The sequence below is a fragment of the Myotis lucifugus genome, unplaced genomic scaffold (assembly GCF_000147115.1).
Source record: "Myotis lucifugus unplaced genomic scaffold, Myoluc2.0 scaffold_53, whole genome shotgun sequence".
In the NCBI taxonomy this organism is placed as follows: Eukaryota; Metazoa; Chordata; class Mammalia; order Chiroptera; family Vespertilionidae; genus Myotis; species Myotis lucifugus.
In genome coordinates, this window is record NW_005871101.1 from 5,584,914 (window position 1) to 5,657,002 (window position 72,089).

The 72,089-nt window shown below is 34.4% G+C and overlaps 1 protein-coding gene across 1 annotated transcript; it reads left to right on the plus strand.

Annotated features, from left to right (window-relative positions):
* Positions 1-6,208: 6,208 nt before the first annotated feature.
* Positions 6,209-53,881, plus strand: BCHE (butyrylcholinesterase). The gene is made up of 4 exons (XM_006088889.3): positions 6,209-6,351; positions 10,327-11,851; positions 46,745-46,911; positions 53,280-53,881. Exons 2-4 carry the CDS (start codon positions 10,335-10,337, stop codon positions 53,402-53,404), a joined length of 1,809 nt encoding a protein of 602 aa, XP_006088951.1. The 5' UTR covers positions 6,209-6,351; positions 10,327-10,334; the 3' UTR covers positions 53,405-53,881.
* Positions 53,882-72,089: the final 18,208 nt, after the last annotated feature.

The following is a 72,089-nucleotide window of genomic DNA, read 5'->3' on the forward strand; positions in this document are numbered from 1 at the left end:
TTTCTATAAGTTGAACATTATATCTAAATAAAAAGTTAACTTTGTGGAAACTAATAATAAACACATGAAAATATGATTGCTCACAGTAATAAGCAAATGAATTAAATGTAAAGTCATAGTTTACCAAATGAAACAAAAATGGGAAATATATAATAATCAATTGTATTTTTTATTTAATAGAATTTATATTTCAGAGAAGTTTTAGGTTCACAGCAAAACTGAGAGTAAAGTGCAGAAATTTCCTATATTTTTCCTGCACCCACACATGCACAGCATTCTCCGTTACCAACATTCCTCTACCACAGTGGTACACTTGTTACAATGGGTGAACCTATATTGACACATCATCACCCAAAATTCATAGTATACATTAGGGTTCACTATTGTTACTGTACATTCTCTGTGTTTGGACAATATATATAATAACTTGTATCCACCATTATAGTAGCATCAGAGTATGATCCTATATCCTAGTATTAGTGCCCTAAAAAAATTCTCTGCCCCACCTATGTATCCTTCCCTCCATTCAAAACCTGGCAACTACTGACATTTTTAATTATATCCTTAGTTTAACCTTTTCCAGAATATCATATAGTTGAAATCATTAGAGTCTGTAGCCTCTTGCACTTAGTGATATGCATTTCAGTTTCCTCCATGCCTTTTCATGGCTTGATAGCTCTTTTATTCCCCATTAAATTTATTGGGTAACATTGATTAATAAAATTATCTGTATATTTTAATATGTATTTATTGATTTTAGAGAAAAGAAGGGAGAGGGAAAGAGAGATGGAAACATCAATGATGAGAGAGAATCACTGATAGGCTGCCTCCTGCACATCTCTACTGGGATCAAACCTGTAATCCAGGCATGTGACCTAACCAGGACTCAAACTGTGACCTTGTGGCTCATGGGTCGATTCTGGGCTATCATCTTTATATTGCATTGTGTGCCCATCACAGAAAGTCAAGTCTTCTTCCTTCACCATATATTTGACACCCTTTACTAGCCTTCCTCTCCTTTCCCTCTGGTAACCATCATACTGTTGTCTGTCTTTTGAGTATGAAGGAAATGCACATTTTCTTAGACTGCTGGTGGGATTATAAATCGATAACCTATTGTGCTGGTAGTTAGTCTTATGTATCTTAGCCATAAAAGTGTACATACCTTTGGAAAAATTCTGATTTAAGTAATAATTTCATGAAACATAAGAACTATATTAATATATTTATAATTGTCATGTCTATTTTTTTTAATTAAATCCTCACCTGAGGCTATTTTCCATTGATTTTTAGAGAGAGTGGAATGGAGGGAGGGTGGAAGGGAAGGAAAGAGAGAGAGAGAGAGAGAGAGAGAGAGATGTGAGAGAGACACATTGATTAGTTGCCTCCTGCATACGTTCCAACTGGGGCCAGGATCAAACCTGCAACCCAGGTATGTGCCCTTGACCAGAATCGAACCCAAAACCCTTCAGTACACAGGCTGATGCTCTAACCACTGAGAAACAGGGGCCAGGGCTCTTACGTCCATTTTTATATTATTATTTCCATGACATATTTAAAACAATCTACCTTCACAACAAAAATGAGTTAGGTAAATTATAGAGCATCCATAAAACTGATTAATGTGCTGGCAATAAAATTAAAGAAAAATATTTGACAATGTCAATTATATGAAAGTAGACCACAAAATATTATATTTGACACATTTCCAAATTAGTTTAAAGTAAAAGCTGTAATTCAGAGTGATTAAGTAGGAGAACAAAAATAAACCTTATACACGATGGAATAACAGTTTCCTGAGGAGCCAGGCCCCAGGACTCTGCCTCTCAGACTGTAGTCTGACTCATCGCACGTAGGAGGCCAGTTTGAAAGCTCCCACATCCAGCTCTGTGAAAGCCCAAGCCCGAGGATGTGGGCCAAATCTGGATTTCTAAAGAGCGATTGGATTGATTCCGTGGCATGCTAACTTATAATTTTTTCTGAGGGGAGAACTCCAAGATTAATCAAGTGTTTGGCAAGAATAAATTTAAGCCAGTTCAATAAATTAGTTTACAAGCAAAGTGCTGCTTCTCTCTCTCTTTACTCGTGTTTTTAAAACTGTGTGTTTTTCTTTCTTTGCTCAATCCCTGCATACTTTAGTTTCAGAGTTTATTTCCGTACTTTGATTCTCCTGCCCTTGTAACTGTGATGGAAATCAGCTTTACCACGTTTCCTCAGAAGTTGTGACTTTATTTTTTATCATATTATGGTTAAGTTGTTGGTTTCTATAAACCTCATTCCAGAACTTCTTTAGATGATCTTCCTTTATCCCTGTCTAAATAGCATAAGGCTACTTCAGACTCCCCACCATTCACTCTCCTTTAACTCCAAATGATCTTTGTTTATCTCTTACTGATACCACTGACTGTAGGCACTTCCATAACAGCTACCACCATCCTACTAAACAATTGTATTGCCTGCAGAGCTGGGCTCACCTCTAAAAATCTGTCAAGAAATCGACCTTAAAACCTGCCACATCTAGGTGTGACTATCTGGTCTCTTGACTCCAGAGATTTATTCAGATTTACTCTGATTAAGAACATTGTCTCTTTTTGCAGGAACTGTTGAAAACCTATGATTATTTGACAGTTTTGAGAGGTCTTAAAAGACTGCAGAAACCCCCACACTATTTTGTACTAGACATACTGAGTTATTATGGAAAATCACATTAAGCAAATGAGAAAAAGTTGCACTTAAATATCCATATACAATAAGGCGAATTGTAATAGTGTTTCCATAAAATTATATTAGAAGATAGTTTTATTACCTGTGTGATTTTTCACAAGTTACTTAAACCCTTTGTGGCTAAATATCCACAACCATAAAATAGGAATCACAATAGCACTTACTTAAAAGGTAGTTTTGAGTTTTAAATAAGTTAATATATTAAAATATATTCAAAGAGTTTCACCTGGCTGGTGTTGCTTAGTGGTTGAACATTGTCCTATGCACCAAGAGGTCACTGGTGCGATTCCTGGTCAGGGCACATGCAGGAGGCAGTTGATCAATGTTTCTCTCTCATTGATGTTTCTATCTCTCCCTCCCTCTCCTTCCCCTTCTCTCTGCAAAATCAATGAAGACATTAATATGAATATATATTAATGAGTTTATATATGACATGAATATATATATAATATATATATATATCCAATATATATATATATTCTATATATATATATATATATATATATATATATATATTCAATGAGTTTAGAACAGCATGTTCACAAAGTAGTTAAAATTATGATTGTCATCCTATACGTAAAAAATGGTGCAAACTCACTGATAATATATCATTAAATCATTACAAGTTTTTGAATAAAATTAATATGAAATACACTGAAAACAGGAAACAAAATTATGATAACCTATTTGATTATTGCTACATATAGCTCTGTAACTATAACAATGTACATATATTTAAAAACTAGAATAAAATATATCATATGATCATTTTTATCTCTGTGACATGTAAAATGTAGGAACATACTTTTTGGTAATTTATTTTTTCTTTAAAGAAGGCATTGCTCTCTTGTAAAAGTCTACTAATAAAATATTAGGGCACTTTTGTGGCATCAGTGTGTCTAAGGAAGACTAATATATACTACAAATTATTATTTCCTACATCATCTCAAATTCCCTTGAATGCTACTATTGAGAAAACAACTAGTCCAGTGGTAATTAAGTTACACTAAACCTTAAATCAACAAGTCTCTGAAATAGGCTAACTGAAATTAATCATGGTCAAGACCATCATAGTTGTCTTGCCTAAACTTCAACATTTTTTGTTGCAAAATGTGGGCAGAGTTAAATCAGTGTTGAGCGGTGTGGTATTTCAGCAGTGTCACTCACAAGGCATACTCAACATCTAACAGCATGATCATCTAACCATCAGGCTGTCAGGTAACACTTGTCTGCTAACCCTGAAATGAGGCCCACAGACTGTGATCTACATCCTCCTGCTGGATATGAGTGCATAAATGATGACATCGGACAGAAGCAAACAGCAGATGTATGTTCAGCCACAAAAAAAGAAACCCTCAAATAAGACAAAGAAACAATGTACTGAAATAAAGCATCATAGAATATGGCACGGACAAAAAAATCATGGGAGAAAATGAACTAAAAGGACAGTAGCCAAGCAAAACCTGAGCAGAGGAAAAATTGTCAGGTGTTGTAACCAGTTGATGTTATCCAGTTGAAGTGTGTTAAAAATAAAAATCTGCTTATAACAGATTATTGTTTAGCTTCTAGTTTAAAATAATAAAATAAAATATGTGTATATATGTGATGTATTTTACACAGTAGTGAGTGGATATTAGGAATTAGGAGCAAAGCAAATGCTCTGTTGAATTCGCTAACATCTAAAACATCCCCTCAACAATTGCAGAATTTGAGACAAAGACCAATCACATGTTAACCCAAAAATCAGTGCAATGGAGCTGTGTTGGAGAGAGTAATTTTTACATTTGGATAAAAAATCACATATATTATATTAATGAATATTTTTTCATGTGGACCATAAGAATGACTGCATTTGCCAGTGTGGCTCAGTGGTTGAGCACAGACCTAAGGGTCAGGAGGTCACAGTTCTATTCTTGGTCAGGGCACATGCCTGGGTTGCAGGCTCAATACCCATTAGGGGGCATGCAGGAGGCAGCCGAGCAATGATTCTCTCTCATCATTGATGTTTCTATCTCTCTTCCTCTCTGAAATCAATAAAAACATATTTTTTTTTTAAAAAAGAACGACTACCTTTTAAACAAAAATGCCATCTCTTTACAAAACATTGCGTAATTGTCAATGTACTATTTAAATTCTTTTTTTCCTTCTTTGGACCATGTATTCTGCAACTTTTGTGTAACTAGGTTGTCATTTCATCAACTATATTCCAAATACATTACAAATTATTATGATTGTGAAGTGTGAAGTGTATTATCTAACAGATATCTCTTAAGAAACAATTTTCCCCAAATATATATCTTTGAGATTAAGATGGATGTTATCTTGGGAAAAGAGTTAAAGTGAAATAACATCAGACAAATCTAGGTTAACATTCTGATTCTAACAGCTTCTAGTGACAAGATATATAGCAAGTTTCTGATCTTTATAATTCTGAGCTTCATCAACTAATATTGTGGTTAATAATATTTAACACATATATTTGTTGGAGTAAAATATTTATGGAGACTGTCAATTACAATGACTGGCATAAGGTAGAATCAATAACATGACAGTTCTTATATTGCATGCTTGAAATCTTAAAAATATTAAAAAGCAAAAATGGGTTTACCTACAATTACTGCCTGCTGGTTACTCCATAGTGAGCCAAGAATGAGTGAGAAAATTAAAAGCTAAAGCATTTAGTATTTGCAAAATATAAAGAATGTAACTGCATTGAAAAGTCAGGCATTAAACCGTTAATTTGTTTTTCATTTTTCCAAAGTTCTAATTTGAGAAAAATAAGCCTGAAAGACATAAACACATTCTCAAGAACTTGCACCCTTTCAGGTGATAAGTGTGTCTTTTCCATAGAGTTTGGTACATTGTTTTTGGTATTTTTCTTGTTTTGACCAGAAAACCCTGGCTTCTCAATACATGTGACTGCTTGCAGGGCCCCTGAAAAGAAAATTACTGAGACTTAAATAAGTATTGAGGTGTGAGGGTTGAAAGGACATACATATAAGAGACATTCATTCAGTTAGTGTAGCTAATCTTTCTGTTTTCATATCTTTACCTGCCCAGTTATTGCTTCCTTATTTATCTTTTACATTCTTTTATGATTGGCACAGATTGAAGGTACAGAGATTTCAATAACAGCGTTTTTTAGAACAACATGTTCGTCTTTAAATCTTAAACTGAGCATAAGAAAAATATATAATCTATAAAAGAGGGAAACAAATCTTTAAAAGTTTGGGTAGTGTTAAAACACACACACACACACACACACACACACACGTTCATTTTCTGTTCAATTTCAGCTTCTTTTAAAGAAGCTTCTATTTCTTTATTTCTTCCGTCTTAGATGAGTGCCTGCAATCTTAAGCCATGATTCCGGTAATATTTTTGTAAATGGATCACGATTGCATTCATACCATTAGCCTCTGAACAGATGTCAGAAAGTAAAGATTGGCTGCTCCCAGAGCTAGTAGCTGCTGCCAAGTCTCGCGAGCTTTGTCAGTAGCAGTTGATTGTAATGTCAGTGCAGTCCAATTTACAGGCTGGAGCAGCAGCTGCATACTGCATTTCCCTGAAGTAACACATGATTTCCACGCCTTGCAAACTTTATCATCTTTTGTTGCAGTGAGTCGGGTAAGTTGCTCTGAATTTACATCTTTGTATAGAGATGCAAGTTTCTGTGAAACTCATTCTGTAGCAGGATCCTGATCCCTGCACGTGTTTACTGTGCCCCTTTGGTGCTCTGTGGGGGGACAGTCATTGCAAAAACACAGATGAGGCAAGTGAGCAGGCACCTGCATCACATCCTTATATTATTCAGGGAACATAGGCTGAGTCCATTTAACTGCTGAGGAAACAGTGAGTTTGTTTAACTTTGTATAAAGAACCGTAGCACTTGTGGAATCATTGTTGTGTAGGTTCTTAGTGCCCTCCCGGAGCAAAAATGGTTTACCCTGTTTAGTGAATTTCTCCTTAAAATAGTTTAAAAAGGTGGTCTTAGACTAGTTTTACTCTATTTTTGCTAAGTTTCATGAAAAGAATAGTTCTCTTATTGTCTGGCATGACAGGGTACTTTTCTTAATCAACACTTTACCATCTGAAACTTTAACAGTATCAGTTGGAAAGGAAAGGTCTAAGTTTCTTATATCTAAAAGGAAAATCTATTTCCCAATTTGATTTACAAAATGTGCCCCCTTTTTCTTGTTTGTCCTCTTTCAATATGTGTGTAAATTATGGCAAAATATTTTACATTTACTATGATTTTTATTATTATAGAGACTATAAGCAAATATAGACTTCTGCCCATATTCTAATCTTGTAAACTTACCTTGATTTTGATGATGTCAGTACTTGTTTCACCAGAAGATTAAGCATTAAGTATAAATTGTATGAATGATTAAAAGCAAACTAAATGTGAAAAAAAATTTATTGTTTATGAGTTCTATTTGTATTATTATTTTTCAGATTTTAGAGTATGCCTTTCAAATGCTTATGAATATAATGCATGACAATAAGCTCAATTTGGAGCTACTATTACTAGCCTGTGTAATGCCTCCTTCCATAATATAAACTGTAGTTCACCTGTATAAATAGTTACCTTTTTAAGGATGAACATGAACTTTTAGAGAGTGGCTTTATCCTTTAAATAAAAATATTTAGAATCTCTGTGAATTTGAAGTAACATGGCCTTTTGGATGCCAAATAAAATTTCGAATCAGATTTACAAAGTTCTGTTTCATTCTCCTAGATTTGTTGTTACTGTTTGTTTATAATGTCCTGCTTCTTTAATTGTAAGAGAATTATAATTGAATAGATGTCAACCTAAAAACAAGTTCACCTTTCAAAGAGACTCAAGATATCTCTCTAATATTAAACGTTCAAATTATTCACACAATGAAAAGTTTGTGAATGTTCTTTCCGACTGAGGATACAGATCTTATGTTGCTGACACCTAATAAAGATTCTTCTATCTGCATACATCCTTTTAGTACCTCATGTGTATCTGAAGAATCTCTGAAAGACAGTGGTATAGTCTATTTATAAATAGACTGCCTCAGTTCCCCACTTCACTTAGCCTGCAACAAAACAAGCTTTCTAGGTTTGGTATAAGGGCTTAGTTGTTTTAACTTGACCAAATTCATTTTAGCAGTGTATGTGCTAGATCACATTATCCAAGTAGCTGTTTTACCACTATTTTAAGAGCTATAATTTTTATAAAGAAATATATATTCTATTATAACTATTTAAAATACTGGAAAATTATACTCAGAAAAAACTATTACCAATATTTGCTTGACCATTCTTTAAGAAGTCCTTTGCTGGCCAATTATTTTGAAAATTTGGTTGATACTCAATTATGGAACATATGTGGGTATATATTGCTCTTTATAGCAATCATTTTCTAACACACATATCTTCTACTGTAACATTACAATTTTCTTTTGAAAATTGGTCAAGGAATTCTGATACTACTTTTAAAATTGAAATAAAAATGCAAAATGAAGGAAATTTCTTTTTACCTTTTTTATTTTGAAAGTTATATTTTTAAAAGTTTATAATGTTTTCTCAAAATTTCCAGTAGATTTTTATATCCTGGAGCATTTTATAACCTTTGAATACTATGGTATTTATCTTTCAGATTTCCTCCCTTCTCACTACCATCATTCATTTCCTTTTGTAGTTCCAAACATAATTCCTGCCTTTCTTTCAAATGTTATACATTATTACAATAAGTTAACTGATCTAAATTCAGATAATTCTTTGTACTTAGCATGAAAATTCACACCAGTTTTTATGATAAACATGTTAAGTATTTTTAATGTTCAAAGTGTTTATTTAATGTGATAGTAGTCAAATTGTACCAGAATTAATAAGAAAAGAACAATTGTGTCTTATTGAATATTTTAATTATTAATAAGGATTTAGAGATATAGACTAACATTTTCATAGCTACCTTCAATTATTTCTCTTTAGAATGTTTAATGATGTGATGGCATATATTAAAAATATAAACATCTCTTAATGGTAAAACTACAGAGCAACAAGTTAAGTTTGAGAATAACAGATTATGAAAAGGACAAAATAATGCTTATTTAAATAAATACTGCAGCTATATAACAAATATTTGCTTATACTAACAATGAGTATGTGGACAAATGCATATTTTAGTATTAAAATTTAGATTTAAGAATATTGTATGGAACACTCTCCAATAGGTAACATGAAGGTGAATTAGGCTTATATTGACCATGCTAACACATTTAACCTCACTAGTCGCACATACTTTAATAAATCAAATTAACAGTTATTGAATAATCCCTGAGTATAAAATTTTTTCTAAATCAGCATCTTCTCCCATGTGCTATATTATTAGCAACTGGTTCTCTCCATTGACATTATAATTCAGGTAGAGAAGACCTCCTGATTATTTAATATCAGAGAAATTAACTGGTATCCTATATAATAAAAGCCTAATATGCTAAGTGTCTGGTTGTCTGGTCATCTGTTCAACCAATCAAAGCATTTGTAATATGCTAATGATATGCTAAGGCCACTCAACCACTCGCTATGATGTGCACTGACCACCAGGGGGCAGATGCTCCAACTGGTAGGTTAGCTTGCTACTGGGGTTTGGCCGATTGGACTGATCAAGATGGGCCGGACATGCCCTGGAGACCTCCCACGGCCCCTCCCCAGCTGGCCAACCTCCAGTGTCCCTCCCCAACCCTGATCATGTGCTGGTGGGTCCCTCAGCCTGGCCTCTGCCCTCTCACAATCCAGGACCCCTCAGGGGTATTTCAGAGCCGGTTTCAGCCTGATCCCACAGGCCAGGCTGAGGGACCCTACTGGTGCATGAATTTGTGCACCAGGCTTCTAGTATATACACAGAACTCTACTTCCAATTTTTCTTGTATAGGTCTTATAATGATAACAGATTTGTTAGTTGTCATACTATATAGGATAAAAGGCAACTATTTTATGTTACTTAACAGGCAATGAATAGATTGTCCAAAATCTCTTCTGAGCATAGACTGAGATTGAATGGAGGAAGAACCCTCTAAGCAAAAAGAACCACAGAAGGGATCATGGAAACTGAAAAAGACAATAAAAGACTAAGGTTCCTTAAAGCTTCTTAACCTACTTCACATTTCTGTCAAGAACCAGCCAGCATGTACATATTTCAGAGAATACATGGGCTTGTATTTTCTCCTCTAACCAAAGTAGAAATTTTACCTGTAATAAATAGACTACCGCTAAATGCCACTTATGGTGGGGCTGTGTATGGTAAGAAGTATATATACATGTTTGAAATAAATATCCCCTATAAAATACTAAATCTTCCTTGTAAAAGTTTTATAATGATTTTTTTCAAAATGAAATAGTGTCTACTTTTCATTCCACTATTTGTTTTTGAAATTGAAAACTAAAATATTTCCAACTGTTTCCTATCTTTTTTTTTTACATAAACCTTTGTAGTGGTCCAAGATTTATTAGTTTTCATCATTTGTATAATTAATTAGAAGCACTACATTTTAGTTTGTTATTATCTATAAAACATAATGCCAGATGCATAAGGCTGTTAAAACTTCCTACTTACCTCTCTTTCAGAAACCAATATGCAGAGCAAGGGTACAATCGTATGCACCCAACTTCTTTTTATGTTTCTTCTGCTCTGGATGCTTATTGGGAAATCACACACTGAAGAAGACGTCATCATTACAACCAAGAATGGTAAAGTCAGAGGGATGAACTTGTCAGTTCTTGGGGGCACAGTAACAGCCTTTCTTGGAATTCCCTATGCACAGCCACCTCTTGGTAGACTTCGGTTCAAAAAGCCACAATCCTTGGCCAAGTGGTCCAATATTTGGAATGCCACAAAATATGCAAATTCTTGCTATCAGAACACAGATCAAAGTTTTCCAGGCTTCCTTGGATCCGAGATGTGGAATCCAAATACTGACCTCAGCGAAGACTGTTTATATCTGAATGTATGGATTCCAGTACCTAAACCAAAAAATGCTACTGTAATGGTATGGATTTACGGGGGTGGTTTTCAAACTGGAACATCATCGTTACCTGTTTATGATGGCAAGTTCCTGGCACGAGTTGAGAGAGTTATTGTAGTTTCAATGAACTATAGGGTGGGTGCCCTAGGATTTTTAGCTTTACCAGGAAATTCAGAGGCACCAGGGAACATGGGCTTGTTTGACCAACAGTTGGCACTTCAGTGGGTCCAAAAAAATATAGCAGCCTTTGGTGGAAATCCTAAAAGTGTAACTCTCTTCGGAGAAAGTGCAGGGGCAGCTTCAGTTAGCCTTCACCTACTTTCCCCTAGAAGCCACCCACTGTTTACCAGAGCGATTCTGCAAAGTGGGTCTGCTAATGCCCCTTGGGCAGTAACATCTCTTGATGAAGCTAAGAACAGAACATTGACCTTAGCTAAATTTATTGGTTGCTTTAGAGAAAATGAGACGGAGATCATCAAATGCCTTCGAAATAAAGACCCCCAGGAAATTCTTCTGAATGAAGTATTTGTTGTTCCCTATGATACTCTCTTGTCAGTAAGTTTTGGCCCCATTGTGGATGGTGATTTTCTCACTGACATGCCAGACACACTACTCCAACTTGGACAGTTCAAAAAAACCCAGATCTTGGTGGGTGTTAATAAAGATGAAGGGACAGCGTTTTTAGTATATGGTGCCCCTGGTTTCAGCAAAGATAACAACAGTATCATCACTAGAAAAGAATTTCAAGAAAGTTTAAAAATATTTTTTCGAGGAGTGAGTGAATTTGGAAGGGAATCCATCCTTTTCCATTACATGGACTGGTCAGATGATCAAAGAGCTGAAAAGTACCGTGAAGCCTTGGATGATGTTGTTGGGGATTACAATTTCATATGCCCTGCCTTGGAGTTCACCAAAAAGTTCTCAGATTTGGGAAATAATGCCTTTTTCTACTATTTTGAACACCGATCCTCCAAACTTCCTTGGCCTGAATGGATGGGAGTGATGCATGGTTACGAAATTGAATTTGTCTTTGGTTTACCTCTGGAAAGAAGAGTAAATTACACAAAATCTGAAGAAATTTTGAGTAGATCCATAATGAAACACTGGGCAAATTTTGCAAAATATGGGTAAGTGGCCATTGTTGTAATTGTTCTTATCTTGTTTTGTTTGTTTTGTTTTGCTGAGCTTTGCTTGGTGCTTGGTGTAGACTTCATTAAAAGCACAGGAACATTTTAAATATTTATTCTTTTTGTACTTTAGCTGATTTTGTGTTTTACTATGTAGTGAATTTCAATTCCTTGCATCAGCATGCCTGAAAGAGATCATCAAAGAACTTTTATGAAAAATATTTTCTGATAACGTTTCCAAAATACCACAGAGCACTTTAGCAATCTAAGACAGAGTTTGTATGGAAATAGATGTGTAGCTTGAGAAATAAAACTACTGTGAGCATGCCTTTTAACCTGAAAGTTCTTAATGTTCATTGGTTTAGAAAAGAGTAGAAATGTATCTTTTCACTCTCATAAGCATGGGAACAGTGGTACCTGATAACATAAAGAACCACACACCTGCTCAGGGAAACCAAAGGCAAGATGGTGGTGGGGTTGACCTTAGAGTACAGTTTTCCATTTTATGGAATTTTTTCCCCTAATAGGTTTGCTCAGAAATTTTAGGTGACATGTGCTGGACAGAAGCTACAAAGCTCCTTATGTTTATCTAAGCCGTTTTCCACTAGAGTAGTCGTATGGCTGATTAAAATCATCAGAAAACTTACCAAATAACACATTTTCCCTCATACATTACAAATAGTGTAATATGTCTGCAAGAGTCAGGAAAAAATAATCGGTTTGAATATATATTCTACTATATTTTCTAAATATAAAAAGTATATGTACAGAAAATAGGCTTTTTTCATAACTGTATTTGTAGGACAAAAATGAATTTTATACAGTGGAATACCTTATGTGAATTAGAATGAGAAAAAGTAGAAATTTGGAAATCTATTTTAAAAGCAGTGCTTATAGAAACTCACCAATTAATGGATGCATTGAGTCAATCTGTGATACTGTCTCGTATTAAAAGGAATGTTGATAGAAATATCATTCTGGTTTTCTTTTCCAATTCCCATTTGAAATTTATTTTACTCCATGTTGCAAAATACTTGTATGATGTAATTCTAAAAAAATGATACTAATCCACTGTGCATAAAGTTAAAATTCTTCCATCTGGCATTAGAGGCCTCTCTAATCTTGCTGCAAATCATTTTCCCCAACAACACCTGGCTGCTTGCTAGGACAGTTATCTCATGAATGCCAAAGATTTCAAGCTTAGCCTTGTTCTTGCTATGCGCCTTGTTTAGGACATCTACTCCTACCCTTTTAAATGATACAAGCCCTACTATATTTTTAAGGTCATCAGAAGCTACATGTTTCATTAAGCAGATCTTTAATTCCTAGAGTTGTAATTGCTTCAGACTACCTTTTCACTCTCATAGAAATTATTGACTGTGCCTTGTCCATTTACTAGCTTTCATTGTATCCTGAGCCTCCTAAACTAGACTAAACTAGCTTCGTGGGAGAAAAAAAAAATTGTGGTTATATTGGATACTCATTAAAGTACTGACTTGGGTATATATACTTAACTACTATGTAGTTAATGGTTGAATGAGAATCTCTAAAGGCTAGTATGAATAATAAATGTAAATTTTTATGAGGTACATGGGCTATTATACTATTTAAAGTTGTGCAATACCTGTTTTAAGTGTATTTTATTGATTTAAGAGAGAGTGTGAGAGAGAGATAGAAACATCAATGATGAGTGAGAATCATTGATGATTCGAAGAATCATTAATTGGCCATTTCCTGCACACCCCACACTGGGTATCAAGCCCCCAACCCTGGCATGGGCCTTGACTGGGAATTGAACCGTGACCTCCTGGTTCATAGGTCTACACTCAACCACTGAGCCACTTGGGCCGGGCAGGTTGTGCAATATCTTGATGTGCAACAGCTTATGCCTTCTCAACATCAATTTAAATTTCTGCTTAAGAAGGATCATCTTATTTCTAGATCTGAATTAGAATTACTTAATATCTTATTCAGTTCTCTCCCTAAAGGCTATATTCAATAAGAAATCATTAAATATGTTTTTAATTCTTTCTTATAGAGATTATAAATAATTTAAGGAAGATTTCTTAAAATTATTGATTATTATAATTTCTAAAGGACTTCATATTTTGCATATTGAAGTCATTAAGGACTTTATATTTTCTCATGTCACAATGGAGAACTCTGCATATCAAATGTGGTAAATGTTTTGTTTATGGCACTCAGATAGTGACAGATGAGAGAGTAGACTCTTTGACACAATAAAATAGAGTGCTTAATCCTTACCTCCTTCTCTGATTAACATATGTTAATGGGAAATAAATGGAGGTTGACACATTTTAATTATTATGCTAAATTCATATAAGCAAGATTATAAACCAGAAGATTAAAGTAAACTTTATAGATATCATGTTAGTTGATGAGTTTAACAAGATATAACAAGATATCATGTTAGTTGATGAGTTTCTTTATAATCTATATTTACACAGTTGAACATAGATACTTCATATTTGTTTAGAGTTGACATCATGGCAACCACAATGTGAATCTCCTGGTGTGCATTATCTTTTATCAAAGCATACTTATAGAAGCCTAGAATGGTTAACTAAACTCCAATGGAAACAATGTTAAGTGTTAGATTTAGAGCCCTAGCTGGTTTGGCTCAATGGATAGAGCGCCGGCCTGCAGACTGAAGGCTCCCAGGTTTGATTATGGTCAAGGGCACATGCCCAGGTTATGGGCTTGATCCCCATTACGGGGTGTACAGGAGGCAACTGATCAATGGTTCTCTCTCATCATTGATGTTTCTATTTCACTCTCTCCCTCTCCCTTCCTCTCTGAAATCAATAAAAATATATTCTTAAAAAAGTTTTAGATTTAGAAATCTAACTCTGTGGTTCTCAGTCCAGAGAATAATGTCTGCAGTGGTTTTTGAGTGTCATGACTGGGAGTGTGGTTGCTACTAAGGTAAAAACCAGGGAAGTTGCTGAACACCTTATAATGCATAGGACAGCTTCACAACAAAGAATTATTCATTTCAAATGTCAATAAGAAGATTTCTACTTCCACATTAACCAAATATGATACATTAAGAAAGTAAAAACAGTAGAACTAGGAGTTACAATTACCATTCAGAAAAATTAGTTTCCAAGTTCATGGTTTATAAAATGTGTTAATAAATTATTCTCCTTAAATAATGTCAAGTATATAACATATGTTTCATATGATTAGGTTCAAAATAATTTTGAATTTTTCTATGTGATGTTTTATTTTGTCACTAAAATATTTAGTAGTTATTTGCTGGGATAATTTCTAGAAATTTTGCTGTGGATTTCTAATTTAATCCAGTTGTAGTAAGAGATTATACACTGCAGGATTTCCTCTGAAAATTCATACAAAAGTGAAAATAATAAAATAGTTTTAGTTGATGTAAAAAAGGCTACAAAGGATTAATATGAAGGATAAATTTTTTTAAAAAGCCAGACCCACAAATGATTCTCTGTTTTAACCTTTCTTATATATAGTACATGTCTAAGCTCTATCATTGTTCTCTCAACTTTCCTTTTCACTTTGCTACTATCACTAACCTTCTTACTGTATGTATTTAATAATAATAAACAACAAAATAAAAAACACAAAAATATTCACAGCACAATTTCCTGAGATGTTAACAATGTGAGAAAAGTAATACTTGCATGTTTTCTCCTTTGTTTGCATCTGAGAGAGGCATGACTGATCATACAGGTATCAGTAGGAAAGGGTTGCAGGGTCCAGAACCAAAGTTTTGTTTGACAAGCAAAACATCCCTGTCCATCTCCATGAACATATTGGACAAGAAAGAACCGAATTGTTCGATATGGGAGACATTCGAGAACTGAGGTTTGACTGTATTTAAAAACGCTTATAATTTGACTTCTTGACAAAAATAAAGAAAACATTATTCTGTGGTAACATTAAATGGTGTTCAAATTTGGTATCTTTAGTTGCAGTGTTGGAGATTACTTACAAAGCAGAAGCTGTGGTATATGTTAGATATTTGTTAATTAGAATTAGAACCTCTATGCATTTTGATTGTTCCTGCTTTAACCTCAATTCCATCTTGGAAAGTGAACTTAAAATCTTACCCAAATAACACACAGGTCCATATGGGCATTCCTTCCGATATCCTATAGTAATACAGGTTAAAATATCAATATAACATATCCATCAGTTATTCATCCAAGCAATAATTTGGTGAATGTCAAATTCAACTTAGCAGCACGTAATGGCATCCTTGCAGCACTATCTCAGTGATACAGAAACTGATGAAATCAAACTCGATTTATCAGTGAAACCAGAACAGCTAAAGCAGAAAAATAAGCCAAAATCCAATAAGAGCATCATGGGAGATAGAGGAAGATATTGTTCCAGGACCCCTCTGGATATCTCCTACTGTTGTAAAGCATCTTCTGGGTGCTGTCCTCTCTGGGGGCTATATTCAGAGCTCCTCTTGGACTACATCAAGGGTAGCCATTCACAGTTACAGTCTTCCTCTCATATGTGATTACCATTTTATGTCCAATGTTAATCTTTCTATAGTTATAACCTTAGGAAAGTTATTGAAATTTCCTACATTTTTTTCTTATCTGTAAAATGGGGATATAAAAATACCTCCCTTACTGACATATTGAAATATACCTTATCAATGACAGGAAATTGCATTCCTTTTTTTCCATAAAAATATTCAAATTTTCCTCTACTAAGTACAAACCACTTCAATCTATTTTTATCTAACATTAAATTTGGTTTTTACCACATAATGTGCAACTATTTAACTTTCAGGCTTAACAAATTAATCGATTACATTTTCAAAGAAATAAACTGCAAAATTGAGGCAATTAACATGCTTCTGTGTTTGTTCTTCTGGTGGTAATTTATTTCTTCAGAGCCCCTCTAAAAGGTTTAATGTTTCCTAACATGCTTTGGTCAGAAATAAATGCTATGATGCAAGTCACTTTTATTTTATACTACTTTGATATCATGCAAACAAAAAAATTAATGTACTTGTAAGTAACTTCACAGCATCATTCCTGCTGCTATTTTCATGTAATTTATTTATTATTTATTCATTTACATTGTAATGCACTTTACCACAAAAGAAATGATTTATTAAAAGGAAACAAAAATATATTATTAAGATTTCAGTTCCAAAAAATAAAATAGTTCCTGATTTTTGTACCACTCAGCAGGTGTGATTAAACTAAATGCAAAGCCATCATTTCTTAGTGCTCAAGATTTTACTGAAATAATTGAGACCATTTAAAAATAAGCATTTTTCTGTATAGTAAATTATAATAATAATTGCTAAAAATTACATATTTTTCATATTTCTAGAGCAATGAACTTTCTGATTTGAATTATTTGGGAGATATATTTACATACACACACACTGAGGGATGGGTGTTTCATGTACATTACCATGACTTCATTATACCACTAGAAATGTACTCAATAATAACAAATTTTAATATGTATAATGTGAAGTTGATTTAGTTATATTTAATCTTTAACAGGTACATTTCTATTTTGTTTAGTTATATATGACACAAATAATAAAGTAATCAATTAAATAATATTTTAACCCTACTTATTTTTAAAATGATATATTTGTATTTTTTGTGTATTCCTTGATTTTTATTTTCTGGAATTATTTTATGTTTCCAAAAGGCAATAGAAAAACTGAGGAAATTCAAAAGGAAAGTGTAAGTGGAGACCTAGGGCTTCTTTTGCTAAATCTCTGTATAGGAATTTAGCATGTGCCTGTATCATTATATAGATTTTATGCAAATCTCTTCACCAAGAAATTAATTTTCAAGTTACACTTGAATCTACTTTTGTTATATATTTCAACTTAAAGAATAATATTCTAGGACTTCATGACAACACATTTCTTAATAAGATATTTCTTAAATATACTCAGAATAAGAGCTAAAGGTATTTTTAACATGAATGGTACAATTACACTGATGAAGAACAAAATATATGAATTCTCTTAGAATAAAAAAATGCTGAAATGATGACATTGTCTAACACTTTTTTTTTTAGAGGAGGAAAGTGTGGGCCATAGAAGAAAAGGGAATTGGAGCTAATAGGTGGAAGAACAAAGATTAACTATGACTCAAGATTATTAACTTTCATTTCCTTGTATTATCCACTTACCAGGCTGCTTTCACTATGAATTACTGAAAGCACTCATTAAATATACTTAGGAAATGCACTTGGTTGCAGACTTATAATTTTAACATGTTAGCACGCTGATACCTGCCTGGTTAATGTTACAGAGGTAAGGATAGAGAACAGACTAAAATTAGACATCATGACATGTAGACAGAAGTGTAAGTGTGTGAAAGTCTGTTATCTGGCCCATCTAGTCCAATTCTTATCAGGATTATAATTATATTTTCTGACAACTAATAGTTCATGTGGTTTCTAGAGTAAAGAAAAAAATCCTTAACCTCTGGTTCTATAATTATTGTGGTACATTATCATAATTAACCTAGCTGGGACATTTTGATGACTTTGCAAAAGGGCGAGGGTTCAAATCCCTTTGGATTTATTTTATCGCTGTCATGATGACATTAATGTTCTATTACTTCAAGTCTTTTCATTCCCCCTTAGGAAATAGGTGAGGGCTTGTTTTACAAGAAATGAAACAATAAATGTTAGCTTGAGTGTTCCTGTTATAGTACTTATAGTTTACCAGATAAAATATAAATGTAGGTGAAAAAACATATATGCATTAGTGTAATTTATTAGAAAAGGAAGAATTACATTATGGGACAATTTAAAGTGTACATAAGATCACTTGCAAAACCATTTCAGAGTGCAGCAATATTTTACCATCAGTGACAGTGGAAGGAGAAGAAGAAACCAGATCCCCAAAGGGCTACATCTATGAAATAGCTATAAAACTAAAATATGTTTGACTAAGTGCTTCAAAATACTCTATCACAGTGAAGAGGGGAACAACTAATGTTTTTGTAGTATAAGGGCGCTCATTGAAAAATGAAAAATCCTATTTATTGGATCCATATACTTGGAAGTAATGTGATTTGTTTTCTATGTTTTTCCAAGTGAGTTCTGTATTTGGAAAAACTATAACATTTGTAAATCTTAACTTCAGTCGGACTTTAGAATTAATTAATCAATTATGTTTTATTAAAAGCATAGTAAAAATATAATACTTTAAAAGACTTGTCAGATACAAAGTAATAACTTCAAATTTCACAAAGAACAAAATGCACTGACTAAATATTTTCTCTTAGCTATTCCACACTGAAGTCTGGAATTCAAGAGAGAGATAGAGACTAGAGATAAATTTGATACCTAACAGCATGAAGATGGTATTAAGAGCCATGGGACAGGATTATATCATCTATGGAGGTTGTAGACAGAGCAGGTGTCTGAGTACTCCAAGGTTAGATGTCAGGAGGAAGAAGAGCAACCAACAGAGATAACAAGTAGCCAATGAATTAGAAGAACAATTAGTACATAATATCTCCCCAAGACCAAATGAAGAAAACATTCAAGGAAAGAGCTAATAACTGTATCAATTATGGAATGAGTATAATGAAAACTATATGAAATTGTGTATAAAGGTCTGTGGGTATGGAAATATGAAGGTTACTGGTGTCTAAGATGTGATATTTTGAAGGAATGGTGGGAACAAAAACCTTAATGAATATTCCACACACACAAAAAGGGAGGCAAGGAATTAAAATTGCAGCTTGGATCAACTTTGTCAAAGAGCTTTACTCTGAAGTGAAATGATTGTTTTTGCTTTTATACGGGGAATATTGCAATATGTTTCTGGGCTGATGGGACTGGTACATTGATTAATGTGACTAATTTGGTTTTGTGTCAGCATTATAATTATCTATCTGTTTTCTTCCATTGCTTATTTCATTTTAAGAAAACAGTGCACCTAAATACAATGCAAGCCACTTGGTTAGAAGTCAGGCTGTTAGCAACTTGGATTTTGTGGAGCACAAACGGAGAAAATCAAGAGATGGGACACAAAGGAAAAATAAAAACACCACCCATATATTTTGAACACCAAAAAAGGCTTTCATGAAATATTTTTGATATAGGGGTGGGCAAAGGTATGTTAATAATAATAAATATAATAATGAATAAATAATAATACAGGAATAAACCGTGTTTCCTATACTGACAACATACTAGTAGACCTACTTTTGCTCACCCTATATTTATTCCACATAAAGGGTTGTATTTTACCATTTGGAACCTATTGGCTTGTCATGTGACCTAAATTCTAAAGAACTAACCTTTTATTTTTGAAGATGAGAGACAAATTGGAAGCAGCGATATTCTGAGAACTAAGGCAGGAAGCAAGCAATTTTACAATAGTCCCAGAGGTCAGAGACTAACAGCAAGACAAGCAGCTCGGGGACAAACCTTGGATATGTGAGCTAGTAAAAGTAGTAACAAAATACTGACCCAGGTAACAAGTGCTGTAGTGTCTTCTATGTGTCCTTTAGCATTCAGGGAAATATGCGATGTCAGAAAAATTAATTTGTTAAAATAAAGTGAATATGTCATAATAAAAATAACTGAGCCCTTGAGTAATACTATTTGTATAAAATAATAATATCATTATTAAATAAGTATTTAACCAACAAATACACTTATTCAATGTAATATTATTCTTATTATTTAGCATTGTTGTGTGGTCAGTATATGCCTCAGAAAGTACTGACCAGGGCTGGCCGATGTGACTCAGTTGGTTGGAGTGTCATCCCATACACTAGAGGGTAGCTGGTCAGAGCATATACACAGGTTGTGGGTTCAATCCCCCACTGGGACATGTATAGGAGGCAACTGATCAGTGTTTCTCTCTCACATAGATGTATCTCTCTCTCTATCTCTCTCTCTCTCTCTCTCTCTCTCTCCCTCCCTCTCTCTCTCTCTCTCTCTCCCCCTTCCTCTTGCTCTCAAATCAATAAAAGCATATCCATGAGTGAGCATTAAAAAAAAAGCACTGACCAAATAGCCTTTGGATTAATCACTTTAAGCCCATTGTGCTGTTTGTGTGAATAATATTAATTAAAATTTATTAACCACTAAGGACTGGCTCTGCACTCAGCACTTCACTTTCGTTATGATAGCTCTCTAGGGAAATATGATCATCATCAACAGGTGGTGACAAGGATACTGAGGCTTAAAGAGCTTAAGCTGCTCAAAATTCCACAGATATTTATTAGTAGAAGCCAGAGATACAATTTGAACCCTGTGGTCGGATGGAAACCAAGTACATCGTCCCTGTACTTTGCTCCATTTCTATAAAATTTTTGTGTAGCCGGGGGAAAGAAAATAATAATTAAATCTCCTTTTTCTTTATCTCTAGTATAGGAGTGCTAAAGCTTATTTCCTGAGTTGTCATGGAAATTTGAAAAAATAGATGTAAAACACATCACATATTTCTAGACACATACCAAAGTAGGGTTATCAGATAAAGTACAGAATACCCAACTAAACTAGAAGATCAGCTCAAAATTTTATTATTATTATTATTATTATCATTATTATTAATTATTTTAGTGCATGTCCCATAAATCTGCATGGAGCATACTTACTAAAAAAGTTACTTGTTCAGTTGAAATTCTCATTTGACTGGGTGTGTTTGGGTTTTTTTATTTTTCTAAATCTGGTAATTCTAACTGCATGTCAGATGTACTACATAGAACTGAAAATAGCCCCTAGGAATAGGGGTTAGTGAAACTGAGAAACAATCAGTGAAGGGCCCACAATTGGTGGGATGAACAGTAAAAAAAAGAACACTAACCTGAGTTGGCTCTCACAACTGGATCAGACAGCAGGGATTGGCAAGTGTGGGTTTTCAAGGGATACCCTGAATTTCTAATGTCCTGGCTATAATTCTCAAGATTCATTCTGGGTTTGTGCTAGGAGAGCTCAGCTTGCATGTTAGGGTTTCCATAAAATGTTAAGTGAGCTGTGGAAAGTAAAGATTAATATCAGAAGGGCAAAAGCTCATCTAAATGTTAATATAGTAAAATGATCCATGCAAATATTTGATAATTTAATATCCAAAAGAAGAATATAATAAATTAGTTCAACAACAAAAAAGTTCTACTTATATATTAATACATCTTTAAAATTTCATTGGTATATAATCTAAGTGAATTTTGAAATAGCCAATGATTTCAAAGAGGAAGGGAGAAGGAGAGAGAGATAGAAACATCAATGATGAGAGAGAATCATTGATCAGCTGCCTCCTGCATGCCCCACACAGAGGATGGAGCCTATAACCCAGGCATGTGCCCTTGATCGGGAATCAAACCATGACCTCCTGGTTCATAGGTCTATGCTCAATCACTGAGCCATGCCACCCGGGCGAGTCTTCCACTTTTGAGCAAGATTGTTTCATTGCTTGTGTTTTTATATTGCACAGATTAAAATTTAACATAGCTGCTGTTTCCATGACTGATTGAAAAAAATAAAAGACTTATTGTATTTATTTTAGCTATTGATATTGTACTGCAGCAGCTTCACTTCATAATTCATAATTCATAATTGCCGTGAAATAAATTTCAGTCAATTTAAACTAAAACAAGTAAAATACAAGTAATAAAATAAAACCAGAGGAAACCATCACTACCAACATTAACTGCATGCTTTCATGTGTTAACTTTGAGTCAGATGTTTCTGTTCTTCCAGAAATTCCACCTCAGTTTTATCCTCTGATCTTAGCACAGTTTGTCTTATATAAAAGCACCGCACCAGTTATTTATGTAATGGTAAACTAAAGAATAAAAAACATTTTAAGAGATAAAAGGAATAACAGCTAACAGCTTGCTTCAAATACTGCTAAGGAAACCAACATCTAAAACTCCTACTAATTTTAAACAGAAGAACTTGATTTTCCATATGGGCCACTGAAGCAGAGCTGATGACGCAATGCATCCTTACTCCCAGGGCAATTTGTCTAGTGGTGTTCAGTGGCCCAGTATTTCCTCAAAGTGGAAAGCTGACAACAAAACAACATGCCCAAGGACAAAATGGGCACAAACATTATAAAGTGACTAGAGGCCCAATGCACGAAATTCTTGCAAGGGTACACCTTCATGGCCCCAGCTACCTCACAGTCCCATCCCCCTCCTGCACTCGCCTTGGCCTGGCGCTTCCTGAGCCTGCAACCACACCCTCCTCCCCAGTTCCCCAGTTCCACGGCGGCCCCCAATGACCGCCCCACAGAGGGTGGCCTGAGCCATGAGGTGATGGCAGGCCCCCCAACCAATCGCATCGCACCAGCCTTGGCTGGCCTGGCACCAGTGTGTGTCCTAGTGTGTCATCCGGGAGGTTGTCCAGATGGTCGTTCTGCTGTTCGGTCCTTTGGTTGATTTGCATATTACACCGTTATTATTATAGACAAAGCTATGCAAAGTCTGCAGTGAATCCCTTAAAATGCAATATTAGCACTCAAATAAAGGAAGTATATATACTAGAAATAACTCTCCTGGACACTATATATAGTGCATATGAACATACTTTGATGGGCATATTCTGCCTACTAGAGACAATATGGAAAACTTTCATGAAACTTTCTGTGTGATTTTGTGTCTGCTGCTAGAAAACCACAACTCAGAAGAATATTATCTGTAGCTCATATTGAGTATAACTATAGATAATAAAACTAATTCTTACTGTCAGATGTCTATTTTAAAAAAATTCAGTAAGATAAATATAGTCTGCATTAAACATACTATTTTTGTCCCCTGAATAAATCTCAACTTCTGTAATTGGAGTAAAAATAAAGAATGTATTTACTTATTTATTTATATTTAAATTGCATTTCATTTCTTTTTCCCATCACCATTTATCCCCCTATACTCTCTTCCACTTCTACCCACTCGAAATTGTATTTAAAGCAGTTAATACAATTCTGTAGCATAGCAATAATAATTAAGAATGACAATTTTAATATTACTAGGAATCATAAACATAAAACACCATTCTAATAATGTGTAAAACTCTACTGACTCTTATGACAGACCAAAAAATAGTGGCATTTTCAATAAGTTATGATAACAAAATAATGCTTGGCTTGATAATACTATTTTTTAAAATGTATTTAAAATGTATCTAAAATGTATTTGATGGTTAAGGAAATTTAAATAAGGGTTATGCTCTACTAGACATGCTTAGTCAACTTTTACTATTATAAAAATTTGATACTCATAAAAACCATACCACCTCTCTTGGAGAACCGTGTATAGTGTCACATTGTGTATGTTAGCTTGGAAGGTACTGTAATATGAAAGTATGCTACTCTTGGATTATAAAAAATACATTTTAATATGTGTGAGATAGTTAGGGGGGAATATACTTAAGACACATTTGCCTTATACCACTGATAAACATTCTAAATATGAGCAGTGGATCTAAATAGTTACATCAGATTATACAGGCACATACATAATGTGAAACAACATATTGTAAAGCATCTTGAATGTCAAAAAAATCTTTAACATCTACTTATTCATACTAAATTTTTATTATATAACAATGTAAAGAATAAAAATTGTTTTTTAAGTATTTAAGTTTTAATTAGTATGGCACATAAGAAACCCATGAACATTCAAATTTGGCAGTAGTGTGGTCTTGATGTAAAATTTTAATATTTCATAACTTTATGAAATATTATGTAAGGGTATACTTTACATAATATTTAAACCATATGGAAATTAGATTTTGCTATTTTTATACCTGGAATTCAATATTTTCAATCATATTGCTTTTGTTAGCCATTCAAACCCCCAAATAGCCTACAGAAAACAAAGGTGAAACATTTTTACACCATAAAAAAAGTTTATAGCAGTTTTGTCTTCCACAACCTAAATACCAAATAACACTCTTTTATCATAAAAGGGAATAATTTTATAATAACTTAAGAAATACATATAGATTGCCCAGCGGTGTGGTTCAGTGGTTGAGCATAAACCGATGAATCAGGAGGTCACCATTTGATTCACTATCAGGGCATTTGCCCTGGTTGCAGGCTCAGTCCCGGGTAGGGGGAGTGCAGAAGGGAGCCGATGGATGTTTCACTCTCATATAAATGTTTCTCTTTCTTTTGCCCTCCCCCTTCCTCTCTCTAAAAATCAATAATTTTTAAAAAATTTCCCATCATTTTTATCTTAATCATTTTAAATAAATAGCTCAGTGTACTGTGCAGTGATAACTTTTTAAAAAAAACTATAAATATTTTTGTGTTAAATATGATTGTGTATCAGGTAGGGATAACTTCAATTATATTTCCTAGGAAACTTATTAGACAAACAAGTTTCTAGAAAATATTAATTTACTTTAAAATGGTCTTTATTGTGGAGATTGCAGCCAAAAAAAAGGAAAAGGAAAAGAATGTTATATGAAGTCATAAAGATAAGCAAATAAATATTATAATTCAACTATAATTTACCTAAATCTAAAGAATTCTTCTAAACTTATAAAAATATGCCAGATGCTAGAAAATTGAATAAACTAAAGCGAGGAACCTAACAAAACTTTTTGTTGTTGTTATTCTGTAATATTTATCTCAGAAATAAGAAAGACATGGAAATTACATACTACTTGAGTTTTCATCTCCATTTCATCAAACAGATGGGAAAAATATCATGGATTATTAAGGAAAATATGATGTATCATTGTTGTTTTAAGGTAAAGGTTTGATAATATCTATTTAACCTATCCTGCCAAAGACATAGCACATTAATAATAGTTGTTTCTAAGATTACAGTGTTCTTGTCAAGCTATTTTCTCTAATTTTACAACTGAGTTTTTCATAATTAACAGATGGAAAGAACCCAATTTGGTCATTAGAACAACCAGAACAAAATTTCATCATTTTGACTATTATTCAGGCAGATTAAAATAAACTACATAATTACTATGATAAAGATGCTATTGCAACATTATTCGGGCATCTAGTTCTAGGCCTTTTTTGGTTTTCTGATATTATGAACATCAATAATGATTATAAAAACAAATATTTTATATTAAATTTTACTCCACATCTCTATAATATTTTATAAATTTATTCATGAAATAAATATACTGAAAACCAATCATGTGTCAGGCACTATGCTAAATGTTATGGAAAACATAGTACAGAATAAAACACAGATCTTCCACCAAGGTGATTACCACCTAATGCTGGAAGAGAGCAACAAATAAGCAATTTACCATACATAGTGGTAAGGAGTGTAATATGGCTAAGTTCTATGGAATAAAATATAGAAGAACTGCAATCCAGTCCTAGAGTCTTATGGAAGGATATCTTTCTCAATGAATCAGAGTCTTTTGGGAAGATAAAATATTGCTTGCAAAGACCCAAATGTGATAGAGATAGCAAGAGAAAGTAAGAAGGCAGGTGTAGGGAGACATGAATATGGAGAGGTATGCAGAAACAGGTCATAAATTTTGTAAACTCAGCTATTTGGGGATTATATTTCCATGTGGAAACATTTTGTTCTGTTTGTTTTCTTGTTTAAATCAGCAGAGAATGCTATCAAATTTGAATTTTAGGAAGAGCATCCTGTCCGCAGGGGAGAGGATGGCTTAGAGGTGAGCAATAAAACTGACAGGAAGAATGATTTGGAGGTGTATTGCAATGGTCCAGGGCAGCAATAACAATGACCTAGATTATCAAGGTTATGCTGAGAATAAAAAGATCAAGCTGACAATGGATTTGAGAAATTCAATGGATATAAGTCATGGTGTTCGGTGATTCATTAGACATAGAAAGTGTGTGAGAAGAAAGGGAAAATCAATAAATGTTATCCAGTTTTCTGACTTGACTAGCCAGAACCTTTTGCTGAGTTAGGTACTTGTGGAGGACAGGGTTAAATTTTTGAGTTTGGTCCTTCACACATGGAGTTAGTGTCTATGAGACATCTATGGTGATAGGTTGAGTAGGTACTTGTATATAAATGGTAATTTAATTAATTGGATTAGGTATGATCACTAAGTATTTTATGTAGAATGACAAGAGACACAGACCTAGAATAATTATCAATACACAATGTCAGGAAGGAAGAAAAGGTGCCTGAAATTCAGAGTAAGAAGAATTGCTTAGAAAATTAGAAGAGAAAAATAAAAGAAGACAAGAGAAGGTGGTGAAAGTAAGTTTGTCAAAAAGAAAGGTAAAATATTGACAAAGTAAACACTAAAAAAAAGCACATTTAATGATTCAGGTCATTGTTTGTTATCCATCTGTGCTGTGTTTAGATCTCCAAAATTATATAAAGAGAGATAAACTTCTCTCCATCTGCTTATATACATATGAGTGTGCATGCATTAAGATAAATATTCAAAATATACAGCAAAACCTCTTATGGCACTAATAAATATAACCTTGTGCTTAATTTTTTTGAAATATATTTGTGTTCCTTTAACAACCTATCCTATCTAATAAACTGGAGATATGCTAATTGACCCTCACACCATTGCAAAGATGGCAGTGCCCACAGCCAATAAAGAGGGAATATGCTAATTGACTGCCCCACCCTCAAAGATGGCGGCGCCCACAACCACAAGATGGCCAGCAGGAGAGGGCAGTTGTGGGAGATCAGGCCAGCAGGGGAGGGCAGTTAGGGATGACCAGGTCTGCAGGAGAGGGCAGTTAGGGTCGATCGGGCTGGCAGGGGAATGGTTAGGCATCAATCAGGCTGGCAGGGGAGTGGTTAGGGGTGATCAGGCAGGCAGGCGAGCAGTTCGGAGCCAGCAGTCCTGGATTGTGAGAGGGTCCCAGATTGGAGAGGGTGTAGGCTGGGCTGAGGGACAGCCTCCCACCAGTGCAAGAATTTCGTGCACCAGGTCTCTAGTGCTGAAATAAACACTAATCAACTTTCCACCTTTCCAAACTTCCACACCCTTCAACTGCTCCTTCTAGGAATCCCAGTCTGACAACAAGCTTCACTGCAGTTTCAACTTCTGAACATTTTCTTTGCACTTTGGCTTTAAGAGATGTCTGGCTAATCCTGGCGATTGTTTTTCCCCTTCAGCTCATTCAAATAATCCTGCTTTTATTTCACCATGCATGTACCACAGAATTGTATGTACATACATATCTTCCTGAATTCTCATTACTATTTTAAATATTATTTCTTGCTTCTCCCTCAGAATAATCCAATTCACTGAAGCAGATTCTGTCAGATGATACCATGCTATTCCACTTTCCTATATTTCTGTAGCCATCTGCTTAAGTACAAGTGAATCCTACTCATTCACTGGAGATTTTTAGCATCTAGCTTACTTTCCTTCTCTCTATCATAAATCATGTAATCGTTTTAAATTATTTCAGTGTTCATACTAATAATCCACCCAATGATTTAACTCTTCTTTCAATCTTCCCTCCTGCAGGAATTACAGCCTTATTTATGTTTAAATATAAATTGCAATCAAATAGCTCAATGTGCCTGTAAACACACACACACACACACACACACACACACACACACACACACACACACACAGTGCTAATAAATTGAAGACCTTAAACTCAAGGTCCTTAATGTAGCCTAGTATTAAATGTCCTTGCCTAATTAATTTTCCAAAATCGTCTACAGAATATTTATATTTTGTCTCTCCTCAAAGCTTAAAAATTCCTCCTCCAGTCCTATTTTCAGTTATATATTTGCATTTATACTGAGAACAATACACCCAGACTTAATCAGCTCGCCATATCCACCAACCTATCAAAATCACACCAAAGAACTCTACCTTCCTTCTGTGAAATGTATTCTGTCTCTCATCTCTATCTAGATTCTCCAGAGTCCATTGACTCATACTATGCAAAAACTTGGCTTTTACAATTATTTTTCTTCTCTCCTCCATCATCATTTTTTTCTCTACTCTATCATTCCTATTATTTTACTAATATGCAATATCTCTAATCTTGAAAAAAGACCTCACAGTGTTCAATGGTTACTTCCTCACTTTCCTAGTCTTTTCAACAGCAAAACTCTCTAAATGAGCTATCTCTACCAAATGCTTACTTTTCTCATTTTATATTTAAATTTTTCCACTATCCCATTCACCTCATGTTGACTGATCTCAAAATTGTCAACAGTAATTTCCACGTTACCAAATCATGTGGTCATTTCTCAATCATCTTACGTAACCTGTGTTTGAACTTTGTTCATTCTCTCCTCATTGAATCAGCTACTTTTGTTGGGTCCTGGGAACCCAGCAATCACCAGGTAGTGTATAACCTTTGTGAACCTGATTTTTAGTCTTTTGTTGGTCTTTCTCCTCTTTTTCTCAGTTCTGAATGTTTTAGTGTTCCAAAATTCAGTGTTTGTATATGTTCTTTCTCTCTCTTTTTTTTTAATCCTCACCCGAAGATATTTTTCCATTGATTTTTAGAGAGAGTGGGAGAGAGAGGGATAGACAGAGAGAAATATCAATGTGAGAGAAACACATCGATTGGATGCCTCCTTCATGTGCCCTGACCAGGGCCTGGTCCCGGGAGGAGTCTGCAACCGAGGTATGTGCCTTTGACTGGAATCGAACCCATCTGCAGGCTGATGCTCTATCCACTGAGCCAAACCAGCTAGGGCATGTTCTCTTTTTTATGCATATTCATTTCATAAGTGATTCCATCCAGTTTCATGCCTTTAACTACTATTTACATTCTGATGGCTTCCAAAGTTATATCTGTAGCTCAGACCTCTCCCTGAACTCCTGGATTGTATGTACATATTCACTTAAATATGTAGTAACTATCACAAGCTTAAAATATTTATGATTTTCTTTAATATTCTCCTCCCATGCTTCCCTATCTCAGTTAAAAATCACTCCCATCTTCCACTTGCTTATGCCAAAATCCTCAAGGATCAACAATGCTGCCTCCCTTTTTAACATTCCTCACATCCAGTTTGTCAGTAAATAATGTTAACTTGACCTTTAAAAAAAATAACCAAGTCAGGACTCACTTCAAGAGTACACAGTGCTTATAATTATTAATGTCTATTACATATCTTTTCATCTAAAATAGTTGTAAATATAGTCTGGACATTAGATGATATTAAGAAATAATTGTTAAATTTATTAGCTACGACAGTGTTGTTTTGGGTAAGTAGGAATATGTCCTTTTAAGGTGGAGGGAGGTGCATACTGAATTGCTTAGGTGAAGAATGTGATGTCTGACTCGGCCAGTATAGTGCAATGGTTGAGGGTCGACCTATGAACCAGGAGATCACAGTTCAATTCCTGGACAGGGCACATGCTTCAGTTGTGGGTTTGATCCCCAGTGTGGGGTGTGCAGGAGGCAGCTGATCAATGATTCTCTCATTATTTATGTTTCTATCTCTCTCCCCTTCTCCCTTCCTCTCTGAAATCAATAAAAACAGATTTTTTTTTAAAAAATGTGATGTCTGCTCAACAGCATAAGACAAATGAATAAATAGAATGGATTAGAAAATATCCGGAATTTAACCCTCTTTACCACTTGCACTGTTACTATTTAAGTTCAAACCACCATCATCTCCCATCTGTATGTTTTCACTAGTCTTCATCTCAATTCCACACCAGGTACACTAGTTTCCTTCTTTGCTGTTTATTGAACTTACCATAACACTCCCATGTTAAGTATAATTAGAACTTTTGCACTGGGTTTCCCTCATTGGTCTCTTTGCTTCCTTCTCCAGATATTTGCTTGAATAGATCATTCATTTTTGTCAGGTCACTCAGAAGTCACCTTCTCATTGGTGCTACTCTGGGCTACCTTTTCAATACTCTATACACTTGACATTTTCTTTTTCTTCTTATTTTGGCCCTCTTTGCACATATTATTTAGCAGATTGATGTTAATCATCATCACTCTCTTCCATCAAAAGAAGAACAGTAGTTTTTGTATATTTTATTTAGAACTGTATACCTGGCATATTGTTGGGCACATAATAGTCAGTGAGTGATTGTTCAGTAAGTGAATAAATGAATAATTGAATTATTCTTCTCACCTCACCTCTAGCTCTCCAAAGCTTAGCTCTTAGATCTCTTCCCTATTGTCTTCCTATAATTTTACCTAGGTTATCTCATCTATTTCTATGATATTAAACACCTTATATATGCTCATGAATTCTGTTTATGTTTCTGAATGTTTCCTACTTTTGCAAATTACTCAAAGCCCAAACTTTTTTACATGTAAACCCTTACTTTCTCTATTCTACATTAGCAAGTTCTTTTAGCTCAACCCTCAAAATAGAGACAAAAAATGTTAGATCAGACGATTTTCAGATTCAACCCACCAATGTATCTTTTCTGATTTACAATAGCCAGTCAGTCTCCCTGATCCCACCGCAGTGAATCTAAAATGTATTCTCCTCACTGTGGTTGGAGTTAGCTTTTCAAAATGTAGGCCAGATCTTATCACTGTCTAGATAATAGCTCTCCAGTGACTTATTTTTTCTAGAGTAAAATCCAGATTTCTTATCATTATCTAAAAGGGCCTATATGACATGTTCTTTGCCTACTACTGTTGAGATTCTCTCTCTTTTACTATACCCCAGCCAACCTGGTCTCCTTGAGACCACTTATTAAAAATATATGGATAAATGGGCTCTGGGAAGTTGAATACCTTTGTTCAAGTTCAACCAGTTTTTAGTAGTTGAGTCTGGTAGCAAAGCCTGTGATTCCAAACCATGTACTTTGCAGGCCCTCAGGATGTAATGTGATATTGGCAGCAGGTTGAGGACATTAACTGAATCACAGAACACAGAAAGTGTGAGCTTTGCAGAGGTTAAATATGATGTGGTCCCATAGAGTTGAGGGAAAGCAGAATGATACATATAGGTGTGTACGCAGTGGTTAGGTGTTCACAGCCAGAGCCCAGCAAGGTGTTATTGATGGAAGAAATGTGGAGACATATGAGTCCATCACATACAAGGACCATTAAAACTGAGAATGGATACGTGTCAAGGGATAGGATAGGGGCAGAAAGTTTGAGTTAAGGTGATGCCTTGGGAAACCAGATTCTAAATGACAGTTTGATTTTTTGTTTGTTTATTACAAAAATATGAATAACATGGACTTCTGGTCACCATGACATGGATTTTAAAGATAGGACACAGGACAGGTATCTTTATCAAAATCTCTAGATAGGCACATATAATTTTTTAAAGTTTTACAAATAAATTCGATATGACCCTTAATTAGATGTGTCTCCTTATCACCACCATTTGTTCTTCCCCTTTTCCCCCCCTTCCCATTGAGGATTACTGATTTGTAATATAGGAAGCAGAAATGCACCTAAAATATTTTTTTCAAACTACACAGACAAAAGAGTAGATTAATAATATAAGAGAAAATAATGCTAGTAGCTAAGAGATACAACATAAAAATAAATACATACTTAAAAGCCATGTCATGAATAACATTCTCACCACTGTACAGATAATATAAGCTACTGGTAAATGCATGTTTAATGGAATATGCTTTGAAGAAAGAGTTGGGATGAAGATTTTAAAATTACAAAGAGTTTTAAAACATGATGCCCTAACCGGTTTGGCTCAGTGGATTAGAGCGTCAGCCTGCGGACTGAAGGGTCCCAGGTTCGATTCCGGTCAAGGGCATGTACCTTGGTTGCGGGCACATCCCCAATAGGTGGTATGCAGGAGGCAGCTGATCGATGTTTCTCTCTCATCGATGTTTCTAACTCTCTACCTCTCTCCCTTCCTCTCTGTAAAAAATCAATAAAATATATTTTAAAAAAAACCCATGAAATAATATTTTATTTTAATTGTTTTTTAATCCTAAAAATACTGAAATAAATAACATTAAAAACTGAAAATCTAAGCACACACTTACATATGGGTATCTAGGTATTTTTTTTTTCACCTCCACAAAAATAAAGCCCTTTTGTTAAACTTCCAACAAACCTTTAAGCATAACCAATGGACACAAGACACTGGGGGGTAGGGGAGGCCGGGGAAGGTTAAGGGGGGAAAAAGGAGACATATGTACTACATTTTGTAATATTTTAAGCAATAAAACAAAAATTAAAAAAAAGTAAGAGCATGGCGAGTAGAGGAAGATGTACTTAATTTTGAAGCCCCTGTTTACACGTAGTTGCCAAAGTAATTAATTCCTCTGTGTCTCTACTTCCCTAATAAAACCTACCTCACAGCTTTATTGGGAAAACATATCCAATGATATGTATCCTACTGTGAAAAGCTTGAAAGCAACAGCCAGAATGGACTATTCCTTACGATCTTCATTATTGCTCTGTCATCCTCTTCATATTCATAGCTTCCATATATTAAATATTTCAGTGAGATCCATCATGGCTCTAAACATTCAGCAATATATATTGTATGTATACTTTATAATCACTTTATGTAAAATGCATTAATATCTCTATTTTACAAATAAACCAGTGATTGATGATTTTAGGCAAATTGCCCAAGGTCACACAACCAATAATATTTTAATAAATACTTTTCCTACTTCATTTATTGACATTAAAATTGTTTTTAAATTACAGTACCTGAAGTAATGCTTTCAAGCTCCTAGTGTCAGAAAAAACACACACTTTAAATCATAAAATGACTATGTTGTAGGAATACTGCTTATCTTTATACAACTACTATTCTCTATATAGGAAATAAACTTTATTTTACTTATCAGATTGAGGACATTTTCAGATTTGTAATTTCAAAAAATATATTTATTAATTTTATATATTATATTCCAGAATTCTACTTTAAATTTCATAGCTATATATTTATTTTAAATGGTGAAAATATATCTGATCATAACAAGGTAAGTATTTATGTAGCTCTCACCATAAAACAGCATGCAATTTAATGGAAACAATACTTTCAGTTCTTCAGCATCACCTTATATACTTTTGTCTAAAATCCATAAAATAGTTTCCCGGGAACACTGTCTTTAAATTAATAAGTTATTAAAACATACTTCCCAGTGGTGAATACTTATCTTTGTAGTTTTTATTATGGTGCATCTGCCCTGGACATAAGAAGTAAAATTCTGTGACTGACTTAGCTGCCATTAATAAGTCATTCGGAAGTCACACGCATCACTGTCACAAGAGAAGAGTCTGGAAGAAATTGCCGGCACTGTATTTAGAATCTATGAGAACCGCAAAGTGCGCTCTGTTCCTCCTTCTCACATTTCTCTTTCTTGGTAAAAGCCAGAAAGCTGTAGCCAAGATGCAGGGCAGGAAGTCAGGCTAGCTTTCATCACCCTCTTCAGTTCCTCTCACAGCAATTTTCTATGACTCAACAGCCAGTTATGAATCATCCCGTGCTATTTACAGATATTTGGTTATACCTCTTATCTTCCTTCCTAGACAATATTACCATCTGAATTTTTAAATATTTATTACACTGTTTATTTGTTCTGTCTCTACAGATTAAATGGATGGATCTTTGAGATCAGGGACCTTATCAGTTCTCTTCATTGCCATATCCTTTGCCCATAGATGAGTTCCTGGTACACACTAGGCGATACAATTCAATGACCGAATAACAAACAGCTTTCTGAAAAAATACGTTCAACATTTTATTATGGATTCAAAACAATTCAACAGAATACTAGCTAGGATGTGATATCTCTCCAGATAGAATAACCTCATTGTCTCACAAATGAAGAGGTTATCTTTAGTCTGTAGGACAAAAAAAAAAAGGGTTGTGTGAAGGTGATAATGTATCTAGCTTTGTACCAGATTTCAAGTGAAACAAAAAGTGTGTCATAAAAGAGAGGTTAGATATATATCCTACATATCCTATGTGGGCATAAACCAGAGAACCTTTGGGTAACAGTTTTTAGCTTAATATAAACAAGTTCCCTTTGAGAAAGAATAATAAATACCCCCAATGCCTAAAATTCTAGTAGGACCTGAATGTAGGTCTGTTCTATCAACTAGAGTTAGTAATGAATAAAGTTGCTTGAAATTAGAATGACCTTGTCCAGATGTAACACATTTTGCATTATTGAAAGTGAGCAATCAGAAGCTAGAATAGCTTTATGCAGATACCCTAGAGAGAATAAAGTACTGAGTAGGAGATTAGACAATATTACATCAAGAAAACTTCAACTTTATTTGAAGGACATACTATTTATATTTGCATTAAAAATAAAAAATTATATAATAGTAGGAAACCTAGGAAAATATCCAGAAAATAGTTAACTGAAACAATGTAAGAAATGAAAATCTTTGATTAGAAAATATTTTCAACTATATGCTAACAAAATATGATGCTTCAATAAGTAATAATTGAAGGCTTAAATGGAACATCATAGAAGTTTTCAATATGAAAAATATAGGATAATTTTTAATTCAGTACATATTGGTCAAGTAATATAATAGAACTATTGGAAAACAACATGGTATTTTATGTAGTAAGTAGCAAACATATTTGTTGTGCTAATAGGTTCCTCCAAAAATAGCGTCATTGCTATCTATGTTCCTTAATATGGCACACTGGTTTCTTTCACCTTACTTTCTCTAGAAGTAGTGTTTTGTAAATATAAAAATAAAATATGCATATATATTCTTTAAAATTTAGTTTGCAGTATATTCATTGTATTAACTAAATCTTTTTTTGCACATTGAAGGTTTTTGCATTTATATATTTATAAATAAAATTACATTATGTTCAAATACCATTAGTGCAATGGTTTCCTTACTTCAGCAAGCCCCTCTTGGTAGGTAAAACTTTTGCCAAGCAGCTTTTATTGAGCACTGACTGCGCTGGGCTGTGGGAATAAAAATAGGCATGCTCTCTGCTCTCGTGGGGTTTTCCAGTCTAAAGGAGGTGAAAAGTCAATGATAGGGACCTCCAGTGAATAGTGATAGAAGAGAAATAACTTTGAATTCAAGAAAAACGATCTGATAAGCTCAAACTACTCATTGAAGAAAAAAGTTGCAATAATTTAAGGTTTTGTATAATTTTCTTAGAGCATTTGATTTCCCAAGTCCCCTGTAATATTCAAATGTTCCCTTAAAATCAAGCTATTTTAAGACGCTTACATGCTACTATAGCACTAAGTTTCCAGGACTTTTTTTTGGCATTTCCTAAGCTTATTCCTGAAACTGTGGGCTTGCTGCCATAAACTTCATGGCACAGACTAGAACAAACAGGCATGAATAAGAACAAAACTGAGAGAATTTGGAGGACTCAAAAAAGAAACTAATTGGTTTCAAGTTTGGGACTATTTTCCTGTCCATAGCTAATGCTGTCTGTCCCTTTATTAACATAAGTGCTCTGGTATCATTATGTGGACCTGCATTTGACTCTATATAGACCTTTGGGCTATAGCCCTCTGGGATTCATGTGATTTCATCCCAATGATATTAGTTGCTCTACAGACACGAAGAAAACAAATTTAGGTACAAACGAAACAATAGCAGTAATTCTGCTGTCACTAGAAAACAAATGGTATACATATAATCATCTTCACATTTAGAAATTAGGCAAGATATCTGGATGCACTCACTAAACTTATAATAAAAGAGAAAATATGGAAAGAAAGAAAGTTGCCAAAGAGGGAGGATTTAAAAGAAATTACACACACACACACACACACACACACACACACACACACACACCACATTAGGAAGGATGGAAGAAAGAAAGGTAGAAAAGAAGGAAGGTAAGAAGGAAGGAAGGAAGGGAGGGAGGGAGGGAGGGAGGGAGGGAGGGAGGGAGGGAGGAAGGAAGGAAGGAAGGAAGGAAGGAAGGAAGGAAGGAAGGAAGGAAGGGAGAGAGAAAAATGGTTCCTGCTTCTCTCTAGGTCAATCTAATATTCAGGCCAGTTCATTTATTTCCTGGAGAGCTGGAGGAGGCTAAACATCACCTAGTATTCCTCTTAAATTCTCCAGCTAATTAAGCAAACTTCTGCTCCAAAAAATTCAGAGGAAAGAAGAAAGAATAATTTCCGAGATCATGAAAGCTTTGTTTACCCACCATACCAACTGTATAGTAAAGATCTTTGAGATCTTTTGTCTGGCAACCTTTTGCCCTTTCAACTGATGAACAACTGAAGCTGTATAATGTAACTTAATTGCTAAATGTGTGCACTGGGATTCAATTTGTTTGCATGGCTCTGTCCAACTACTGTAGTGAATTAAGTATTTAGGAGAGTGGGTTAAGTACAAAAACCTCTTTTGCATACTAATTAAGATTTAAATGTTCTAATAAAACATAGAAAAAAAGTGTTTTAAATGGCATTTGATTTCTAGGTCTAAATTTAGGGGGGAAATTACCCATCTCAGCAAAGGTGAAAATGTATTGGAAGGTTTAGATTTGTACTAAAAGGAAAATCCTGTATGTGTAAGTCTTTTTTTCTTTTTTACTCCTTTTATTTTCCCTTTAAATGTGATTGAATTTAACAACACTGACTGACAACTTGTGCCAGGTTTTTTTGTTAGGTGATCATAATACATTTTTTTAAATGATTAGACAAGTTCCTGATACCAGGAAGCACTTAAGAATTTTAAGCTATGTGCTATATGTAGCTTTATTCTTTTTTAGATCATTCTTCAGACTGGATGTTTCTTCCTACCTTCCCAGGCATCCAGTTTCTTAGCACATGTCTAGCTATATTATAACAGGCCTTAGCTTATAGCTAATGCTGAGATCTTACCCCATATTCAGTATGCCACTAGTTACTACAGTTGCTAATTATTCTTAAGTTGGAAGATGATATGCAGCTAAATATAACAGATCTTTCTAAAGGTATATTTTAAACTAAAATGTAATTTGTTCCTTTTCATTAGTGTTGAGTGGAAATAAATCTTCCTCTTTTTTTTCCTTCCCGAGAAGGTTAGCCCATTGATGTATTTTGCCTTTTGAACAAACTTGATAACAGGATCATACAGTTTATATATTTCCTTTGGGATTCTGGTCTTCCCTTCCCTTCCTTTATCTTTCTGTCATAAAGATCTATATTCCTATTTCTCTGTGAAGAAGCTGAGAATGTATCCCAATCTATTAGTTAGGATTAATAACCGCATTGACCATGGCCTCTATTTCTACAGCATATTTAGATTTAAGAAGTCAGTGTTAGAGAATTTCTGAATTATTGCAAACTTCCCTGGTGTAGTAATACAATTCTGCTCCTCAGGTACCCAGATTCCTTTCTAGGAAAACAAACCTGTTGATGTAAGGAGGAAATAATGAACCTAGGGAATTGTTCTTCAGTAATTACTTCCTTCATTTCTGTAGTTTGCAATGGAAATGTCAGGAGATGGGAGGAAGCAAGTAACAAAAATGAACTAGATTTAGATATTTGCATTAAATATAACCTAAATTGCAAGTAATCCATTTATAAAGAATTCTCAATGCACAGCTACATTATTATACACTCCATGTTGCTTTAGTAACTGATATTTTTGCCTTTGTTACATCCAGAGGGAAAACAGTACAGTCAAGAAAGCTCCCTAACAAACTCCAGCAAGTCTAGATGGGGGGCACAAGTAAACCTTGGAAAGAGCTGTGTTTCAATCCGTGAACAGGCTTAGGAGAAACTTATGCACAGTGTCATTCCTCACCAGCTGACATAGGGCTTTGAAGTCACATGCAGTATTATTATATCTTTAGGCACTTGAAGAGTCAATGTGAGTTTTCACGTTTTTCATCTTAGAAGATGGATGTTTACAAGACATTCTTTCCATCTTAACATATGGGAATAAAGTGAATTTCTCTCTTCTCATGCTATGAAAATTAATATATTATAACTGATACTGAGTTAATACAAAATATATCCAAAGTTCTGAAGGCTATTCACTTAGTTCTCATTTAAACAAACATTTCTGAACTTTGAACTTTCTTTTTAGGCTTAAAATGGATGTTGGGCGTGCAAAATGGTCAAAATGTAATCATTATTTATATAATTTGACACCCTTATAGTGAGTTGTAATAGCATGTTATGACAAAGTAAATTTTTATGTAAGTGATATTTGTTCAAATGTTTTTGGTATCCTTAATATTCAAGTTGCAGAATATGTACATAAATATATATATATATATATATATATATAACCCAGATAAACAGAAATGGGCATGCTTGTGTGTATGTGAGTATGTATGCAAAGAAAAGTCATTTAAATTATTTCATTTATCTTTAAAAATCAATCTTATAAGCCTGTAAAAAGCCACGAAGTTCTGTATAACAAGTTTTATAGAACTAATCAATCAACCTAGGATTAGCCTTGTAGATTAAAATGGAGCCAGTATGATTAAATTATTGGAAATACATTCAGGAATTAATACTAAATTGCTTTAATAGAATTCTATGGGTATTAAACACATTTTCGTTGGTTATATAATAAAAATAAATATTTTTATTAATAATTTAATTTAGGGAAGCTCTCTTTGGGTTAGTCTTAAAGGTTGCATAGATTTTAGGACACAAACAAAATCAGTCGTTGAACTTGGTCAAATTCATAAATATATTGCAGTCACAAAATATTCCTCTAGAAGCAATAAAAAACTACTGTTTAATGTCTCTATTTATCCTAAGGAGTTTTATGTATGCAAAATGAAGCAGAGAATATGATCTTAGAGAAAATATTATCTTATTTATCTTTTGCTGTTTATTAGTGTCACTATTTTACTTGTCTCCATATTTTCTAAAATAGATTGTTATGAATTCATGTTCATAATCTCATACTTAACTATAAAGAGTAGTTTGTTTACTATATGCAAATTGCTTTGTTTAGTCTTTATTTAAATATGTCAAAACAATAGAAGTAACTTGTGAATTTTTTTTATTTATTGCTGTTACTGCTATTCCTGATACTAACTCAGTGTCTCCTTTTTATTTTCTTAATGTTTTCTAAGGTTACTAAATCTGCACATCTTACTTTTTTATGTGTGGATCTTTTAGGCACAGGTTATATGTTATGTTATCAATTAGTTTCATTTAAATTTTAAACTAACATTGTAAAAAAAAGAGTTTATATGTAATACCTTATATGTAATACTTTAATCAATAAAGAAAATACACTTAAAAAAGAGTTTATATGTAAAGCGCGTGTTAAAACTGTCCCATTATGTCTTATAGTCATATAAAAACTTACTTGAAACAAAAGTTTACATTATTTGACTCAGAATGCTGATTTTCCTGAAAGTGGATAAATGATTGTGAAATATGATTTTCTATGTGGTGATAGTTTTTAAATGTGAACATTTACTAAAATGGAAAATGAGATAGCTTGAGTACCAGTTAGGATATATCTTATTTATTTTAGTCATATTTCTTGCAAAATACTATAAATCAGACACAGTAACAGGTTGTAAACAAAGCAATCAAATGATGGTTTACATGGAACTTACTCTCTGTCTCGGTCCATTCAGGTTGCTATCACAAAATTCTACAGCCCTGGTAGCTTATAAGCAACCACAATTTATTACTCACAGTTCTGGAGGCTGGAAGTCCAAGATTAGGATACTATCATGGTCACCTTCTTGTGAGGGCCATCTTGACTCATAGCTGGTTTCTTCTCATTTTGTCTTCATGTGGTAGAAGGGGCAAGGGATCCCCCTGGAGCCTCTTCTATGAAGGCACTCATCTTATTTATAAGGGCTCTGCCCTCAGGACTCACACATCTCCCAAAAGTTTCAGCTTGTAATACCATCAACTAATGGGAGGGCTCAGACCATAGCTCTCTCTAATAAGAGAAGGAAAAAACACACAGTTAAAATAAATTTTAGTATGAGAACAGAGACTGAGTATTTTAACTGAGACATCAAGAAGGCCTGTTTGAAGATATGGACATCAAGAAGACCTATTTGAAGATATGATAGGAAAAGCATAGGGCAAGGGGCTACAATCTGGGTGGGTACAGGTGTTATATATTCTATGAAATAATTTATTGCCTTACTTATATTATTTTTAAATTTCATTTCTGTATTGAAATTTATAAATTGATCACATGTTTAGTGCTCGTGGAGGAATACTGCCTTAAAAATCCATTTAGAATGCATAGATTCCCTCAATGAAATAAAGATTAACCAACACCAAATTCCAATTGCTTAGCTATTGTCTCTATTTGAATCTCAAATTAACATATAAAGAGCTGAATGCTTGACATTTTCCTCCTCACAGGCACTTCTTGCAGCATTTCCTATCTTGGTAATGACAACTCCATTCATCCCTACAAATTTTTCAGGCCAGAATCCTTAGCATCATCCTTGACTGTTCTCATTTTTTCTGTATCTAATCTATCGGCCAGTTGATTGTAAGGGCTGTATCTTCAAAATATATTCAAGATTTGACAATTTCTCTCAGTTTCTACTACTACCTCCCTGGTTCAAGCAACCATCATCTCTAACCTAGGTTATTCCAGTAGTCTCCTAATGGGCCTCTGCTTCTGGCCTTGGATTCCTTGTAGTCTATTCCCAGAACTGCAGCCAGATGAACTTTGAGGAAATGTAAGTGAGACCTTGTCCTTTCTTTGTGCAAATCCTCCAATTAATTATTCTTTCACTGAGAGTAGATGGATGTAAAAAGCTTATAAAGACCTACAGGTCACTAAATAATGTGTCTCTCCTGTCATCTCTCTAACCTCACCCCTACTTCTTCCCTAGCTGTCTCTACCCTAGCCACACTCTTGTACTTCTTTATTAGAAAACTCCAGGCAACCATCTGTCTCATAGCCTTTGCTTTCTATTACTTCTGTTGAAATGTTCTTCCTCCAAAAAAAACTGCATGAATCACTCTACTCTTTTAAGTCTTCATTTAAAGTCCCTTTCTTATCAAATATTGCAGCCTTTTCTGACCCAGTTAGCTTAAGTTAAACGTTAAGGACTCAGTCCTTCACACTTCCAAGTTGGCCCAAGATTTCTGGCACCAGTTGCCTATTTAGGGTCTCCAGGCCACCCTCAGTTCAGACAAGCCAGATACAAATTTAAGGCCCTTGTGGACTCCATAAAATTTGATAATTTGTTAGAATGACACACAGAACTCAGGAAAGTGCTATAATTATAATCATGATTTTAATATAACAAAAGGATATACATCAGAACCAAAGAAAAAGATACCTTAGAACAGGGCCTGGTACTGACAGTGTTCCAAAAGCAAAGCTTCTGTATACTTGGAGATGCATTACTTCATGCCATTAATCATGGTAATGTGCCCTTAGAGCAGTGGTTCTCAACCTTCCTAATGCCACGACCCTTTAATACAGTTCCTCATGTTGTGGTGACCCCCAATTTTATTGTTACAAATTGAACATAATTAAAGCATAGTGATTAATCACAAAAACAATATGTAATTATATATGTGTTTTCTGATGGTCTTAGGCGACCCCTGTGAAAGGGTCGTTCAACCCCCAAAGGGGTAGCGACCCACAGATTGAGAACCGCTGCCTTAGAGTATCACCAAACCAGGAAGCTCATTTGAGCTTGAGGCTCAGGGTTTTATTGGAGTTTCATTATGTAGGCATGATTGATTAACTTATTGGCTATGTGGTTGAAATCAATCTTCAGCCCCCTCTCTTTTCTGGAAGTCAGGCTAGTATCATGTGGTTCAAAGTCTCAACCTCTCTAATCATATGCATGGTCTTTTAGCCATAGCCATGCCTTCCCTGAGATTCTAATCCTGAGTAGCCCCACCTTGAATGATGTCATTATCAAAAATCATCAGGTGCCCACCATGAGTCACTTTGTTAGCATAAATAATCAGTATGGTGGGAAATTTGAAAGTCTTAGATGTTACCTCACAGGAGCTGTGGACATTGTCCAATCAAATTCATTATTACACACACCCTCACCAATGCCCATCCCCACTGATACTTACTGGTCATTTCCTATTATTCCTATTCTCCATTTTATTTTCTATAGCAGCTATTACTGTCTAACATATTTCCCCTGTTTATCTTGTTTATTGTTTTTTTCCCCTCAAAGAATGAAAACTGCAAGAGGAAGGAATTCTGCCAATTTTGCCTTTGTTAAATCTTCTGTGACTTAAAGAAGCTTGGCATAGTATGCACTCAATAATATTTGTTGAATCAAGGAATGATTTTTTTCTATATTCAGATTCTCTTATAGCCATTCTACTCTTTAAATTAAAATACAATTTGATTGAAGTGTAATATGACATGGAATATGAATTCATGGATATTTGTATTTTTAAGAAATCATCCAATATAAACTGTTACTCCTTAGCCCTCTTATGACAGTAGAATATATAGGTGGTCTTTCAATTTACAACCACTAATTATGTACTTATTTTATTAGATTGTAAAGCATACTGACTTAAAATAAAATAACTGTATAGCCTACTTATACATTGCTGTATCTGAATTCTTAGTCAAAAATAATCTTAATTTCAGTGTTAGTTTTGGTAGGTAATACCAGGATATATAAGCATCAGAACACTTTATGTATGGAGCTTAATACATACTACTTCATAAAAGGCACCCTGAGTCAATTAATGTCACTAAAAAAAGCAATTTATGAAGTGAATTGTCAAATCTGGGCTCACATTTCAATGACAAGCAGGTAATTTCCTGAAACACAGAAGTTGCAAAGAGAATCTGCCTTTTTTTTTGGTTAAACAAGAGAAAACTTAAAACTTGTCAAACCTACATAAGAAGAAAAGTATAATTGATGATCTTTATGCTACTTTTATATACCACAAAGTACAAAAAGAATATAATAGTGAAAATAAAGCAAAAATTACTCTTCATGGAAAATTTTAGGTATCATCACTTTAAAACCTTCCTTTTGTGACAAGAAGATAACTTTTTTGAAAAATTGTGATGTCAAGATGTTTAATGCATCTATAATTTTGAGATTAAAATTATATACTGTTTCAAAAGTGTATATCTGGAAAATATTTTATCTTTCACAAAGTTTTTAATTGATCCAGATAGGAAGAGCATTATATTCCTTGTTAAGTTTTAACATCTTTGGAGATTTCTTCAAATTATAGAGTAAAATGCTCCATCACTTCAATAGCTATTTCAATCACTTTTTGAAAACTACATCTGCATCCATAGGCAAAGGAATTTTATTATCGCTGAGTTGTAATTTGGAATGTCATGAGTTATTTCATGGACAAAGTTTGTTAAATCAACCCTGGCAGTGTCATTACTGCCTCCCTCCTGAACTCAAGTACAAGTCGGCTCTGTTTAAGTCACCATTTGCAGAAGCCATAAATGAATGTGCAGTTAAAATGGTGCCATAAGTTAATTAGAGTGGAATTAGAAGGAAAGCCAGCAATTTAGGGACATAAGAATTGCTGTACCGAATCAGACCAATGGTTCTTCTGGTTTAAAACCCAGCCTCCAGCAGCTGTAGTTGTTAGTTTCCAAAGCTTTAAAGGAAAGGGAAAAGACTCCATAATTCACCTAGACAAGGGTGCCATCTGTGAGCTGGAGACATTTTCTTCATGATCTCTCTCAAAAAGCACCCTCAGGCAGGAGGTTTCAATCCTGTTATGATATGGGTTTAGCTTGAATACCTCTGCTTATTAATAGTTCTTATTAAGTCATCCAATTCCTTCATAAAATCAACTCCTACATCAAGAAGTTATTTATTGCTAAAGCTTCTGAATTTGTGGTGGAATAGTCTGCTTCTATGGCAAAATATGAATTTATGGTGCTTATTTGATACAAGTTCTTGATGGCAAAATCTACTGCTAAATATTCATGCTGGACAAATGCTTGCTTGTCTTTCCAAAATCTACTGGGTTCATAGGTTTTTGTATATACAGTATATATATTGTATATATAATCTGCTATCACTACTTGCAACTTTCTATCCATTAATAATTAATAATTCACAGAAGGTATTAAATAATGAAGAATTTTATGTGTTCTACTTTTAGGCACATTCAACTGGAGTTTTTCTTATATGATTTTGCTTAAGACAGAATGAATCTAAGAGAAAGGAATGACTCCCTAATCCTTATTAGTCTAGTCTTCTGCTTATGATTAAAGTACCTGTGACTACTTTCTAGCTTTTTTATTATTCTAGATATCACACCCAGATTAAAAAAATACTAGAATGTTATGTTCACAGTAAAACATTTAGTCAAAAATCCCTCAAGAATAGTAAATACCTACAAGCTAAAGTCCAAACCATTTTTCTAGACTGTCAGGTCTTAATGTGATAAGACTAATATTCTAGAGCTATAATTCTAAAAGGATCTCCTCTATCCTAGAGTCCTTTGAATGAAGATGAACACTCATTATTTGTGCTTATGTTAATTCTGTTTCCTCTTTCTTCTCCTCTCCCCACCCCCCTGCAATCACCACACTGTTGTCCATGTCCATGAGTTATCTCTCTCTTATTTTTCTTTTTTGCTCAATCTCCTGCCTCCTCTCTATCTATGAGTCTGTTTCCTCTCTTTAGCTTTTCCAACTTTTCTGTCTGGTTCAGTTCCTTATTTTCTCTCCTTACTTCAGCTGGAGTCTCACTCCTTCAGGTAACTTCCTTTCAAACTTAGTGATTGCTCAGTCCTCTGATGATTTGTGTCCCTTTGTTTACACTTGGTTTAGGCTACCATACATTGTTGATTCTTTCTTTCATGGATATTTTTGTTTATAAATTTCCTGCAGGAAACTATGTTTCCCATAATTATTTATATTTCTAGAGCCTAGAGCAATGTCTGACTCATAATTATAACTTTAAAATTTATTAAAGGAAAATCTATGGATTTTCTACTTGGAGTCACTTTGGCAATGTTTGCTACTTTGAGTTTCAATTTGTATGACCTAGGTAACAAAGCATTATTGAGTGCCACAAAGATGTAAATGAACCCAAAACTATATATTTCTAAAAAAGAGTGATGTTATTGATTAAGAAACCACACGAAAGATATAAGAAATATTGGCACAAATTAGAATATGAAAGTTCTTAATCGACATAGACACATGATGTTGGAGAATAAAAAGATTTCAAGCAGAAATAATAGCTGGAGCAAAGGCAGAGAAATAAAATAAAGGAGGATATTACTAAGGAACTATCCCTAATTCCTGTTGGTTGGCTTATGAATAGAATATCTGAAAATAAGCTTGGAAATGTGAGTGGCATCGTGTTTAACCTTTATCTAAATCCACTTGGAGTTATTAAAATAATTTTAAGCAGTGAATGGGTCTTCAAGAAGGTAAGATCAGCTTAAAACTGAGACTTAAGGCAGTTTCCTAGAGTAACGAGGCGATTACATAATAAGGAAATGTGTAATAGGTCCCAGACTCAGTCAGTAAGAATAACAAATAGAATGAAATAGATGGAACAGTTATTAAATAGATGGTATTAATGTTAATTGTGAAAAGTTTAGGCCTGGGATAAGGGGAAAAGATGAAACAAAAATGACACTACCATTTGAGCATGTTTAAAAGAAAACAAAACAAAAAAACCAGCATTATTACCTGGCTGGCATGGTTCAGTGGTTGAGCATTGACCTCTGAACCAGGAGGTCACAGTTCAATTCCCAGTCAGGGCACATGCCTGTGTTGTGGGACTCAATCCCCAGAATGAGGCATGCAGGAGGCAGCTGGTAAATGATTCTCTCTCATCAATGATGTTTCTATCTCTCACTCTCCCTTTCTCTCTGAAATCAATAAAAATATATTTTAAAAAACACAGCATTATTGAAAAGGAAATGTATTTTTCTCCTTGCATGGTATGCAGAAATGCATGTAAAAAGTTCTTCAAACTTTATTTCCAACAATTTTTAAATAACATAGTCCTTCAAGGTACTGAAAACATTCGACCAAGCTCATTTATGCTTGACATCCTCAAAGAAATTCACAATATTTTCCTGAATTTTTAAAAAGCTCTTACTGGTTTTTGAGAACAATATTTTCATCTAGCAATGATTTCAGTAAAGGTATAATGTCTTTCTTTAATTTTTTAGAAATCCAAATGGGACCCAGAATAGTAGTACAAGTTGGCCTGTCTTCAAAAGCACTGAACAAAACTATTTAACCTTGAATACAGAGTCGCCAAAAATATATACTAAACTACGTGCTCAACAATGCCGATTCTGGACACTGTTTTTTCCCAAAGTCTTGGAAATGACAGGTGTGTGTTTTTAATATTTTGTTCAATAATTGCTTGTGGATTATGTAAAAGGGGGAAAAGCTGGACTATCCAAGGCATATAGATGGTGTTAATCTGTGACTTTATAATTACTTGATTCTGATGAGTCCTAATTACTAACAATTTTCTTCCAGCAAGTTTGGGTATGTTTTGAGGGCTTACTATATGAACAGCACTTTAGTAGTTAAATAAAGAAAACTAAAATAGGAATTTTTCCCTAGAAGAACATAAATATTAGCAGAACTAAAATAGGGCACTACTTGCTATTCAGCCAATCTTCATGGAATTAATCAATGGATAATAAATTTATACATAAAATAAATAATTCACACAACTAAAATATAACAAAATATAATTTCTACTAGAAACAGGTAATAACAAATTTATTGATAAGTAGTGCAACCCTTGATTTCTAAAGGGAAAAAAAAAACAACTCAGAAGTTTACATTTAAAATAACAAAATCCAAATATTTCTAAATATCCTGAACTTGGAGATATTTATCTAAAAACAGGTACACATATTACATAATACAATAAACTGATACTAAATTAGTTAGCTAATCTTCTGGAAGTGCTTATCTAGACTTATATAAGGAAATACTAAGAAAATTGGTTCAGGTGATCATATTATTTCAAAATTCATGAGCGAAAAACTAAATTAACTTGAACATCCAACTTGAATGATCACATCTCTTGTGAGAAAAATGGCATATCTCATTCAATGCCTGGGTTTAAAAAGCTCAGCTGTTTATAACCCATGTGGCTCTTCTAGTCAATTTTCTACCTTAATTTTCTCAAATAAAAGTAATTGACTTTCAGCCATCAGACATATTGCCGGCCAGTTCCTTTACCCTTTACCATTCTGTTCATTATAACACTGTAATTTTCAGACTACATATTAACTAGCACAATATAGTATGTTGTTAGTTTCTTATTTAGAGAGGGAAGGGGTTAGTTTCATGCAAATATGAGCACCTCAGAGCTGTAGTTGATTGTTTAATATGCCTTTTGATTATCAGACATTACTCACCAAAATTATAATTATGTGCTCCATCTGTTTGGGAAATTTTTCTGATATACCAGCACTCTGTGTATTACCAAATGTTCAGTGACATAATATATATCCAGAGATGGGCTTCTGCATTCCTTGGCAGAGATACAGTGCTGCCTTTGTGTCCTCTGGGTGTGAATAACAATGAGGTAACACGTTGAAACTGCCAAGAGACCAGAAGAGGTACCATTTAGCATACCACTCACCACATAGTCTTAATCTTTACTTAAAATATTTTTAAATGAGAAATTCATAGTTTGAGAAAAAAAATAAGAGAGGGGTTGGTGGGATTGTAAATGACTAATTTATTATAAGCCAAACTGAGCCATTCTGATTCAGGCACATATGGTATCTTGCAATTTATTTGTGGATAAAATAAAATTTGAATATCCACAACTTCTGAAGTTGTGCTTCAAAATCTCTACCTCTAAATACTCAACTGCCATAAGGCAGATTTAATAAAAATTTTTAATTTTTAGCTAGCTTCTGCCACTTCCTATGCAGTACGGAACAACTTTCTAGTTTGAGCAACACTGTGGGGAAATATCATACCTGTTCTAGGTTAGGAATGTGCTCTTGGGATAATTCCATGTGTCTTGAAAATGTAATTTAAGTATTCTTCTCAGATAATTTTTTCAAAAATTTACATTAAAATATATATTTTTTAAAAAAATTAACTAAATACAGGTGATTTTAGAACATCAACAATGTATTTCTAAATTTCTAAAAAAATACATTTAAATGCACAAAACTAATTTAAAATTACACGATTTTAGTATTATAAATAATAAATAATGAAGGGTTTAAAAAGGTTAAAAGTACACGTTCTATTAGCCTAACCAATGGGCACAGACACCAGGGGGTGAGAGCATGAGTGGGGGGTTGCGAGGATAAGGACACATATGTAATTCCTTAATCAATGAAGGGAAAAAATAAAATAAAAAATGAAATATGTAGCCAAACCGGTTTGGCTCAGTGGATAGAGTGTCGGTCTGCGGACTGAAGGGTCCCAGGTTTGATTCCAGTCAAGGGCATGTACCTTGGTTGCAGGCACATCCCCAGTGGGGAGTGTGCAGGAGGCAGCTGATCGATCTCTCTCATCGATGTTTCTAACTCTCTATTCCTCTCCCTTCTTCTCTGTAAAAAACAAATAAAATGTAAAAAAAATATGTGTACTCAAATTAATAAAATAGTAACAAAAAGCACATGTTCTTATCATATCTTATGTTTTTCTAGTTGCAAAACTTCAAACATTTCATTTTTTGATGTTTTGAAAATTGAAGCTTTTCAGATGACATGGGTGGAAGTTTTTTATGAAAATATCATTTTTAAAATGCAGCTCTACAAGTAAAAGAAAATTTCAAAGGATGACTACTGACTGGATTATTTAAAAGGAGAAATGTAATGCTTACTTCACTCAAGACGAAAACCTAGTAAGCTTTATAAGTACCACTTAGGCAATAGTTTCTGTTTGAGAAATAAATGTTCTTACATAAAATAATCTGTAAGACTTGTTTAAACACATGAATTCTAGCACTTAACTTTCAAGCCATAATTTAGTACTTGCCTATGCTATTACTGCATGCACCTGCAAGAAATAAAGTGTACTACTTTTGTTTCAAATTTTATCAAATTAGAGTTTTCGTGAAGAATATAACTGTATAATATATCAGAATCATTTGGGGAAAAAAAGGAGAGAAATGACCCAGTCAATGTCAATAAGATATCAACATTTTTCACTGAATGTGGAAGAGTACATTTATTTAACAGAAAAAAAAACATATTAGACTTCCATATCTTCCCAATAGAAAACAAATATTAGATCCAGTGGTTCCTCCTTTGGTCTTTAAATAAATCATGGCACATTATTACTTTGCCCAAACTAAGGAAGACCACATATAAATGTAAGAGCTGAGATACCACTCTGAAGAATTATGTACTGCTATTTCATCATCATTTAGCAAGAATGGCAACCAAAAAATTAGAGTGAAAACTGGCTTGGAGGAGAAAAAATCAAAAAAAATTTTACTGCTTTCATATTCTGAATTTTCTATTTCCATTAAAAAAAAACCAAAATAATACAGAACAACTACAACAAAAAACCTTTGGGCAACCTTTAATTAAATCAAATAATATTTTAGTTTCATGTTTAAAGCATGAAATCATCACAAAACCTAGCCTGTTCACTCTACTATTTCATCACACACTCAAAATTATAACAGGACAACTATTAAGTTCTGATACACTCCATAAAAACCATGCATTTCTTTGAAATTTTAATAATTGGTTGACAAGAATGGAAATAAGTATTAAGAAGAGATTTTCAGTGAACTCTCAAAAATACATAAAATACTTTTATCATAATGCTCAGCACAATTCATTATCAATTTAATCTCTTCTTCAGACTTAACCTTCATTAACAATTCTGAGTTGACTTACCATTCTGTGTTCTCTCCTAACTCCTCAGACTTGACTAAATAGACTAGCTGCAGTGGAATATTACTGTTTTTTAATCAAGACAAAATATGACTTGCCCTAATCGGTTTGGCTCAGTGGATAGAGCGTCGGCCTGCAGACTGAAGGGTCCCAGGTTCGATTCTGGTCAAGGCCATGTACCTTGGTTGTGGGCACATCCCCAGTAGGGGGTGTGCAGGAGGCAGCTAATTGATGTTTCTCTCTATCCCTCTTCCTCCCTCTCTATAAAAAATCAATAAAATATATTTTAAAAAAATATGGCTTTATTCTTCCTCTTTGTGTAGGAAAGAAAAACTGACTCTTTTCCTTGTGAGACAACAATGTGGCAAAACAAAGATTATAAAAGTCCTGAAAAAAAATGTGCCAATGTGTTTATGAACTACTGGTATTAATCTAGCTGTACATGGATTCAAAAAAGACCAAAGTTAGGAATACATTTTTGTGACAAGGGCATTAAATTCATTAGTGTAGCTCCTAATCGGTGAGTAGAGTTTGATTTCATAATGTACACACCATCTCATTTATTCTTCACGGTAACACTGCAAAATAGTGGAAAACTTATTTGAAAAGTGATTAATTTTTCTGTTATTCTTTTCTTTATTTTACACCATAGTACGTTGTTATCAGCATCTCACAGGTGGTAAATCTTTAGATGTTTAAATAGATATTCCCCTTTTTGAGGAGAAGAAGGAGGAAGAGAAAAAATTCTAATTTTGGTTTTCATTCATGTCATGGGACTCAAAATGTTTTATTATTTTCTTATTGTGGTGCATTCACTTCTCCTGGATTCTGTTAAAAATAATTAAATGTTTTATAATTTAGTGTCTCAATCAATGTTTAGTACTTCTAAGTGAAAAATGTAGTTGGGTTTACAGAGCATTTGTACAATATAAAGTTAAGTATTTCAATACACTAAATTGTATAGATGGTTGATTTAGCCACATAAGGAAATAAACTTGCATGTACATGAATCAATAGATTTGGAATTATTCCAACAATAAGAAAGGAAAATCATAGCGAGGATATTTTCTCTAAGTATTAGCATTTATGTTCTAAATGCTAAATTACCAATAATTTATTTGTTATATCAAAAATTTTGTTCTTTCTGAACTATAGGGTTCTTATTTTATATAAGTAATATTTAAAACATATTAGTTATAAAAATAACATAGGAATGATAATTTGGTTATGATATTTAATATCTTTCTTCCACCTCTAATGCTTTTGACTCTAGAAAAGTTATTTTATTCACAAAGAAATGATAGTCATTGACATTTCAAAGTCATTTGTACATAAAAATGAGACTTTTTAATATAAATTCTCAAATATTTGTCCATTTTCCAAGCAGTATGAACATTTCAAACCTAGATTTATTCTAAATTCCAGAGAATATTTGATGTCTATACAAATGTTTTAAATATTTTGATATTTATATGAACTAAAAATGAATCATTGAATGTGCTCCATTATTAATAGCATGAATGAAAGCAAGACACTTTTCCATGTGTATTATAATTTAGTATGATCACATGAACTGTCTTTTCTAAATTAAAATCTTACAAAGTTATAATTGTTATTTTAAATTGCTACTTGAAAATTATATATTTTAACAATTCTAAGTTATTCTTTTTAGGAAATGTAAATAACTTAAATTTTTGTTTTTAAGTCAATAACCAACTCAGCATGCTAGAAGTTTAAAACAATAAGATAACTACAAATGTACATAATACTTATAAAATTAAATAATTTAAACCAACTTCTAGACTTATACCTATTTATATTAGGAACATCAATATATGATTTTTAAAATTTGTAATTTAAGAGTTTCTATTGTTCACAAACTTTATTCTTTAATGCAGGGGTCCTCAAACTATGGCCCGCGGGCCACATGCAAATACAAATATTGTATTTGTTCCCGTTTTGTTTTTTTACTTCAAAATAAGATATGTGCAGTGTGCATAGGAATTTGTTTATAGTTTGTTTGTTTTTTAACTATAGTCCGGCCCTCCAACGGTCTGAGGGACAGTGAACTGGCCCCCTGTTTAAAAAGTTTGAGGACCCCTGCTTTAATGTAATACACTTTCAAATAAATCAAGATTTCAAGGTTCTTGTAGTACATAGAAAGACCAATTTGGTTCATTGCCTCACATTTTTTACTTAAAAACCCCTCTTCCGTGATACATACATGCAGTTTGCAAATTACTAGAAAGCATAGATTATCTTAGTTGTCTTTCTCATTCGCAAAGCGATTAATAAACTGCTTTCCTATAGTAGTTTTAATAAACTGCTTTCAATGATGAAGAATTATTTGGAATTAAAATAATTTATATAGAAAGAATGCAATATCTACATAGAATGCCAATTGCAAAGTTATCTGTATGGAAATAAGTATTGTGATATAAACACTTTCACTAAAAATAATATTCTGAAGTATAATTACATATGTAAGTAAGATGCATTAAATACAATTTTTTTATGAGTAGGAGACTCAAGAAAAGAATATTATCTTTATCTTTTTAGAAACAAAAAATATATATAATATATTATAATTTGGCATATAATATATAAACTCATTTTTGCATTTTATGTATTATAAATATTTATATTTTGTATATGTTTTAAACAAATGTATTATTTGCATTTTATAGAATATGTAGCAACTTAAAGTTATTTGGGAAGTAAAAAATTGATAATAAATAATAAAGAATAAAAAAATTGCTGTACATTGTATTTGGAAAAAAATGGCATCTGCAATCAAAATTATTTTTCAATTAATAGAAAGAGATAAAATTTACATTAATTCAATGTATTCCCTGTTTTACAGGAAATATTGATGAAGCAGAACAAGAATGGAAAGCAGGATTCCATCGCTGGAACAATTACATGATGGACTGGAAAAATCAATTTAACGATTACACTAGCAAGAAAGAAAGCTGTGCAGGTCTCTAATTAATAGATTTACCCTTTGTAGAATGTTCATTTTCCTGTAAATCAAGGCAAAAATACCAGTAGCTCTCTTACACACCTAGTAAGAAGCTATTATATAGCTGAACAAAAATGCCAGAAGGATAATATCGATTTCTCACATCTATCACTTAGCATTGTACCTAACATTCCAAAACCCAAAAGGCTAGAACATGTTTAATTAAATTTCACAATATAAAGTGTGACAGTTAATTATATGCATATTTAAATGATTTGTGGCTTCAAACTTTTTCTTTTCCAAATAACATTAACATTTATTTTCTAAAAAGTATCTGTATCCTATTTTGAGTTGCATTTTTTCCCTAACCACTCATAAAAGGGTACCTTCTTAGAATGAATGAGGTCTTGAAACACTGGGTACTATAATTTACAATACTGTTTCCCCTAAATAATTTAGGAATTTAATGTCAATATGAGTTGCAAAATGAAACAGAAAATAACTGTTCCTTTGTTTTTAACATAAAGCAGGAGGGAGTCTTAAAATAAGAGGCTTGGTCACTTAGAAACAAAATGTTGCTACCAAGAGATAAAGAGCAAAGCAGGACATGTCTGTTTTATATTTTTAGTAATATATATTCTTAGAATCCTCAAATTATATTCTTTATTCTTTTAACTCTTGCCCATTTGAAACTCCCCACTCTTTTACACCTCCCCAAACATGTATGTGTATAAATTACTCTTCCTATAACTCAAAAAAAAAATGTAGATGAGCAGAAGTCTATAGTCAGAAATCATGTACCATCTGGGATAGAAAACCTGGCTGGACCCAGAAATATTAGTAAAAATGGTTTATTTTTCATAAGAAAATTGTTCAATTGGAAAAAAAAGAACTATTTCTACTTTCAACAGCCAAAATTGTATTATTTTTATAACTTAAAAATTGCAAAGCTACATGCACTAACTTGCATGGCAAAGGACCATATCTAGTGAATAAATTTACTGTAATTCACTAAAGGGGATGAGTTGGAAGGGAGAAGTTTCAGAAAACGGTAGTACTTGTTGATTATGTTCACTAAGAATTGAAAACTAGCTCTGGCGGGTGTGGCTCAGTTGTTGGGCATCATCTCCTGTGCACCTCAAGGTTCCTGGTTTGATTCCCAGTCAGGGCACATGTCCAGGTTCTGGCTTGATCCTCTATAGGGGAAACATTGATGTTTCTCTCTCTCTTCTTCTCTCTCTAAAAATCAATAAAATGTCTTAAAGCAAACAAACAAAAAGAATTGAAAACTAGCACTCAAGATAGGACAAAGTGAGTCTACAGGTCTGTATACTGTTGGTTAAAGCATATCCCATTGTTCATTTTTCCTAAGTGTGTCCATGGTTAGAGCTAGTGTGGGTCTGCCATTCTCACTCAAAGTTCATGGTACTTTGTCAGCTTTAGCTGCTAGAGTTTCACAGTGGAAGCCAAGTCAGTTTTGATATCACTTCAGTACTGCTATAAATGGACTTTTTTTGTTATTGTTTATGGTTCTTCCCTCATCCTGAAGTGAAGAAAAAAAGCATACAAATGATAAATGAATTATCGACCTTCCGTCCTATATCTTCTTGATTTCAGGGGCCATTCTTCCAGGATCTACTACATTTTTTGGAATCACTTGAGTCTCCTTTTGATGTGGAATACTCTGATATATGAAAGGTATCATTTTTAAAGGCAAAGTAATTAATTTCTGGCCCAGAAATTAAATTCCACAGATAAATCTTAACATAACTGCTGCTGTGACATTTTAGCAAAATATTCTAATAATTGGAACCTTCTCAACTTTTCTGAAAAGGATGATAAACTCAACAGTCAATAACTTTTTCTGTTGTAGTTGTGTGTTCTCTTTATAGTTTGTTTCAAAATTAGAATGGTAAGAAAAATAGGAAATGCAGGTTTTTTGACTAAATGTATTTAAAGGTAAACCAATAGTGCTGTTTACCAATACAATCTTGGTGGAACCTTCAGACTATCAAAGAATAAAACAAAGACCACCACATTTAAACATAAACACCCAGACATGCACACAGAAAGATGCAAAAACATGCATTTTTACATATAGTTTATTAATGTGCAGCAAGAGATCACCTTAAAAATTTTACTGAATTATTACAGGAGGGGGTTAAAAAGAGATTTTGCCATATTTTAAAAAAGGCATTATCTTTATATATAAAAGGCAAATATGCAAAGTGTTCCCTTGGGAGTTCAACCGGGAAACCAGGAGTTGGCTATGATGTGCACTGACCACCAGGGGGAGGCGTGGAACGAAGGAAGGCCTGGCAGGCAGTTGGCAACCAGGGAAGGGAGGCCTGGCCAGCAGCCTGAAGGCCCTGATCATCCCTGATCACCGTCCAGGCCTAGGGACCCTACTGGTGGACGAATTTCATGCATCGGGCCTCTAATAGTCATATAATGGCCATTTGTTCAAGTATTAAAAAATAAGGTAATCCAAACTCATCAAGTTGTATGCCTTAATTATCTACAGCTTTTTATGTATCACTGTACCTAAATAAAATGATTTAAATTTTTAAAAATATATATCTATATGCCTTATATACCTGTAAAGCATATGGGGGTTAGGAGTAATGGATTACAAAGATATAGGGGGAAAATGTATTTTGATTGTGATGATGATTTCACAAATGTATATATATATATGTCAATCTTATCAAATTGAACATTTTAAATGTCAAGTATATCTCAATAAAGCAGTTTAAAAAACAAACAAAAATAAATAAAATAAAGTGTCTTTCCTATAAAAAATAACTAAGGTAAGATTTACATACATTTTATAAGTGTAGATATTAATAGAAATATAAATAAATGTTTATTATGTATAAATATATAATTACAAAAAATAATATTAAATTGTTGTTAGTCATATTAGAGCCAGTTGTGATATAAAATACACAGTCATTTTGATATGTCATTGGCATGTGCTGCTATAATTGGAAAAAAATTATTTACAAATTAATTAAAGAGAGAAATAATAAACCAATTATATTGTTAGTAACTGAGTGAGGAATATTGCTTGTCAAATTATGAGGTTTGTAGTCTCAGGAAAATAAACTATAAAAATATATATAATATTGTTAAGAATTCTAAAATCCTTGAAATGAATATGCCAAGAATATTATCTATCATCTATCTATCCATCCATCTATGTATTATCTATCTAGAATAGCTACTCTCAATTTTAATCAAAGGGGAAAGAAAAAAAACACCAGATAAATATTAATGGTAGAGCTAATTCAACCTGGAATATAAATTCAAAGTCATTGCCATGGCTAAGATAACTGAATGCTTCCCATAGCATGACAAAACTTTGGACAGAAGTCTTCCTGACTGTAGGCCTCTGACCTCCCATTTCTTAGAGCATTAACTTCAGAAATCTTACAAATGTTAATTCTTTCTCTGCCCCTTGAAATATCTGTAAATCTCCCAGCCTCTTGCCAGATTTATTTCACAGGAAATGTCTTTCACAAAGACCTGGAAATGATTGCTTTGAATCTAAATATTAAAAACGATAGTGCCTTCATCGGCCAGTCTCTGTGGGCAGATAGGATCCTGACTTTGATGGGAGCCAATTACCAAACACATATGGCCTAATCATAAAGAAAAACATTTGCCATTTCAATAACTCAATGTGCTCAACACAACTTATTAGTCAACCCTTCCCCAGTCCTTCAGTACTTTTCCACTAGCTCACCTCAGCTTTTATTTCAGAGGGGTTCAATTTCTATCTTCTATTGCAGTAGTCTTGCACAAAATTTCTCCTGCCTGTTGACTTTATTCAGTGTAATTTTTACTTTAACAGCCTCAACCAACCTCTAAGATTTCTTAAAGTGCTTAGGACCCAAATACATTTCTATCAATTTTTTATTGCCACGTCAAGAAAATACAAATATTTTTCTTATCACAGATACCCTTCAGGAACAGTAATTCTCTTAACAACTTAATGAAGAGGATGGTAGACCTTGAATTTATGAGGTGTTGAGTTTTTACTAACTTTTTGGTAGTTTTTCCTAACATATTTTAGACATTAGGCAGAATATAATCTGCATATTTCAGAATATTTTCTTCTTCTTTTCTACATGAAATTTAAGTTTTCGTGGTGATATTGTTTTCCTGATAGATGGTTATAGACAAACTCATTTTGCACATAACATTCCTTTTCTTTACCTTTTTCTCTTCTCTCCTCTCTTCTTTCTTTTTCTGTTTCCTTAATGCAAAGGATTAGCCACAGATCCATAAGCTGTGGTCTAAAAGTCACTGGTAATATAAAAAATTGCATTTATATCTATAATGCAAATTTTCATTATGCTGTTAAGACCTTTGGGAACAGACCTTAGAAAATATGATTCCCAGAAATATATGAGTTTTGGGAGGAACAAAACTTGGTTTTCATCACATCAAATGAGACTTTAGTCTATAGCCCCAGGCACAAAATAACTTTTTTTGTTCACGAGGACTCTTCCTCTCCCACTGTTCTTAAAAGAGATTTTTCTGGTTTTCTTTAGTTGAAATGTGCTATCTTTGTTTTACAATGTTGTAATATGCTAATTTTGAAGTTACTATCTTTGTGCAAGGTAATAAGTGAGTGAAAAACAAATGCTAACATCTGCTATGGCATTTCAATTTTAAACCAAATGTGTGTATAATATTCTCTTTGGTAAGTGAATTAACATTTTCACATAACCATGAAAGATAAAATTTTAATAATCTCCCTTGGAGTTGTCTCTTTGAAATCATGTGCAAAGTAAGAAGTGAGAATTTTAACAGAACACTACTCCTTCTTTCCTTTTAGATTTTTGAAGATTTCAAAGACAGAGAGTAAGTACCATGTCCTCTCTCTCTCAATCCACCTGGCATTAAAGCCAGTCAGAGAGGCAGCTATTCATTTCTCTTAGAGTAGATTTAAGGATACCAATGATTGTGCTAAATTCCAGAATGCATAAGCTTCTTGATCACTGTCTAGAACTGCTATATGGAATTACATTTCATATACATTTTTCAGTACCTGGAAAACATTCTAACATTTCTATGATGTCTTATAATCATCTTTTCAACCTTTACATTAACTGTCACTACTTCTTGAAAGAAGAGAATTTTAAATTATTACTCCGAGTATGTCTAAATGTCCTAATGTAAAGTATCACATTACTAGTATCAGTCTAATGCATAGGGTGTCGATTTTAGTAAATTTGATTGGATCCCATAGATCCCATCTTAAGAAAGTCAATGGTAATATTTTGGGACATTTTCCCATATAAGACATTTCTACTCATCAAATTTTAAAAGCAGCTTTAGAGGAGAACTACTTGTACCATATAAGAGGACAGGTACCTATGGCCCTCCATCTTCAAAACAATGTGTTGGTTGCATATCTATATCCTAATTAACTATCATCTCTTTTTCTGTCTTATTTATCCACAAAAATGTTAATAGTATATTAACATTTTTAAAAGTATCTTCATTTAAAAAATCTTAGAAAATGTAAAAAATAAAAAAATTGTAGTCATACTGACCAAAGATAACTTTTTAAGCATATATGTATATTAATTTTTATCTACTACAATAATGCATATGCTTACATAACATACATATTTCAAAATATGTCTCAGGATATACTGAGATAAAGTTTCATTCATTTTTTCTTTTTTATTTTCATGTGTTCATTCAAAAATGCAAATTTAGAGGAGTAAACAAAATATTTTCTGCCTAAATAACTGGTTGAATAGATTTATCATATTCTGAGGCAAGGAAAGTTGTAGGTCCAGCAGGTCTAAATAGAGAAGCAAGAGTTTGGTTGAGGGTGTGTTAACTTTCAGATACCTATTAGATATCTAAGAAAGAGATAGAAAAAGCACTTTCTTAAATAAGAGGTGAGTGGAAGGAAGATGTATAGATTAGAGATATAAATTAGGTTGTCGCCAACATCGAGATGTTATATAAAGCCATTGGACTGAAGGAGATTACCGAGGGATTGGGTGTAAATCTGGACTGAGCAGAGCCAGCACTCCAGCACTGAGACTTGATTTGATGTTAAGTCTCTGTTAAGCTATGGTGCTATTGCCAGATCTTTAAAACAACAACAACAACAACTTGCTTCTTCCTAAGTTTCTAACCTTGACTCATCTCCCTTCCATCTATAATTCAACAAAATTTTCCTTTTGGAAAAAAAAAAAGACAAGTTTTTTTTATATCTAAGACAATTTTTTGGTTAAATTTATATCACCATTTAAATATATTTTATTCAACTTCATAGCATTATCTACCAAATAAAAGTCTAAAAATAAGTAGAGTTTTGTTTTTATGCATATAACATTATATATATATATATATATATATATATATATAATCTGTTTGGACACTTGTAATATTTATACATATATGCATACATACCTATAATTCACAGGCTAAATAATGACCCCCCCCCCTCCCAAAAGACATCTACTTTCTAATCCCTGGAACTTGTAAATGTTACCTTATATTGCATAAATTAATTTTGCAGAAGTGATTAAGTTGAAAATCTTGAGAGGAGGAGATAATATTGCATTATCCAGGAGGGCACTAAATACAATCATATGTATTCTTCTTTTTTTTTTAATTAAATCTTTATTGTTCAGATTATTACAGTTGTTCCTCTTTTTCCCCCCCATAGCTCCCCTCCACCAGGTACCCACCCCACCCTCTGCTCTTACCCCCCCCCCCCCACTGTCCTCATCCATAGGTGTACGATTTTTTTCCAGTCTCTTCCCGCACCCCCACACCCCTTTCCCCCTGGACTGACAATTCATATGTATTCTTATAAGACAGAGGCAGAGGGTGATTTGAAACACAGAACAGGAGAAAGAAGGTGATGTGACCAGGCAGAGATTGGGGAAATTCAGACACACGCTAAGAAATGTCAGCAGCCACCAGAATGTAGAAGATACAACAAATGAATTCTCCCCTGGAGCCTATGGAAGAAAGGTGGCCCTGCCGACACCTTGGTTTTGACACGGTGAAATTGACTTCAAATTTCTCACCTCTAGAACCAGAAGAGAATAACTTTGAATTGTTTAAGCCATCAAGTTTCTGTTAATGTGTTATACCAGTCATGGGAAATGAATATATATATAAAATTTCACCAAGATATATCTAATTATTATTAATCTAACATAATTTTCCCTAGGTTTTTAAAGTTGTTTTCAAAGCTATTTTTAATTTGCTAGTTAAAATATATCTTTATTTTGTGACAGTTTTCAGGTATATATCTGTTATATTTGCTCAGTCCACTCTACTCTCACTTCCTGTGGCCCTATCGTATTTGGGGCCCACCACCTGAATCTGTCCCACTTTAACTTTTCTTGCCCTGGCATGTGTTGGTTGAGCATTGCCCCATGAACCAAAAGTCATCAGTTTGATATCAGTCAGGGCACATGCCCTGGTTGCTGTCTCAATCTCCAGTAGGGGGCACGCAGGAGACAATGGATCCATGTTTCTCTCTCACATTGATGCTTCTCTCTCTCTCTCTCTAAAAATCAATAAAGCATTATTTTTGTTTTCTTTATTGCTTTCCTCAGAAATACTCTGAAGTTTCCCCTCTACTGTTTGCTCCTCTTCCTAGATTTTCCTTCTCTATCTAATCCTTTATTTTATTAACACCATTATTTTTATTAAATTTTGTAATTTGAGTTTTGCATCTCATATTGTTTTTATTTCAACTTATTTCCTCGTTGTGATTTGCTGTTATAATTCCATAAATGCAAAAAAATCCCTTTAATCTTTTAAAATAAATTTTTATTATTCACAAATATTCTAAAAATGTCTATTTATGCACTAACAATTTCTCAAGCAAGTATTCTTTGATACAGCCATTTATTTTAGATTATTTTTCCAGAGACCTAGGCTAATAGAGTGTTATGTGATAGAAATGTTGAGATAAATTTAGGCAAAAATAGGTGGGAATTCCTGGTATAATCCTTAGGATACAGATAAAGGAAGAGGAGGCAGATTGTATTTAATACAGTTTTAACCTATCAATGGGCAAATCCACCATTTGGTCTAGTCCAAGAAGAATTTTGAGTGGAAGGTCCTGTCACAAAAAGTTCTGAAAAGTTTCTTCTCAAGATAAGTGTGGTAGACATAAAATCGCCTTATCAATGCGCCATTTCAGTTTGCTTTTTTATTTTACTTCTTTGTTTTATTTCATTTTATTTTACCTTGAATAACCCTGGGATGCACCAGGATTTACCTTTAGAGGTTTGTTTTGCCCCTTGTCTAACTCACTTCTCAGTACTAGAAATATTATTATTTTAAATGGTAGAATCCAAATGCTGTTGATCTGTAGGGGCAAAGATTTTAAAATCTTGAAATTGTACAATGATATAGGTTGATGTTATGTGTGATTCTCTTTTTTCCCTATGCTGAAAAAAGAAGAAAAAAAAACTACATCCTCCCAAAAAACTGTAGGTAAATCAGTGTGACAAAAATTGTTCATTAGAATCTCATAGACATATATCATCCAAAAAGATTAACTTCAGTATTGTAATATTAACTGGTGCACACACTATTGGTATTAATTATTCTATAGGAAAAGACAATAAAAAATGTACTTCAATACCATCAGATAATAGTTACAAGAGCTATAAAATTATTTTACCGAAACACAGCACTTACTACATTTTCATTTTGAATAGCACTCTACCAATGATTTTATTTATTTTTTTATCATAGGCTCAAAAACTCTCAGTCATGCTTTATATAATTATATGGTTTGGTAGAATTTAAAGACTCCTCTTATTTTTCATGGAGATATGATTAATTAAGAGTCAAGAGGCATGGTGCTGCTGAGATAAATCAATTCTTGTTGCTCAGACATATTAAATTCACCCAATGCCTCTTCTTTCAATTGTTTTAAGATAGCCCTGGTTGATAAAGGTCAAGATGAGCATGTGGGGATTACTAAGCTAAAAGATTTTAAATGCTAATTAAATATAAGAAAATTATATTGAACATAATTTACTTCAAAAATAAACTAAGGAAATCGTGTCTAATTCAATAATGTCTTAAGAAAAATTTCTGCCTCACACAAAATTTCTGAAAATTATTGGTCTCAGAATGCAGCTGATTGAAATTAAGAAACCAGCACAGAATGTATGTGAAAGTGCTGAAATAAAACAGGAAGAAAAGAGGAAAATAAAGGATGGACAAAAACAACATTAGGAAAGCAAAATTGGTTCCATGGAACAGATAAAAATTGTGGCCAAATAAATTGCCATTAAATCTAAAAATCTTAATAATAGAACAAGAGACAGTATGACCAATACGTACTTCAAAGCAGAGATATAAAAATTTAAGAAAGATGTGGTAGGTAACAAAGAAAGACAACATGAGTTAGTAAATCACAGAGGGGAAAGCAAGCAGGGAAAAATAATCTCAGCTATGAAGCCTCCACTAGGAGCAACACAAAAGAGAACTATCCTGGCTGAAAACACAGTAAAAATATAATAGGATTGAAATGCAAATAAAAGTAAAGAAAGTAAAAAAGAAAAAAAAAACACAAAAGATGAATATAAAATATTTAGAAAGGAGAGCTAATAAAATCAGCTTGCTAAGTGTGAAAATGAAATAAGAGGACAAAAACAGAGTTGGTGATATAATACAAGAAAGCATACATTAAATACAACTTTTTGTCTGTGAATTGAAAAAAGGGCACGATTTCTCTGCAAAGAAAGAGTAAAAGTGGTCACATAGTCTAGGAATTCAACAAGACTTAAAAAAATTCTTTATAGAAAAATTAGAAAAACAACATAAATGTCCACTAATAGGATAGTATTGAAGCTTTAGTCATAAAATGAAATACCACACAGCAGTTAGATGAGGTAAGTCTTTCTGATATGAAAAATATCCGAGGTTTTTTAATTGGAAAAAGTCAAATGTGCATAATTAGCTCAGGAAGCACAATGAAAAATAATAACAGTGAATGACTCTGAGGAAGGAACTAGCTGGCTGTGATACAAATTGAAACTAATAATTTATTTCACATTTCCATTTTTTAGTGCCTTTTATACTTTGTAGCATACATGTACATATATTACCTATCAAAACAAATAACATGTCATTTTAAAAAGGCCACCAAAAACATATCTATCCTATATAATAAAGAGCTAATATGCAAATGGTCATCACACCTTCACGCCGTCATGCCGTAACTACTCAGACACTCAACACTGGGGAGAGAGGAATGGGGACCAGCCAGGCTATGTCCTGGGAGAGGGACAAGCCACCCGCCCACGGTCTCCTGTGGCTGTGGCCGGCGCGGGTGAAGCCGGCCCGGGTTCTGGGTGCCTGTGGGCTGCCAGAGGGAGGGAAGCCTGGGTCCCAGATGCCTGCAACTGGCCAGAGGAGGGAATCCTGGGTCTTGGGTGCAGGGTGAGGCAGAGGCGGTTAGGGGCAATCAGGCCAGCAGGGGAGCAGTTAGGAGCGATCACGCTGGTTGGGGAGCAGTTCAGGGGAATCAAGCAGGCAGGCAGAGGTGGTTAGGGTCAATCAAGCAGACAGGCAGGTGAGTGGTTAGGAGCCAGTGGTCCCGGATTGTGAGAGGCAGTCGGACATCTCCTGAGGGGTCCCAGATTGGAGAGGGTGCAGGCTGGGCTGACGGACGCTCCCTGCACAAATTTCCTGCACTAGGCCTCTAGTAATAATAATAAAAGGATAATAGGCTAATTAGACCAGACATCATTCTGGACATCCTTCCTGACTAAGCGGGGGGCAGAGGGAAGCCTGGGCCTGAAGGAAGCCAGCCCGGTCCCGGGTGTCAGAGGGAAGCTGGTGACGGCAGCCAGGGGGAAGGAAGGCCTACTCTTGCATGAATTTTCATGCATCGGGCCTCTAGTCTACACTAATAAAAGAGAAACATGGTAATTGGCGTACAACCGCTACCCTTTTCATTGGCTAATCAGTGAGTATATGCAAATTAACTGTCAGCCAAGATGGCGGCCGGCAGCCAGGCACTGAAGCGAGCATGAGGCTTGCTTGCTGCGGACTCCAACATTCCCCGCCTCACTTGCCGGCCTCTGAGCTACAACTCTAAGCAACTATGTACTATGTTGCAAATAAGAAGATAAACAAAACTCCAGAAACCAGCTGGACTGAAAGCCAGGCGGACCGAAACTTTGTATAGATGTTTTCAGCAGCGAGGCCTCAGAGCTAAAGCTGGCCCAGAATAAAAAAAAAAAAAAAGAAAACAAGGAGCGGTTGGAAGCTTCAGTCACTCGCTTCTGGAAAACAGCCCTCAGCCCCTCACCCAGACTGGCCAGGCACCCCAGTGGGGACCCCCACCCTGATCCAGGACACCCTTCAGGGCAAATCAGCCGGCTCCCACCCGTGCACCAGGCCTCTATCCTTTATAGTAAAAGGGTAATATGCCTCCCAGCACCGGGATCAGCGGAGCAGCGAGGCTCCCGGCACCGGGATCAGCGTGACAGGGGGCAGCGCCCAAACCCCCTGATCGCCCTGCGGCTCTGTGTGTTACAGGGGGCGGGGCCACAACCTCCCTATCTGCCCTGCTCTGTGCATGACGGGGCGGCGCCCCAACTCCCCAATCGGCCCTGCTCTGGGCTGCACCTAGGGATTGGGCCTGCCCTCTGCCACCCGGAAGCAGGCCTAAGCCAGCAGGTCGTTATCTCCCGAGGGGTCCCAGACTGCGAGAGGGCACAGGCCAGGCTGGGAGACCCCCCCCCCCCGAGTGCACAAATTTTTGTGCACCGGGCCTCTAGTATACATAATAAACACATAGACACAGACAGAGTATGGAGATAGCCAGGGGAAAGGAGAGATAGATGGATGCAGACAGAAGATGGGGAAGGAGGATGGAAAGTCTGTTTGGGTGCTGGGCACATGATGCAGTGTGCAGTTGATGCTTTACTGAGTTGTACACTTGAAATTTGTATGGTTTTGCAAACCAATGTCTCCCCAATAAATTCATTCAATCAATCAATCAAATAAAAAGACAGCCAAACCTGGCATTTAATTATTCTCAGGGAAAAAAGTGCAATAACGACAGCTGAAAACTATACTGTTGCTTTTGGCAGGCATTGTTCAGCAACATAACGAATGATGCGAGATAATTCCATCCAACATGTTAATACCTTCAACTACTTGGAGCAGCATTTTGCAGCTAACTAACCCATGAAGGCTCTGCTTTTCAAAATTATACATTTGGCAAGAGTTTTACGAAAGTTCTTCCGTGTCTATGGATAGCTGGTCACACCTGCCCTTAACATTTCCAAGCCAAAATGGCTCTTCCATGCTCTATGGTGCATAACTCTAATGTCTCAACCAGAGCATTGATTCTTTTACACACACAAAAAAGCCAGTAGAACTCTTTACATGAAAATACAATTTATAGTCTTTCATTTCCATAATGGAATGTTAAAACAGGCACTTAAAGTTTACTTCAATCAATTGTAGGATGAGAAAACATCCTACAATTGTTGGAACAGATAAAAGGTATGTAAGGACCTGCCTAGCCAAGGTCACTGCTTCCTCTCATAAGATAAAGGAAAAGCGGCAGCGACCACACACTAAGAGGATTCCTTTGTCCTTCATGTTACCCATACACACTCCCTTCCTCCATTTTTCTGTTGATAATATGTAACAGGAGGGTAGCAAAGGACAAAAAGGAAGAATCCTGATTAGGGTAGTTAATTAGGCAGACAGAAAGGGAGGAGGTCCAGAGAGGATAGCGGCATCTTGGCCTGAACAATGAAAGCGGCCATAAACCAAGGACAGAGGTATCTCTGGCCTGAGCAGCTAGGAGAGCCATAAGGGAGATCAAAAGCAACTCCAACCAGCAAGATAAGGCGGGGAGGAAGACATACATTCACAGAGGATAAAGAAAAGTCACAGGAGAAAAAGAGGCTGTTTTACTCTTGGAGGGGAGAAGCCAGAGTTTCAGTCTCAAGGCTTGGAAGGATAAGGTTACTAGGTCACAGAGGATAGATGGATGTTGAAAAATAAGGGAAGAGAAAGAGGAGCATCAAGTGAGGTTTGAGCTTTGAAACTAATACTATGTAGCAGAATGACCAATGGGAAAAGCAGGGGCGGGTCCTAGATTAAGGAAAGGGTCTCTAGAATATATAATACCTCAAGACAGAGAGAGCAGTGGCCACCCTCTTTAGGGGGTCCCTCTTAACCAGGAGAGACAATCTTAGGAATAGAAACTTAAAATTAGGAGTTTTAGAGATAGTGTCTGCTTGCAGTAAAGTTTTTGTACTTCTCACCTACCACCTTTTGTCTATGGTTTCATTCTTCGAATCCATCTGGACAAGAACCTAGGAAAGAAATCATCCTTGCATCCTGCTCACAAAAAACAAAAAACAAACAAACAAAAAAACCGAATCAATACCATGTCCATGAAAAAGGTGAAGAGATTAAGAAACGCAAATTGGTAGTTACAAATAGTCATGGGGATGTAAAGTACAGCATAGGGAACATAGCCAATGATATTGTGATAACTATGTATGGTGCCAGGTGGGTACTGGAAATATCGAGAGGAACAATTTGTAAAGTATATGGTTGTCTAACTACTATGCTGTACACCTGAAACTAATATATAATAATATTGAATGTCAACTGTAATTAAAAATTAAAATTAAAAAAATAAATAAAATTGCTGCATTTGTAATTTCTGGAAAACAAAACAAAACAAACAAAAAAAATCATGTCCAGACAGATTCTTTATCAGATAATCAGACCTGTTTTCAGATTGAGATAAAGCTACTTCTTCCTAGAATTTCCACCATACCTGCTTCTTTAGTTTCTGAATAAAGCAAGTATAACTCTTACACATTAGGTATTATTGTTGACATTTTTGTTATGCAGAAAAACAATCTCAATAAAGAAAGCAGTGCATTGTTTTTATTCTGTCACAAGTTCCTTATTTCCATTGCCAACTATCCAGAGGCCTTCCTTAGGGAGCACTGCGATGCCTTAGGTCAGCGGTCGGCAAACTCATTAGTCAACAGAGCCAAACATCAACAGTACAACGATTGAAATTTCTTTTGAGAGCCAAATTTTTTAAACTTAAACTATATAGGTAGGTACATTGTCATTAACTTAATTAGGGTACTCCTAAGGCTTAGGAAGAGCCACACTCAAGGGGCCAAAGAGCCGCATGTGGCTGGCGAGCCCCAGTTTGCCGACCACGGCCTTAGGTTGAGTGCTCATCAGTAGTCCCCCAAGTCAGTGTGACCTAAATCTGAGATGAAAATAACAAGACCAAAACCTTCATGCTGTAAACCAAAATGAACTTCAGAGTGTAATAAAGAATGAAAAGCATTGATTTGAGCAAAAGGAGTTGCAGCCTAGGAGACACAGATTCAGGTTGGCAACCTAAATTGTGTTCCGCCAAGACAAAATGAAAGCAAGGCAAAAGTCTTTGCTCAGGTTCCCAATTAGGTCCATCTTATGTAGATGAGGTGTCCAAATCTGCACACTTTCTGATTGGTATGAATCACATACTTCTGATTGGTCGCCATGGAACAGTTCCAATTGAATGGAGCAAGAACTTCCTTATAATGTTGACACTGTGAGGCTTAAATGAGCATAGTGCAGGAGGCTGAGAGCTCAACCTGAGGTTCTTGGTATGCAGAGTATGTGATAAACCACTGTAAGCAGATGGCCACTAAGCTTTTATTATTTATAAAATTTGATCCCTCAATTGAGCATGGGGAGTCTATCTCAGGAAATAAATTCCTTCTGGGGTTCACATCAAATTAATCTTTCTTCTTAGGGTTCACGATTGCAATAATCGATAAAAAGTTTGGAGCTTAGAAAGGATAGCAGGAATCACAGGAGATAAAGTTGAATTTTGTAGGTTCCTATAAGAGCATTAGAAATTTGCATTTTGCCTTAAATTCAGTGGGAGGTATTAGAAGGATAATAAGCATAGGAATGACGTGTTCTGATTTAGATTTTAGAAGATCATTGTGATTGCTGTGTGACAGATAGATATTTGGCAAAGGCAGTCCAAGCAGCAGCAAGGAGACCAATAAGGAGGCTTTTAAAATAGCCCAGACAGGAAATAATTGTGGCTTGAAAGTGAGTAATCACAGTGAAGATCCAAATAAGATAGAATATGCTTTGAAGTTTAAATAATCAAAGCTTTCTAAGTATTGAATATGGGTGTGAAGAAAAAGGAGAATGACTAAGATGTTTGGTTTAATGAACTCAGTGTATTGTGCTGCAGTGACATGGGGCAGCTGAGATGGGAAAACCCAGGAGGCAGAACATATTAATTTGTTGAATGTGTAATTCCAGTGTTCTGTTCTGGAGGTGCTTACAATATACATTGCCTATATTTAAATAAACCTCATAGTCCTTAGGATGCATTATTTGACCTTTATTTCTGATGTAAGAGCGTCCAACCACATCTCTAGTTAATCTTAATAAGCATACCTAAGTCCCATTTTCAAAACAAACCTGCTATTCCATTTTTCTTTGTTGGATCTACCTACATTTGCACACTTTCCTAATGAAGTGCTACACACCTTATAAGCTTTAAGTATACGTCAGTTTCTTTCTAGGGCTTTCCTTGACCCTTATCAGGGACAAGTGTCTTTCCCCAAGAAGTATCACTTCATTTTATTTATACTTTTTAGTATAAGGTGACACACTGACATTCCCATCAACTCTACCATGAGTTCCTCAAGGGTGAGCATACCTCTAATTCATATTAAGATTCCTGGAGACCAGCCCAGTGCATACTTCTCACTACAGACAAGTTTTCATCTGCACTCATGCTGAAAAAATAACCCACAGGCAGTATTTTCAGACCCGCCCACATACATATAAATAGCAATGTCTCTCTCTAGATACATCTTCAAGAACAAAGGACCAAGGTATGGTTAAAAAATCAAAGGTTTAATTTTAAAACGAATGGCAAAGGTAAGGCTTTATATTTTTAAAACCATCCTGACTTATATGTATTTTTGCATTCAAAAACATTTCATTATGGATTTGGAAGAAAGAATACTGTTTTCAACTTTCTCAGTTTCCACTCTTCTGTTGTTAGTAAATATTGTATGTCGGAACACATTATTCCCATTCTAAATTTTCTCATTTGTAATTAAACCAAAATGGTTTCCTTGCAAGTTGCACATAGGGGTCAAGTACGTGACAATGATTCAGAGACTACGAGGCAGTAATAGCAGTAAGTCTGGCTCAACTGTGGGGCCCATTGTGGGGAAGGGTGAGTGCCAGCTGAATGGGGATGTGCCCTCTCTTTGCTTCTTTTCACAGTCGTGGGGGGCTGCCAAAAATCTGTATATTGCTGGCAGGCAAGCAAAGCCAATCTAAGCACCTGTGTTGCAAAACTCAGCAATTGTGTGATTGCCGTTAGTGATCCATCTGTGAGGCTGGTACTTGCCACATGTCAGTTGACTCACAGAAGGTGGGTTGAAGGGAGATTCCACTAGATAAGGAGGGAGACGGCAAAATTAATATGTCACTTGTTCTTCTTCGTGATTGAAAAAATATATAACGAACATTGATGAAAAGTGAGAATTTTAAAATGTATCTGAATTGATTAGTAATTGGTATTACATGTCAAATGGAAAAGGTTTAATTCAAAAAGGAAAAAAAAAGTATAGGAACAAAGCCTGCACTTTCTTTAATGACTTGTTACACACAAATGGAGTACCAGAGTCACTGGTCCAGCAGAGAAGTAAAAAAAAAAAAATCATGTCTTACAAAGAATCTAAAATGTTAAGTGAAGGTCATTATCTTTGATTCTTAAAATAAAATTTAAAAAATCTCATTTACCAAGACTCAAAATATTTAGACTTTGTGGGGTCAGCATTTATCTAAACTGAAGAGATGATTGTATTATCAATGAAATTATACTTAATGAAGTATAATTGATGTGTGAACTATTACTGGGAAAATGTTGAAACTTCTTTTGAGCACAAACATATTTTGCACACTTAGGTCTGTCAATATAGTAACAATATGCAAATCAAAAGTTACATACTAATAGCAATCATTACTCACATTTACTGAGCATGCGACATGCACTGAATGAAGTGTGACAAGCATCTTATTTTACTTTGTTAAAGCTATTAAAGTTCAAGAACCGTGGCTCATGCCTGGCGGTGGTGGCTCAGTGGCTGAGCATTGACCTGTGAACCAGGAGGTTACTGTTCAATTCCTTGCTGAGGCACATGCCCAGGTTGTGGGCTCTATCTCCAATGGGGAGCTTGCAGGAGGCAGCCAATCAATGATTCTCTTTCATCATTGATGTTTCTATCTCTCTCTCTCTCCCTCTCCCTTCCTCTCTGAAATCAATAAAAATATATTTAAAAATGTAAATAAATTAAAAAAGAACTGTGGTTCAGAGAAGTTACCTAACTTAACTATTCAAAAAAATGACCTGTTTAATATTCCTTAATATAATTTTTATTTCCTTTAAATTATTTTAGTGGCATTTTTCATAGTGGTGCCTATTAAGCAATACTTCATAAACATCTCAGTCCCTAAGCTAATGAGTTAGTATAATCCAATAATATTGTATTACGAAGTATATAGTACCATACTGTACATGTACTAGCTGAGAAAATCAATAAAAGACAAAATACTCATGGAATATGTCAATGGAAATATGAAGGATAAAAACAAATATCTGTCATGAAAAGGTTCAGTTGGGAAATGACAAATTGGGATTTTAAAAAAGCAGTATTTCTGCCCAGATCTATTAAATGACAAAATAATACATGCCTCCCATACAGTTGCTTCAGTCTCTCCAATTTTTAAAAGGGCATTTATTCAAGCAAAGAAGAATGTATACCAAATATCTCTTAGTAATGAGTATATAGATAATTTATATTTTCAGATTTTGCTCTTCTGTATTTCTAAAATACATAACTATTTAATTAAATACTTGAAAGGAAATTTAAGATGATCCATTGTAAGGATGGTAAACATTGAACTTAGAAATTCTAAAGACACATGACTTTAAAGCAATGTAAAATACTACCATGAAAGTAGTAAAAATAGAGATTCTTCTAGATTCTCAAATGCATAGAAATATTAGTTGAGAATGCATTCTTTATGTTAGGGAGTGCTTATTGATTAGATGTTTTTATTGTTCCAACATTTCATTAGAATAATTTTCAAATAGAAAAGTTGAAAGAATTTTATAGTAAACATTCAATACATATTATGTCTCTGTTGCAATGAACATTTTGCTTATTGCTTTATAACATATCTAGTCATCTACATTCATGTACTTTCTAAACATAAATTCATCTCTCTTATTTTTTTTGTTTTACCTTTTTTTATTAAGTTATTACATATGTGTTCTTATCCCCACGTTACCCCCTATCCCCCAACTCATGCCTTCACCCCCCTGTTGTCCGTGTCCATTGGTTAGGCCTATATGCTTGCATATAAGTCCTTTGGTTGATCCCTCTCCCTTACCCCCACCCTCCCCTACCTTCCCTCTGAGGCCCGATGGTTGGACCAATGCCTCTCCATCTCTGGATCTGTCCTTGTTCATCAGTTTATGTTGTTCATTATATTCCACAAATGAGTGAGATCATGTGGTATTTATCCTTCTTTGACTGGATATATGAATCCCAATGTTCATAGCAGCACACTTTACCATAGCTAAGATTTGGAAACAGC

Excerpts from the sequence above, each read along its gene's own strand:
- BCHE (XM_006088889.3), top strand. The coding sequence starts at position 10,335 with ATGCAGAGCAAGGGTACAATCGTATGCACCCAACTTCTTTTTATGTTT. Across the intron at positions 11,852-46,744 it reads GCAAATTTTGCAAAATATGG|AAATCCAAATGGGACCCAGA; the intron begins GTAAGTGGCCAT and ends TTAATTTTTTAG. Across the intron at positions 46,912-53,279 it reads CAAAGTCTTGGAAATGACAG|GAAATATTGATGAAGCAGAA; the intron begins GTGTGTGTTTTT and ends CCTGTTTTACAG.